The 66,558-nt window shown below is 67.2% G+C and overlaps 3 protein-coding genes across 4 annotated transcripts; 2 read left to right on the plus strand and 1 right to left on the minus strand.

Annotated features, from left to right (window-relative positions):
• The first annotated feature begins 11,462 nt into the window (after positions 1-11,462).
• On the plus strand, positions 11,463-38,514 carry IL16 (interleukin 16). Its single transcript, XM_054695455.1, has 19 exons — positions 11,463-11,759; positions 18,665-18,773; positions 20,691-20,833; positions 21,437-21,547; positions 22,775-22,889; positions 25,466-25,539; positions 26,053-26,263; positions 26,460-26,577; positions 26,850-26,982; positions 27,926-28,013; positions 28,602-29,076; positions 30,866-30,885; positions 31,334-31,444; positions 32,741-33,800; positions 34,673-34,841; positions 35,549-35,650; positions 36,796-37,051; positions 37,148-37,270; positions 38,143-38,514. Exons 1-19 carry the CDS (start codon positions 11,478-11,480, stop codon positions 38,331-38,333), a joined length of 3,891 nt encoding a protein of 1,296 aa, XP_054551430.1. The 5' UTR covers positions 11,463-11,477; the 3' UTR covers positions 38,334-38,514.
• Positions 38,355-43,216, minus strand: STARD5 (StAR related lipid transfer domain containing 5). Of its 2 annotated transcripts, XM_037509992.2 has the most exons (6): positions 43,076-43,216; positions 42,599-42,648; positions 42,256-42,388; positions 41,202-41,319; positions 40,730-40,823; positions 38,355-40,560 (listed from the first exon to the last, which is right to left on the minus strand). In XM_037509992.2, exons 1-6 carry the CDS (start codon positions 43,172-43,174, stop codon positions 40,413-40,415), a joined length of 642 nt encoding a protein of 213 aa, XP_037365889.1. In that variant the 5' UTR covers positions 43,175-43,216; the 3' UTR covers positions 38,355-40,412. The 2 variants fall into 2 exon arrangements, with proteins under 2 accessions (XP_037365889.1, XP_037365890.1); XM_037509993.2 differs by lacking the exon at positions 40,730-40,823.
• An 11,838-nt stretch (positions 43,217-55,054) lies between these two features.
• Positions 55,055-58,702, plus strand: CRABP1 (cellular retinoic acid binding protein 1). Its single transcript, XM_037511434.2, has 4 exons — positions 55,055-55,179; positions 55,572-55,750; positions 57,905-58,018; positions 58,574-58,702. Exons 1-4 carry the CDS (start codon positions 55,110-55,112, stop codon positions 58,622-58,624), a joined length of 414 nt encoding a protein of 137 aa, XP_037367331.1. The 5' UTR covers positions 55,055-55,109; the 3' UTR covers positions 58,625-58,702.
• Positions 58,703-66,558: the final 7,856 nt, after the last annotated feature.

Raw genomic sequence — 66,558 nt, forward strand, 5'->3', positions numbered from 1 at the left:
CTGGAGCCAGGCAGACCCCTCAGCCTCCAAGCCTCCACCCACACCTGTCGATGGGGAGCTGGGGTGGAGCTGGGTGGGGAGAGGCCGTGTCCCCTGTGAGGGTGACGCCAGGGGTTCAGACTCTCCCACGGCCTGAGGTCCACACTGTGGGGCTTAGTCAGCCTCAAAGCACGTTCGCACACAACAAAGCATTTAGACGCCACGGCAGGCAGCTCCGGGACTCCGCTGGGCAGGAGGCCACTCCAGGGCAGGATAAATGACCCGGTTGGCTCAACAGGAAAACTGACCTTTCAGAGCAAAATTTTTTGCACCCTAGGGATGGGGCGTGCGCTCACGGCCACACATCAACCCCGCCCAGCTCCCCGGTCACTGTCCCTCCACACTCTGGGGGCCCATCTGAGAGACGAGGGCCTGGTCTGACTGGAGGCTCGAGAGTCTGCAGCCACTTGCTGGGCTCCCTGTGGGGCAGAGCAGGCCTGGCGCCCAGGGGACAGGTGGGAGACCTGGGGACTGGCCGACCTCTGGCTCCCCTGGTTCTTGGGCTCAGTAGAGGTGACAAGCTCAGCTAGGAGTTCAGCAGCCCCCTGAGGGAGTCGGAGGAGGGGCCGTGGGGCCCGGGGCTCTCGGGGCCTCTGCATAGGGCAGGGTCACCGGAAGGTGCTGTGCAGGTACCTGCGGGCAGTGGCCTGGAGGAGAGCGCAAGGGCTGCCTGGTCCAGCCTCAAGCTAGGTGCCTGGGAGCAGCGTGCTTTCTGTCCAGGGCTGCTCTGGTCAGGCTGGAGGGGATGGCCCCGGGAGAGGAAGCGGGGCCTGGCAGGGCCGGCGGGGCCCTCTGGGAGGTGGGGCTAGTGGGACCCTGTGCCAAGAGCCCAGGCCCGTCGCCGAGGACATCGGTCCACGGTTTCTCGAGTGCCTGCTGAGCGCCCGGTGTCAGGTCAGCGGTGAGCTAGACACCTGCCCTCCCAGACCACGAGCGTGTGCGTCACAGGCGGCCCGGCCCTGAGGGCTGGCCCGCTGGCCCGCTGAGGGCTGACCCTGCCCCTTTTGGAAAAAAGAAGCATGGCCGTGCCAAGAAAAGGAGCCAGCGCCGCAGCCCACTGCCCCGCTCTGCCCCCATGGGGGCCAGGCCACGGCCACCGCAGGACAGACTCAGGCGTGGACATGCGGCGCCGATCTCCCTGCAGCTGCACATCTGCGAAGCCGCTTCTCAGAGGAGGGCCGGCCAGGGTAGAAGGGCCGTCCTCAGTCCCCTCACCCACCCCCCGCGCTGGGGCTGGGCAGGGCTGGGCTTCCTGCGTGGGGACCTGCCCCTCCCTCCTGGGCTCGGTCCCCGCCCAGGTCCTGCTGTGGGTCCAGGAAGTCGGTGGTATTTTCCAAGCTGATGACTCGATTTAAAACAATTCTTCTTAAACGTGGACATTCTTTCGCGCCCTAACGGTCTGCCGGGCAAGTCATGTCTGTCCCCGGATTGTGAGGAGCAGGGTTGGCCTTGGGGGGCGAGCCCCAGTCAACTGCACGGAGCCGGACCTTGGGACACAGACCTTGGGTCATGCGTAGCCGAGCTGCTGGGCAGCATCTGCCCACTGAACTGTGCCCTCTCTGTGATGGGGCTCCCCCCTCCCCCCTCCCCTTCCCCCTCCCTCCCCCACACTCCTTCCCTCCTCCCCTCTCCCCTGCCCCCTGCTCCAGCCTGCCCCCCCCACCCCCGCATCCCCAGCAGAGCAAGCTGTTCGGCCCCCACAGCTGCTGCTGCTGGTTTCGGGCTCTGTTCTGTGTCAGGTCTCAGGGCTTGGGACACAAAGTGGTCGCTGGGAGCCAGTAGTGTTGGTGGGGCGCCGGCTGGCCCACGCACCCCTGGGTGCTGCTGGCAGGGCTGGCTGAGGGGCTGCGGTCGGCTGGAGGTAGCTGGAGCAGAGCGGTTGCCCTGGACGGGGAGAGTGGCGTGGTCAGGGCCGGGGTGTCCCGGGGCCCCGGGCACTGGGGGTGCAGGGACCTCCACCAGACCCGCCTGCGTCTCCGGCTCTCCTGGGGAGGGTCCCCTCTGCGCCGACCGTCCCTGCGTCCGCCCTCCCCTGGGTGCAGCGCCGACTCTGCCCCGTGGGGCACGTCCTCGGGTCTTTTTGGTGGGCGATCCAAGGATTTATTGAAACCAGCCATCAAATTGGTCGTTTAAAATAATAGCACGTCTTGGCGCGTCCGGAGCAGAAGCCGGCGTGGGGGCAGGGCGGGAGCGGCCGCGGCCTGGCTGGCAGCCGCCCCTTTCATCCCGGAGCCGCGGGGCGGGGGTCAGAGCGCCTTCTGTCCATCTGGAAGCCAGCAGCCCCGCCGCGGCCGCCGTCTGGGCACACAGGCTGCATTCACGGCTGCGCCCGCAGCCTCCTGGGCGGGCGTCGCCGCCTGGCCGAACAGCGCGGCTCTGTGCGCGGCGGGAATGAGTCACGGCCGGGCCGGGGCGCTAGGTGTTGTGTTTGTCCCTCGCCCCAGCACAAACATGCCAGCCTCGTTAAACCCGGGGTGGGGGCCGGGGAAGGGGGGCTCGGGGGGTCCGGGGGCCCCACGCCCGCGCCAGCCCCGGGGCCCAGGCAGAGCGTGAGGTCTCGGGGCCGCCGGGCCGGGCGGGTTCGGCGAGAGCCGCTGCTTTTGGGCACATTTGCTCGAGGAGGGAAGGATTTGGAAGCCACGGCTCTGCGACGTTCGGGATTTGCTGGCAGAGGGAAAGGGATTTTTCCCTCCCTCCGTCCCTCCCTGCCGAGGAAAAACAGTCCTGTTGAGGAGTTCCCCTGCCGCGTTAGCTCCTGTCCAGACGCTCCTGGCCCACGGCGGCCGCGGACCCCGGACCCGACCGCGGCGGGGCCTCCCGGCTCCCGTCCCAGCCTCAGCATGAGTTTGCAGAAAAGAATCTTCCCTCGGAGGGAGCACGGTGAGTGGGGGTCCTCCGGGCTGGGCCCCTGGCGGCGTGGGGGTCGGGCCCTCTTGACAGCTTCCCGGAGGGCTGGGCGCAGTTTCAGGGATGCCGTGGCGTGTGCGCGCTCCGTGTGTGCGTGTGTGCGTGTGTGCACGGTGCATCGGGTCTGCTCCACCAGCAGCGACGGCTGCGCTCGCTGGGCTGCTCGGCGGGGGCAGGGGCAGGAGCCTGGGGCTGTCTGGGGGCTGCGCCTGCCTGTCTCCCCCAGGACTGGTCAGAGGAGGAGCCACCAGCTCTGGCGAGGGGGGCGCAGCGCAGAGAGGGCTGGGAGGGGCTTGGGGGACCAGGCGGACTGCCTGGCTGCAGGGACACCAGGTCCCTTCTTAGGCAGCCTCCTTCCTTTGCTCTGGAACACAAACAGCCGGGGAGGCGCTCCCTCCCCGCAGCGCTGGCGTCAGGGCCAGCACATGGTTCCCTTTAAGGAGGAGAGGCGGCCGGAGGCGCAGCCTGCCCAGCCGGGAAGACGCAGGCATGACCAGGACCCTGGGCCCGTCTGGCAGGTCCTGAGGGAAGCCGGGGATACAGAGGCCCTGGGGGCTCTGCTGCCCGGGACGGGGCCAGGCGCCAGCACGGATGGGTGGCCGATGGGGGTCCAAGCTTGCATGCCTCGGCTTCCGAACTGGGGCGCGGACTCCAGGCCCTGGCAGGTGCTGGGTCGGGTCGCCCTGGCGCAGGCCTTGGGGCGCAGGCAGTGCTGGGGCCTCTGGGCAGCAGGGTCCCTCCGCGGCGGGAAGCGGCTCTGGGGCAGGGCTGCGGGAGCCACTGGCTGGTTCTCGGGCTGCTGGCTCCTGTGCTGGCCTGGCGGTGGCCTGAGAGGCAGGAGTAAAAAGAAAATCACAGCAAGCTAAACAGGGGTCGCTTGGGAGTGAGAGGGTTGGCTCTGGCGCCGACCCTGGGCAGCTTCAGGACGGTGGGGCCGGGGAGGCGGGGTCAGCTGCAAGAGGGCAGCCTCAGCCAGCTCCACAGAGCTCGCGTGCCGGCCGTCTCTGTGGTCAGCTGTGGCCTCAGCCAGCCGTCCCAGGAGACTCAGCTGTCCCTGCATCGGCCGCATCCCGGGAGCCTCTGCTTAGGCTGGGGCAGCCCCATGGCAGCCTCGGGGGTGGCGCTCTGGTCCATTGAGTGTCAGCTGCTGAAGACTGGGGTGGACACACGGGCACCTGTGGCCTCGGACAGGCCCTGTCCAGTCTGGACTTGGTCCTTCCTAGGAGGCTATTGGGGAGGAGACCGCCCCTGAGAACCAGCCCCGCCCTTCAGCCCTGTGGGTCTGTGTGTGACCTGGGTCTGTTGGGGCGGTGGGCTGCCTGGCGGAGGTGTGGTTGCCGCTGTTCTCTGGAGAGTGTGTAGTGCTGGTGGAGGAGGGAGGAAGGCTTGACCCCTGGTCCTGGGCAGGAGACAGACGGGCTCGGCTCTTACTGTGGCCCCGCATGACCAGTTTTGTGGACTTCCTGCCCGGTTTCTCTCTGCGTCTATGAGAAAGGATTGCGGTCACTTGGGGCTCAGGGACAAGCGCTGGTGGCTGTTGGGGCAGCTCAGGGCCCCGCAGCCAGGACTCCCGTGAAACAGCACCTCTCCCCACTGGGGCCTCGGCAGCGAGGCCCGGGCCTGCCCCACGGGTGGCATGGATGCCACACAGCTGCTCCCACGAATCGTGTCCCTGTGCCTGCCCACCCCACTGGGCCCATTTGGCAGGTCCTGAGGGAAGCCGGGGACCTGCAGGACTAAAGTGCCCAGGGCCGGCGCCAGAGCCGACCCGCTCACTCCCAAGCAGCCCCTTGTTAGCTTGCTGTGATTTTCTTTTTACTCAAACACTGTAGGGCCTCCCCGGTGCTGCAGCGGGTTGACCTCAGCTCTGTGAAGCTGTCCGCAGCTGTCTGCAGCGCTGGTTCGATCCCTGGCCAGGGAGAGTCCTACATGGCGCAGCAGACCTCTCCTGTCTCCCCGCTGCTCCCCTCAGCAGTGTTTTCAGTTGTTCTGCCTGTTCTGCTCCCCGCTCTGTCTTTGGTGAATCCCTTCACCCTCCCACGCCTCTGCCCTGTACCCCAGTGCTTGTATAAAGAAATAAATCTTAAAATAAATAAGTAAACAAACACTGTAAAAAAAATTCAAGCTTACAGAAAATGGGACAGACTTGGCGTGTGCGTTATCGGATCCTGCAAGCAACAGGCTACCGGGGAGGGGCGGGGGGCACTCTCAGGGGGCGATGGATATCGCGGCAGGGGCGGGGGCTCGCGCTGCGGCCACCTGTGCTGCTGTCGCTGGGACGTGGGCCGGGAGCCGCACCCCAGTCGCACAGGGAGGCGGTTTACAGAGAAGCTGGAAGCCCCGAAGCATCTTTGCCAGCAGCGGCCCCGGGCAGCGGCGTCTCCCTCGCTCCGGTGTCTGGCAGCTCCCCGGCCTGCTCCGAGTCTGCCACCTGAGCCTGTGGGTCTGGTCACGAAGAGCCCTCTCTCCCGCCCTCCTCCTGCCCTCTCTCCTCTTCCTTCCCCGTCCTGTCCCTCCCTCGACCGGGCACAGGTGTCCTCTGCGGCTGGGGGCTGCGGAGGGAGAGGCACCAGCCACGACCTGGCCTCTGGCACCCGCGGTCCCTGGCGGGACGGGCGCAGCAGGGACGCTCTGAGCGCAGCAGCCTCCTGCGTCCCACAGTGAGCTGGGAGGGGGGCAGGGAGGCCGTCCTGGCAGAGGGCACTGGCCGCCCCTGAAGGTGGCAGGGAGCAGCGGGGGGTGCGTGCTTGGCCCCGCGTGGGTGGGGGGGGTGGCGGCGAGCGTGGCCTCAGGCAGGAGTCAACACCCCGACTCACGAGCCAGCCGCCACCGCAGCAACAATGAAGAGAAAGGGGGTTTCTTCATTTCAGAAATGCTCCGCTCCGAATGCGTTCCTCAGATGCCTGTGTGGGCAGGAGGCTGAGGGGGCGCGGTGGGCCCCTGTCCAGGCTGCAGGGCCACCCGCGGGCTTCCTGGCCGCAGGACAACAGTGTCAGGTGAGGACGGCCAGGCCTGGCAGATGTAGCGCTCAGCAGGTGCAAGGAGCGGGAGCCGGTCCCACAGAACCTGCCTTCCCGGAGCCGGCCCTGCAGACCCCGGCCTCTGAGCCCTTTCTGGGCGGATGGAGGGACGGGGCTGCGGCCTGGGCTAGCCCAGGCGCCTGGCTGGGTCAGCTTGGGTCCAGGCCATGGCATTGCTGCCCCTCCCCTAGGGAGCAGGGCGCGCCTGGACCCAGCCCTTGCAGGGCCAATGGCCCGTCCTGGGCTGCCCCTTGCAGCTCCTGCTCTGGGCCTTGGGGTGTGCAGTGTGTGAATGTCCCTTTCAAGTTCCAGTCCCACCTGGCCTGAACTGTCCTTTAGACCAGGAAACCCCTCAGGAGCTCGCCCAGCCCCTGCCTGGTGGTGCTCACAGAGGCCAGCCTGGCCACCCAGCTGAGACCTCGACGAGGCGGTGACTCCGCCTGCTCATGACGCCTGCAGGGCCCCTGTGCCGTCCAGGGCAGCGCTGAGGCATCGTAGCCTGGCGTGAGGCCGGGGCTCCCAGGGGGGCCTCTCGCCCCTCTCAGCCTCTCATGAGCAGGCAGCAACCAGCCTGGGCCGTGGGAACAAGGCCAGGCGGCCCCATTGCACCTGCCAACCAGGTCGGGCAGGGGTCATGGTGGCTCAGGGTCAAGCCAGTGGCTGAGGCGAGGGGGGACCTGTGCTGCCCTGGGGGACAGGAGCCGGGCGGAGCCGGGCTTCACAGGCCCCTGAATAGGGCTGGGCCACTGTGGCGCCAGCCACACCCCAGCCTCTGTGGGGCGCTCCCCTGCTGGCGGTTGTGCTCAGGAATGGCAGGGGGAGCAGGCACGGGCCCCCACACAACATTCCTCGCTGCCTCCTTCTCCAGGCACAGTCCCGGCTGCCCTCCAGCCTCAGCCGGCCGCCAGGGAGTGGGGCTGCGGGAGGGGCCCCGGCCCCCAACGCTGACCCGGCCCCGCCCGGCAGCTCTGGAGCCTGAGCTGAGCCAGGGGCACGTGTGAGGCTGGGGCTAGACGCCCCCATAGTGGGTTCTCGGGGGTGCAGGAAACCCCATCCTCTGTGCTGTGCTTCCACAGGGTGCAGCCTGTGAATCTGCTTTCCGGGCAGGCACCCCCTGGAGCGGCCGTCCAGGGACACCTGGCAGGGAGGGCCGAGCTGGGGCAGCCCATTGAGCCCTCGTGTGGGGGATGTGGGGGGCGCTGGCTGGGGGAGCAGGCCGGGCTCTCTGAACCCATGGGCAGCAGCCTTCTCCCCTACGAGGGCCTGGGGCTGGCGTCAGGGGGCGACCCAGCCGCTGTCGGCACTGAGCCACGTCCCCACCTTCTGGGCATCCAGGGGGCAGCGGCCAAGGGTGCTGGGGCCCTGGCTGGCCTCCGGAGCTCCCCGCCAGCCCAGCAGATGGTGGCCCAGCTCCTGGCCGCCCGCCCCAGCCCTGGCAGCCCTGTTTTTGGACTGAGCCCTTCGTGGGGAGAAGTCAGATGGCTCGGGCAGGAATGGGGCGAGGCCGCGCAAGGTGGACACATTTGCCGGTTGCCTGCGGATGCACCGGAGGCTGCCCCACCCTCCCTAGCGCTGCCGCGGTGGGGCCCTGGGGGCAGGCCAGGTCCTGAGGGGACGAGGGCAGTGGGCAGGGCTGTAGCCGGCTGAGGTCAGTGCTGGCCCTCGAGGCTGCTGTGACTTGGGCCCTGAGTAGGACCGGCTGCCTCTTGGGCTCGGGGCGGTCTTTGTTGCTCCAATCAGACGTGGGCTGTGCTGGTGGCAGGAGCAGCGGCAGTTTTGGGAGGTGGGTGAGGGGCGAGGGCCGGTGGGGGCCAAGTGTGGGGTGTGAGGGCTGGGGCCCCCCACGGCCTCAGCGCTCCTGCTTTGGGATTTCTGGCTTCCCTGTCCAGAACCCGCTCTGGTCTGGGGAGGCAGAGGGGCAGGCACTTGCTGCTCTGTGGACACCCCTCTCCAAGGAGGGCGCTGCGTGGAAGGGCCTTCCCGCATGCCGTCCCCTTACTCCCCACTCAGGCCAGGACCCTGGGGTGAGCGCGGGCTCTGGCTCGGGGTGCCTGACCGTGCACAGACCCCACGTGTCTGCTTTCTGGGGAGGGGGCCCGCAGGCTCCTTGCCCTGGGGACACAGGCGAGTGCACACCTCCCTTCCTGGCCAGCGGACACTCACCCCTTCGGGGCCCTCCACCTGTCCTGGGGCCCAGTGGAGTGGCGCCTTTCTCCACAGGGGGTGCTCTCTGTGGCCACTGTCTCTCTCGGGCCTGGGAAGGACGGGGGACAGCTCCACTGCCCCCTCTCTGTCCTTTGTCCACCATTCGTGGTTGCGGGGGACGCCCCTCTTACTCTCCAGACGTGACCAGAGGTGAGTGGTCAGGGTGGCCTGGCCCTCCTGACACTGGCTCATTCTCTCGACCCTTCACACCCTATAGCATGTGCAGAGATCCCAGGGCACCCCGAGGAAGGCCGCCCCCAAAGAGGAGGCTGCAACCAGTGTCCCCCCAGACCCAACCTGGGGCCTGCCCCATGCCTCCACTGGACGGAGACCCTGTGTGTTTGGTCGCCGGCCGGCAGGCGGTGGCGAGGGGCCGGACTGCCCTCTCACCCGCCCCTCGCCTTCCTAGGCTAGACCAGGGTTCTAGGGCTGGAGGGAGGGCCTGCGCTGGCTGGGAGCACTGGTCAGCTGGCGGCCTGCACGCCTGGCAGCCTGTGTTGGTCAGTGTGTCAGGCCAAGCCGCCCCTCAACCCAGGCTGGGCGCCTGCGGGGTGCTGTGCTCTCCGCTGGATGTGCTGGCCCAGAACCGGGCAGGGGCGGGGGAAGCGTGTGGGCCTTGACTGGGTGTAGCAGACTCCTAGGCTTAGGACAGAAGTTTCCAAAGCCTCCTTGGATGTGGCCGTTTTCCATACCTAATGCCAGACACGTCAGGAAGCACACCCACCATCTCTCTTTTTTGACCAAAAAGAGAAATCTGTCTGCACCCCTGGACGTGGGGCCTCAGGCGTGGCTGGATCCAGGTGCTCACAGGCTGTGCTTGGGTTCCTGTTCTCCTCCTTTTCTGCCCCCCTCCCTTCCTTTCTGCTTTGGGGGTCCGTCCCATGCTGGCTTTTCCCCTGCGCGGCCCCTCACCAACCCACACCCATGTCCTCCCTGCCTAGCCAGCAAGTCCAGAAGGATTTTAGTTCCCGGCTTTGGTTGACTTTCAAGTTTTCGTGCCCGCTGGACAGAGCTGGTGCGACCCTTCCCTGCCACACGCACTCTCCTCTGCAGAGGCCCAAGTGGGCTCAGGGAGGCCCAGCGAGGGACAGAGGTCGGTCAGGGTGACTGCAGGGCTGTCGGCCTGAGGCACCCAGCTCTGGGAAGCTGAGTGGGGGGCGGGGCAGGTGGGCCCTGAGCCTGGGCCTCTGGGCCGGGGAGTGTGCAGGATGCCCGGCGGGCTGAGGGAGGAACGCTTAGGACGCGCTTGAAGGCGGCACCAAGGAGAGGTGTGAGCACGGGAACAGGCTGAGCGTGGGCTGGCGCTGTCCGGACGGTGCACGTGGGCGGTGGGGGGCCGGTTGAGCAGGCAGGCCGCGTCCTCTGCTCACGGCTCCGGGGTGCGCAGAACGTGGGTCTGGTGGGACAGAGCTCCAGAGGTTTGGGGGAGGAAGCAGACGCCCCCGGCTGCAGCCCTTGGGCGAGGGCCCAAGGAAGGTGCCGTGAAGAAGCCGGGCGAGGGCCAGGGCCCTGGGCTCAGGGGCCACGTGGAGAGGGAGGGGAGGCGGGCAGGCGGGAGGAGCTGGGCCAGGGGGTGGGAGAGGACAAGCTGGCTTGAGGCTGGCCGGTGGGCCCTGGGGTGAAGGCTGGGCATGGGGGGCGGGTGCTGGCGGGTGCTTACTGCAGCTGTGTCATCCCAGAGAGGCACAGCCCCGAGCGCCGGCCACTGCTTTTCTGGCAAAACGAGGGTGTCTGTGGGGCCAGCATCATGCTGATAGAGCTGCCAGCGCAGCGGCTGCTGTCAGGGCACCTGGCGAGCCCCGCAGAGACATGGGGGGGGGCAGGCACACTCAGGCGGGGGGCAGCGGCGCACCGGGGGCTGCACCTCTGGTGACGTGTCCATGAAGCAGGAGGTGTGTGGGCTGCTGGTCACCAGGAGGGAGGGGAATCTGGCTTCCAGGGAGTGAGGAGTGACGTTCTGAAATTGAGAATGTAAGACCCGGCTGAGTGTGGGCATGCAGGGCTTGTGGCCAGAGCCAGGCCCACCTGCTGGCCTCGATGTCTGAGGGACCCCAGGGCCGAGGAGGGACCCTAGGGCTAAGGGGCGTCCATAGGCCCTGTGGGAATGGGTGGCACTGCGGGTCCATCTGTGGGGCGGGGCCTCAGCTGGCCTCCTAGACAGGGCAGTGTGGGGGCCGGCGGAGCAGCCCTGACAGGATCACTCACCTCAACTCCCTGCTCGCGAGCGTTGGGGAGACATGGCTCAGCTGAGGGCTAGCACGGGAGCGACGAGGCTTGGAGCAGTCTGCTTCAAGCAGAGGTGTGGGGACAGGCCTGCTCTGCGGAAAGGCCGCTGCTGCCCAAGGCCCGCCCAGCGGCGGGACCTGGCCCCATCGCCCCGTGGCCGCCAGCAGCAGGCTCTGCTCCATCCAGCCTGAGCCAGATGCTCTCTGGACGCGGCTCCAGGGCGCCACATTGCGGGCATAGAGCAGGTGAGTGCCTGGCGAAGCTGGGCGGGGCCCGCTGTCTGCGGGTGAGCTGGATGCGGGGTCAGTGACCAGGTTGCCTCTGTGAGCCGAGGACGGAGGCAGTGGGTGGCGGCCGGGGCTCTGTGACCTAGGGACTCGGGAGAGGCTGGGGCGTCACTGGGAGCCTTGGGCCTGGCCCTGGCCAGCAACCTGAGCACATCTGACAGGTGACTTGCCAGTGTCGGGACCCCCAAGGCACGTCAGGACCCCCAAGGCGCACGTCTCCACAGCCCTTTAGTCTTTCCCGACACCCAGCCTGACTCTCACCGTGGCACCTCCCAGCAGGGTCCCGGTGGCAGGAAGAGTGTGGGGCTGGGAGACAGAAACAGCCTTGGCTGCCGGGGTCATCCATGGCCAGGCATGGCAGCAGCGGCTCTACACGCCTTGCTGAGGAGACCCCTAAAGCCACCCCAGCGAGGGAGTACCGCCATCACGCCACTTAACAGACGAGGAGCGCTGGGGCCTGGACCTGAGTAATGTACTTAGAGCCGACACCATTAGTAAATGTCAACACCGATGTTTAAGCCCAGGTGCCTCAGTTTCCCCAGCTGCAGGAGCTGGCCTGGAGGAGGCCTGGCACTGGTGGCGCCAGTGCCCAAGCGGGGTCCCCTCTGTCCCGCAGGCAGCTGGGTCTCGCCCCGACTCTGCCTGCCCTGTCAGCAGCCGTCACATCACTTCTTCCCGCTTCCTCTTCCCTCCAGGGGCGCAGGAGGTGGCCAGGCCCAATCCCGTCGCCACCCGTCCACCGAGGGCCAGAGGCCAGGAGAGGAAGAAGGGCAGCTTCGCCTCCACCCTGCGGATGGAGCTGCTCGGCCGCTCCGGGAAGAGCCGGAAGCCCCCCAAGCTCCGGGCCCTGTCGCGCTCGCTGGTGCTCTGCCATGCCAGGCCCAGGGACGAGGGCTCAAGTCCTGAGGAGAGGGGTGCGGGGCCCCCAGAGGCCTCCCCAGGCCGGGAGGGCCTCTTCCACTCCGCGGCCCAGCTGGCCGACACGTCGGAGGCCGGGCGGGGCCCGGGGCCGGGAGTGGCTCTGGCCGCGGAGAGCGACCGCGGCGGGAGCAGCAGGAACACGTGTGTCACGAAGGTGTGTGGGGCTGGGCGGCCGCCGGTGCGTGCCTGGGCGGAGCCAAGCTGTGGGCCCACTTCTTCCCGAGTCGGGGGGCTCTGGTTCCAGTTCTGGGCCCAGGGGGCAGGGCCGCTCTGCCCCCGCGTGGCTGCGAGGCCCAAGGCCCTGTGGGAGAGGCCAGTCGTCTGCAACACAGCGGCAAAGGCACCCCAAACCCTCTGCAGCCACCTTGCCCAGCGGACATCGGGGAGGTCTGCACCCTGGGGTGCTGAGTGCGGGTGCAGCCTGGTAGCGGTGCAGTGGAGAGGGCTGGGGCTCGGGCTGCCTGCCCAGGACGGCCTAGCCTTGCCTGGCGGTGACCTGCAGGTGGCAGCGTCCCTCAGGGATGGCCAGGCAGGGATCCTCCCACCCCCACCAGTGGCCTGGGCACCTCTGGGGGTCTCTGTACAAGGGTGTCCAGTGCTCGGGGCCCTCCAGGGCGGGCAGCCCCCGGAACACGGGCACAAGGGGACCACTGGCCTGGGGAGCTGGCCAGCTTCCTGCTGTGCCACGAGGGATGAGGCAGGGGCCCCGTCCAGTGACAGGCGTTCAACCCGGGTGATGGCAGAGCCCGGGTGAAGGCGCTGCTCCGGGTCCTGGAGCAGCGGCTCTTGCTGTCTGGGCTTCCCTGCCCCTGAGCTTCTGGCATCCTGCCCTCGGGGCCGTTCCCGTGCTGCCAGGAGACGAGGGCCCGGGAGGACACCCGCAGGTGTCCCGGGGTTCAGCTGAGGTTCCGGCACCCCAGCCTGTGTGCGGGCCGCGGAGCTGCTCTCTGCCTGGCATGGGTGTCAGCCCCGCCCCCACCCGCGGAGACCCTGTGGCTGCTGCCTGTGGATCGTCTCTGGATAAAGCCCCATGTTTGCTGAGAAGACCCCCTGTCGGGTGCGGCCTGCCTGCCTCCGGCATCGTGTGGGGACCCGGCTCCAGCCACATCTGGTCGAGGCATGACATCGGCTCTCCCGACACGCCCAGCGTGAAACTGGAGAAGAGGAAGTTGAAGGAGCAGCAACTAAACAAAATGAGCCCTCGCTGGCCGCCAGGACAGGCCAACCCCGCCCATGGCTGCTGTGCCAAAGTGGTCTGCGCCTGAGACTGGGGAGCCCGGGGAGCCTGGGGAGATGGGAGAGGGAGGAGACCAGGGAGACTGTGGGAGGCTGGGGGAGCCCTGAGGTGCCAGTGGGGGCCTCCTTTAGGGGGATGCTTCCAGCCCTCCGGGGAGGAACCCAAGTGGAGCACCAGACGTCCTAACTGAGAAAACGGGAGGGTCTTCATCAGGACCCTCGAGGGCTCGGGGCCTGCGTCCCCCAGACAGACCCTCCTGGCACCTGCTGGGGGTGAAACCCTTTGGCTGGGCGCTGAGCCCGTGGGAAGGAAGCCCAGGGTGGAGCTGAGCTCCCCAAACTCCCTCTCCAGCCTCTCCCTCCTCCTTGCTGCTCCCTCCTCCCACTGCTCCCCAAGGTCACCAAGGGGGTCACGGCGCCGGGGCCGCAAGTGCCCGGGAGCAACCTGACCCCTGGCCTGGACGCCAGCTTCCGGGCAGGCGATGTGCGGGTCCAGCTCAGTCCACGGCTGCTGTGTGGTCACGTGTGGTTGCCGTGGCCCGCAGCCGGCCGCTCAGCGGCTGTTGCGTCTGTCCTTGCGAGGAGCCCGCCGCCCCACGGTGGGCTCCAGTGGGCATCCGAGGCCTGCCCTTGTGGCTTGTAGGCGCCGGTGGCCTTTTCACCAGTTGGAGCCTCCTGATTGGGCACTGTCTGGGTGGTGAGGTGTGTGTGGCGTGTGCTGGGAACCATGAACTCGACGTACCCACCAGGCAGGGCTCTGCCACCATCGCCCTGGCGTCATCCCCCCTGCCACGGCGCCTGGGCTCGTGACGCCGCTTAGGGTGTGCCAGGCTGACCAAGACCAGGCGGGATTTTAGGGAATCGGGAGATTTCTTTCCCGAGCCATCTCGGCCTGAGAGGCCTTTGTAGAAAGGCTTTAAAGGACCATGTAGCCCAGCTAATGACGTGCAGATTTTCAGCTTCTCCTGGCATCAATGTGGGTAAGGTGCATTTGCCCACAGAAACTTTTTAATCTGAATTTATTAGCATAAATTTGCCCGTAAAATCCTAATACATCTTCATTGAAATTCTGATGGGGGTAGCTATAGCTGTCCACACGGTCTGCAGGCTCCTGGGGGAGCTTGGCCTGGCCCCACGAGGCCCCGGGCTGTGTCTGGCGGCCCCCGTTCCTGCTCCCGTTCTCGGGGCTCCCTCTGTCTTCAAATCAGCCTCAGAGGACCCCGCTGGGCCTGCTGGATCCCCGGACCTGCCTCCCAGACCAGTCTCTGCCTTTCCCGCACGCCCCTCATGGCGACTTGCTTGTTTCCCCTGACGTCTCGGAGAGGGTGCTGGATGGCTGGTTTCCAGCTCTTTTTTTTTTTTTTTAAAGATTTATTTATTTATGCATATAAGAACTGGGGTACAGGCCAGAGCTGTGGGTGGTGAGAGGATCCATCAGAGACAGAGCAGGGAACAGAACAGGCAGGCTGACTGAAATCCACTGCTGAGGGAAGCAGCGGGGAGACAGGAGAGATCTGCTGCGCCACATGAGTTGCTCCCTGGCTGGGGATCGAACTCATGCTGCAGAGGTAGCAGACAACTTCACAGTGCAGTGCTTAGCTCCTTGCGCCCCCAGGGAGGCCCTGGTTCCCAGCTCTTATTCTTTCTAGTAAGTGCTTCTAAAGTGACCAGTTTTCCTCTAAGTATGGTGGTTCAGTCACGTGTCTAGATAGCCCACATTTCACTGTTTAAAATTAGCAGAGAAACGCATTTGTCTTTACTGCTTCTGTCCCTCTCAGGCCCTAGCAGAAGTGTGTTAAAGACGCCGGTTGTGATTGGAGATTTGTAGCTGCAACGTTGCCATCTCTTCCGTGCGGCGCTGCTGGGTGACGTGAGGTGCGCAGGCCGAGCCCGCCCCAGTTACGGCCTACACCTCGCGTGCGGCCCGGGCTCGCGCAGGCAGGCTGAGCGCAGGGGTAACGGCGGCAGCGGAGCAGAGGAGGGCGCGTGTAGAGACCCCCGTTGGATGCCCCACAGTGGGCGGGCAAAGCGGGGTGTCCATTGGAGCAGGGGCGCCTGGGGCCTGGGCCTGGAGGGCCTTGAGGGCCGCGCCGCGCGGGGACCGGCCCGGGTGAGCTGCTCCGGCGTGGGGAGGCCTGGGCTGAGGGGCGGCTTGTTCCGATGAGCACCCTGGCCTGGGAGGGGCCCTCAGGTCTCATGATTCGGGCAGCGGGAGGAATGTGACAGGGCCTCCCACACCCAGGGCTGGAGGCGGCGGCCCGGCCCCTCCCTGAGCCCGACGCGGAGTCCCTGGCGGCCCGGCTTCTTCCTAAGCTCGCCGCCCGGCGCTCCTGGACCCCAGCGCCTGACCCCCGATCTGGGGCGCCTCTGGGTGCCCACCCAAGCCCGCTACTCCTGCGGCGCCTTTCCTGGCTTGGGGCTCCTTATTCTCAGGCAGTTCAGCTACTTTTTGCTTGTGAACCACAAGCTCTTCTGTGGTCGTTGTTACTTGGACTTGGCCACCCGCTGCTTCCCTTTGCCAGGACCCTGCTGTGCAGGCCTCCGGGCTGGTGCTCCTCCTAGGCCTATTCCCCGGGGCTCCCTGGGCACGTGGGCTCCGGCTGGCACCCCAGGCTGCGGGTGTTCCCGGTGGGCGTGCGGCAGGCACGGCCTGTAGGCAAAGTCTCCACACGGGTGGACGCCTGGGGCCGCCTTCTCGCTTCTTGGCAGCCGGACTGTGCGAGTTCCGGTCTGCAGGTTAAGGACGTGCAGGTGGGCGGACCCGGCGGCTCTGGGGCTCCCAGCACGCTGGCCTCAGCTGCTCTCCTCGTCTCTTCTCCCGCGGCATCGGGTGTTCCTGGTTCAAGTCCTGGCCCTCTCTCCAGCGCTTCCATGCTAGCCTCCCGCTCGCTCTTTTTAAAAAATTTATATATATATTTTTTATTTTATATACTTTTTACATCATTTTTTATTTTGCATAATGTATGCATTTTCATCCTGGTTATATTCCCCATAAAATTCCCACTCCCTGATTTTTTTTTTTTAATTTTTTTATAGAGGCATGTTTTCTTTCTTTCTTTCTTTCTTTCTTTGTTTATACAAGCACTGGGTACAGTCAGAAGCGCAGGAGGGTGAGAGAATTCACCAGAGCCAGAGCGGGGAGCAGAGCAGGCAGAGGGACCGAAGTACACTGCTGAGGGGAGCAGCGGGCGGCAGGAGAGGTCTGCGCGCCATGCGGGACCGGGAAGCAGCTGGGGATTGAACCGGCGCCGCAGAGGCGCGGGCAGCTTCGCAACCCAGCGCTCAACCGCTGCGCCACCGGGGAGGCCCTCCCACTCCCTGATTTTGACCTTAATCCCTCTTCTCCCCGCCCACCGTGGTGTGTCTCTGGTTTATAGTTGCCTGTTGATTTTGATTTTTACTTTATTATAACTAGCCTTTTTCCTGGTCCCTTATTTAGGTTTTCTAGATTCCTGCTATGAGTGAGACCATCCGGTATTTTTCTTTTTCTTTCTGGCTTATTTCACCGAGCATGATCCCTTCCAGCTCCATCCATGTTGCTGCAAATGGCATGAGTTTATCCTTTTTGATTGCTGAGTAATATTCCATGGTATATATGTACCACATCTTCTTGATCCAGTCATCTATTTTTGGGCATTTGGGTTGTCTCCAAAGCTTAGCTATTGTAAACAGTGCTGCTATAAACATAGGGGTGCAGGTGCCCTTTGGAATCGATGTTTCTGTGTCCTTTGGGTAAATACCTAGGAGTGGAATTGCTGGATCATATGGAAGCTCCATCTTCAGCAGGTTGAGGAATCTCCACACAGCTCTCCACAGTGGTTGGGCCAGGTTGTTGGCTCTTAATGGTATCATTTCCGCCTTATTCCTCAGTCAGCCCCAGCCGCCGCGCCCTCGGGGCTCCCCTCAGATTTCCAGCTGTTTCTTTGAAGTGTAGCTGTTTGCCTCAAGTCCAGCGCAGCTCCGCTCCCACCCTGGGCCTGACCGCTCCCCAGCAGCCGTCCCCAACCCCTTCCTTCCTCTGTGCCTCCACGCGGGGCTGCTCTTTGGGGCCTGGGCGAGTCTGCTGACCATTGATGCCGGTTCTCACACAGCTCTGGGGGGACGGACACGTCCAGTGCACCTCAATGGCCCTGGGGTCACCTGCTCGGGCAAGAGGCATCCTAGCCCACCCCATGGGCCATCCTGGCCGTTCTGTCTCTCCTGAGGGCCCATGGACCACAGAGGACGAAGGTCAAGTCCAGACGTTCCTGGGACCCACGAAACAGCAGTTCCGGGGTCGGGAGGGAGGGAGGCAGCGGCCGACCTGGAAATCAGGTGTGGACATTTGTCTGCGCCCCTCCCTGAAAAACACTCACCCCCAACGCGCACACACGACACACCCACACCCACAACCCCCCCACCCCCACACCAACCCCCCACCACACACACCCCCCACACCCCACACCACACACACCACACCCCCCCACATACCACACACACCCCACACACAAACCCCCCAAACACACACACCACACACACCATACCCCCCTACACCACACACCCCCAAACACACCCCACACCACACACACCACACCCACACACACACTACACACACCAACCCCCCCCCACATACACCACACACGCCACACCCCCCCCACACCACACCCCCCACACACACACCACACACACACGCCCACACACCACACACCCTACACACACATACTCCACACACACATACACCCCACATACACACATACCCACCCCACACACACCACACACCCCCCACACACCCCCCACACCCCACACACACCCCACACACGCTCCACACACACACCACATACACACCACACACCACACACATACCACATACACACCACACACCACACACACCACACACACATACCACACACACCCCACACACACATACCACACACACATCACACACACACCCCCTACATACCCCACACACCACACTACACACACAAACCACAAACACACACCACCCCCCCCCCAAACCTCCCCCGCACACCTTGCCCCACACACACTTAAAAGATTGGCGCGGTGAAGGAAAGGAAAGCCAGGCTAAGTTTCTCATAGGCAGGATATTTATTGCGCTCTGGGCGAGGTTTGATGACCCCCGCGGGGGACAGGGCAAGCTTTTATAGGGCGGGATCTGGCCTTGGAGGGAGGTGGAGAATGTAGAGTCGAAGTTGCTTTTCAAACAAGTGTTTTCTCTCAGAACTGGCTGTTCTTTCAACGCAAACCGGGCAGAGGTGGGATGCAGGTGGCAGCAGTTTCAAGTTCCCATTTTCTCCTGCCTCATCTCTGCCCGGCCTCGACCCTACACCAACACACACACACACACACACACACACACACACTCACTCACTCTTAGGGTCACGGTGTGAGTGATGGGATGACCTAACTTGAGGACTAAACCACATCTTGGCGGCTGATCAGACCTGGCCGCAGCAGGCCCTGGGCGCCGGTGGAGACTGAGGCTGTCGCCCTCCTCAGAGGGGCAGGGAGGCCGCAGTCCCTGGGGGTGCCGACCCGGGTGGCCGGTGCAGGCGAGTCTGGGGCTGCTCGCTCTGGCCCCAAGCAGGGCCGGCCGGCACCGAGAGGCCTGTGGGCAGCCACTGGCCAGCTCTGACTGACCCCAGGGCCTGGCGATGGTGCCATGGGGATGCCCTCCCTGTGCAGGGCCACCTGGCCAGGCCCTCCTCACTGGAGCGCTGCAGCAGCCTGGCGCCGCTGTGAGGAGGGGGGGCACAGAGGTGTCCATGGGCTCTTGGACCTTGGTTTCCCTCAAACTCGCCTAGTGAGACCAGAGCTGTTTTGCAGGAAACTTCCGCAGCCTTCTCTGGAGGATCGTCTGGAAGACTAGAGCTGCAGAGCGCCCCCTTCCTGCCCCCCAAGGCCGGCCAGCCCAGGACGCGCAGCAACTCCACCAGTGAGTGTGTCCTTGGACATGCGCCGGTGGGGGCCGTAGGGGGTGGGGACGGGGATGCAGGGGTCGCGCAGATGTGCGCGGGGCGGGCCCCACGGGCCTGTGAGGGGCGCGGGGTTGTGGAAAGAGCAGGGACTGGCCTCCCCACTGCTGCACCACTGCATCTCCCAGGAAGCCGCTGGCGCAGAGGAGGACAGCAGAGACTCCCTGGTCTCTGGGCATGTCTGGCGGGTCACAGGGCAGCCCCTCTTGGGCTCCAGTAGCGCCCCCGGGGCAGATCCATCGTGGGTCTGCCCAGCCAGCAGGTCCAGGGCCACATTTGGACCCACTCCCCAGAGGCAGGTGGAGAAGCCCATGACATAGAGCTGTGGGGCCGGCTCAGGGAGCCGTGGTCAGCAGGTGGGCTGGCTTCACCCGGGCACTGCCACTGCCTAGTGCGTGGCTTTGCGCCCTAGGCCCATAGGGGTAGGTGCCAACGGCCAGGGCTTTCCAAGTGGGGCTCCCTGGGACCCCCGCCGCAGAGCCTGCCCTTCAGGCCACTGCACCCTGCGCAGGGTCCCAGCGGGCTGCATGGGAGGGTGGCCCTGGGTCTGGCCGAGTCTGGGGCACCTGGGAGCCATGTCAGGCACCCTCCCCCCCACCTCCAGGCTCTGGCCCACCAGCTCTTCCCCCGAAGGCGCAGCGCCTGCTGGGGCCGAGTCCTGGCACCTCAGGCCAGTGGCCCCCTCCACAAGCCTGCCCGGTCCTTCTTGACCAGACCTGCGGGTCAGCAGCACCTTGCCCACGGCCAGAGAGCGCCGTGTCTGGGTTAGCATTGGCCCGTCATGGCTGACGATCTGCCTCAGTCTGTTTCTTTTAATTTGTTTCATTTTACACGTTGGTCTCAAGTTTATGTCATCGAGAGTTGACTTTTTCTGCCCTAATGTCAAAGTTTCTTCCACTTTCAATAGGAATGAAAAAGTATTAAATATTTTCTTCTGGTTTTTAAACAACCTGCCTCTCTTCCAAATGTGCACTCCACTCTGTTGGGTGTGAAGTGAGACTCTGGAAGCTTCTGCGGCGGCGCGTCCCGCACTTCTGGCCAGGCCGCCTGCTCCTGACTGGCCCTCGCTCAGGCGCAGTTGGGGGACCTAGACAGGCCGGGCTAGGCGCGGCCACATCCGGGGCCATGTGAGGGCCGCTCTGGCGGGCCCCAGCTCCGTCCTGGGCCCGGTCTGTCTGCCTCCGCTGCTGTGTCCGTGTGCACAGCTGCGTCTGAGCGGGGTGTGATTTTGCAGTGATTTGGAAACTTTGTTCAGTTTTTATCTCCACCTCTGGTTTCCCTTGCGTCAGAGTGATTAGGCAGTCCGTGTAACTCATGGTCACCACCGGGCTGCCTGCTGACAGCGCGTCTGGTTCCCCGCTCCATTCATGTTGCCGTTGCACGACCCCCCTTCACCGAAGCTGTAAATACGCTCCTGCGCCCTTGGTGCCAGCTGCGGCTTCCTACCGAGGCCAGCTCAGCCTCCCCTGGAGCCTGCCAGGGCCTCGGCCCGTGCCTCAGGCTGGGGTCGGCTTGTAGGCGCCTCCATTTCGCTCACGGGGTGCCTGCGCACGAGCACCTGGATGGGGGCCCATGGGAATCGGGTCTCTTTGCTGACCCTGGCTCCCGTCTGCCTGCAGCCTTTTGCCTGGCCCTGCTGTCTGCCGTCAGGTGGAGACGTGACCCGGGTGAGGTTTCTGAGCGCCCAGAACCCGCCAGGAGGAGGTGCCCCCTCTCTAGAGAGCACCTGAGGGTGGTGGGCATCACCTGCACCCCAACTACAGGGGCCTGCATGGAGCTGGGGGGGCTGCCCGCTGAGGTGGCCCCTCACGCCAGCTCGGCTGCAGCAGCTACTGGGGGCAGGGCGGCCTCTGACCGCACCATCTCTCCCGGTCCAGGCGTCAGCCCCTGCAGCCCAGCAGACACGGATTTCCCAACGAGCAGGGAGCGTGTGGCTCCTGCAGACCGGCACCCCTACACCCTGTGCAGCGCCAGAAAGTCCCTCTCTCAGCAGCTGGACAGTCCAGCAGGCAGAGCTGGGGTAAGAATGAGGGCGGGGCCCAGGGAAGAGGGGGTGCAGCGCTTTGTCCGGTTTGGAGCCCCAGACTGCAAGGAGGGGATGGCTGGGGGCACGGCCCTGCAGGGCAGAGGCCCCCTGGAGCACCCTCCCCAGGCCAGGCACCTGTCCAGTGCAGGGAGCACTCGCGGGAGCACATGAATTGGGCCGGGCGGGTCAGCAGAGTGATGCCCCAGAGCTGAAAGGGACCCCCAGGCTTAGGAGAACCACAGCGGGGCTAGGTGCTGTGCGCAGGAGGCCTCTGGCTCCTGAAAGGCGCTGAGCGAGGCGGCAGAGCAGCTGGAGGTGCAAATGGGACTGCAGCTGGCTGGGGGCTGCCCAGTGGGTGCACCTGGCCCTCTGCTTGGACCTCAGCTCATAGACCATAGATGGGGCCATGATAGGCACGCCCTGGGAGTGGCTGCATTTCCAGGGCCCTCGGGGAACCCCTGCTGTGGGCCTGCAGTGTTGGCTCAGCCAGCCAGGGCACCCAGCTGGGATACGACGCTGTGGGCCACAGGAGAGGGGCCCTGGGGCCTCTCCTGCCCGGTCCCCTGAGGTCCTCTCCCCACCCACTGCTCTCCACAGGGCGTCTCGAGACCCACACGGTCGCTGAGCTCGGCGCAGCTGGGGCAGCCGGCGGGGGGCCCCCAGGCCTCCATCATCTCCAGCGTCGTGCTAATGAAGGGCCAGGCCAAGGTGAGCACCGCAGCAGGGCCGCTGGGCTCTGTGTCTGGAGAGGCGCAAGGCCTGAGGTCACCAGAGCAGTGTGCGGCTCCCTCCTGGCCCCCCAGCGAGGACAGTCATGCTGGCTGGCACCCCAAGGTCCAGGAGGGAGACCCCAGTGCTGTTAAAGAGGTGCCGTCCTTGGGGAGCAGGTGCCTCAGCCACGCACTGGCAGACCTGGACCGGCCAGCACCACCCCTTGCACTGCCAGGCCGAGGCGCGGGCATGCTGCTGAGAGCCACAATGGCCTCCCTCTCTGTGCCCGCTAGTCGGGCCCTGGGCCCAGGCACTCACTCCCTCTGGGGCTCCCCCTCCTGACGCAGCCAAAGGCCCAGGCCCCATCCCCGCCTATCACACCGGGGACCTGGCTTCAGCGTGAATTTTGGGGGCACACCGCCCCACGTCTCCCTGCCATTCACATATTCACCCTGATTTTTGCCCCAACTGAGAAACAATTGAAAGGGCAAGGCGGCTGCACCCCCACGTGCTGGCTGCACCTCCGAGTCCAGCTCAGGACTCCTGGACGGGCCGTGGCTGCCGCGTTCTCAGGCCCATGGGCCGGGCGCTCATCGGTGTCACCGTGGCGAGAGGTAGAGGGCCGGGGCCTGGGGTCCCAGCACATCTGGCCTCCCCTCTGCCTCCCACCCCCCCTCTCCCAGAGCTCGACGGGGGCGAAGGAGCTGGTGGGAGTGGGGCGCATTTTCATGGGGAGGACTGTCTCGGGAGCCCCCCAGGCCCATTTTGTGAGGACTCAGTCACCATGTCCTCCCTTCAGCTTAGGTGGAGTGTTTAAAAAACACCTGACTTTGAAGTAGTTTGCAAAGCTCAAAAGAAGGCAAAATGGAAGGGCCCCGCGTCACGGGGAGACGGCCCGGAATGGCACCGTCTCTGGGCCGTGGGGGCGGCGGGAGAAGGGATCGCCAGTGTCTTGGCTGGTCAGTGCAGCCCCTGCAAGCCGCCGAGTGAGAGGCTGTGGTGTCCGCCAGGGCACTGAGCTCGCGGCAGGTGCGGCCACCCAGACCACAATGGGCAGGGCCAGGGCCAGCGCACAGTCCCCCCCGGGGCTCACCCGGTGGCCCTGGCGCCGCTGTCCCACTCACTCTGTTCCCTCCTGAGACGGCCGCCTCTTCCCACGTCCCGGCCGGGGGCCTCGGGGGCCAGCCCAGGGCGTGTGTGGACGCTCCTCACTCCCTCTTCCAGGGCCTGGGCTTCAGCATCGTCGGGGGGAAGGACAGCATCTACGGTCCCATCGGCATCTATGTCAAGACCATCTTCGCGGGGGGCGCTGCGGCGGCGGACGGCCGGCTGCAGGAAGGTAGGCCAAGCCCTGCTCTGGAGCCCCACCTGCCACCTCAGCCTGCCTCTTTGGCCAGCTCCGGGGCAGGCACCCCTGCACGGCTGCCCGCGGCCTCTCCCCACCCCACCGCAGCTGGGGGCCGCAGCCGGGGCTGGGCAGCGGGGTGCGGGGGCCTCGGGCCCCAGAACAGACGCCCCGCTGAGCCCTGGGAAGAGCCTGCGTCCAGCCATGGGCCCTCGGCCGCCCACCTCACGCCTCCAGCCTTCCCGGGAGGAGTGAGGAGCAGCGCTGCCTGTGGTGCCTTCCTGGCACCCGCCCCAGACAGCAGGGTGTCTCCTCGCCCCGGTGCCACCCTCAACCCAGGGATTATTGGGCGGAGGCTGGGCCCGAGGAATTGGCCCGCTTCAAGGAGGAGTCGGCCATGAGCAGGGGATCCAGGGCCGTGGAGTGATTAAAGAAGTGACTTCCTGGTCTCCCCTCCCTGCCCCATCTCCCCGTCCTGTCCCTCCGTCCTCCCTGCCCCACACCCCGCCCTGTGCTCGCTGGCTGGCCCCGGGCTAGCTGGAGCCTGACCCTTTGCTAACTGACGTGTTGGGCTGCCTGAGGCCCTCTGGACCTGGCGATGCCCCCACCCACGAGGGGGGCCTCCGTGCTCCGAAGTGGATGTGCTAAGCAAAGTCAAGGGCAGCTTTGAGTCTTTGCGACTCGTGAGAATGAAGCAGAAACAGGCCTGGGCAGGGGCGTCCAGCAGCAGCGTCATCCCTGTGCCGGCCCTGGACGCCCGCGGCATCTCGCGCCTCCAGGGCTTGTCCTTCAAGGGCTGGCAGGACCCACTCCGACCCGGGACCTAGCGTGCCTGGTGGCCGGGCGGGCGGCCCGGGCTCCCCAGGAGCAGCCGGACCCTGCGAGCTGTGGAGAGAGCAGGGGAGTGGCCGGGAGGGGGCAGTGCGGAGGGGAGGCGTGGCGATGGGTGGGTCAGAGAAAGGTGAAGTCTCTGGCTGGTGCAGCAGAGGCAGGTGATATGCTCCATGGAGTGAGCAATGAGGGGGGAGGCCCGGCTCTAGCTGCCCAGTGAGGGGCGGGCGGGGCCAGGGGGCCGCTAGGTGGCGCCGTCCAGCCGTGGCGCTGGCCGTCAGGAGCGTCCCCGGCATGGGAGAGCTGCGCGGGGAGAGACTGGCGAGGGAGCAGTGGGATCAGAGGTCTTCCAGAAGCAGGTGGAGCAAGCGAGGAGGAGAAACGGGCTTGGGCTCTTGAAACTGCAGCGTCGTTTCCGTCTTTTGCGCTTTGCTAGGCTGGAATCAGCGGTGGGGAGAGGAGCGGCCCCAGGAGCCGTCCACCTTGGCTTCCACCTGATGAGTTTCTGTCAGCGCTGGTGTCGCCCCCGTGGGGCTCCGGGGTCTGGCCTCGGGTAGTGGCCGCTGCAAGGACTCAGGGAGCCAGGCCTGGCTTCTGCCGTCCCTGTGCTGCCTTGTGCCCGCCGAGCTACCTCTGCCGCGGGGCTGGAAGTTGGGCTTGGGGCTCGACACGGGGACAGGATGGCGCCCGCCTGGTGCATGGTCAAGGCGCCTGGCCAGTCCCGCACTGTGGCCCGGCAGATGCGGCCCCGTGGCATGAGGCTGGGGAGGAACTGAGCCACCGCAACAGTGTTTCTGGAGCAGCCCTTGCACGCCCGGCACAGTCAGCCCTCACATACCTGGCACCGTCAGCCCTCACTTACCTGGCACCATCAGCCCTCGCACACCAGGCACCTCTGGATTCTGCTGTAACCTGCCCTCCACTGGGAATCCGGGACACACACGTTGCCCTTCATCCCCTGCCATCTCCTTCCTGAGGGTCAGGCTGCCCCACAAGCCCCCACACCTTCCCTATCCGCACCAGCTCATTGCCCGGGCGGCTCCAGAGAAGGGCGACCACGCGGCTCAGCCCTGTCGCCTGCTGTCTGGAGGCTGACCGGGCCTGCTGCTAGCAGCTGGGCTGGGCTCAGATGAACCCCAGATGGCCCAGGACCCCAGCCTTGAAACCCAGGCCAGAAGCTGGGCCGTGCGGTGTGTGGCTGGGCACTAGGTACAACCACTCCCGTTTGAGCTAAACCGTGCCGGGAAGGAGCAGGAGCGGATTCCGTGGGGCCAAGAGAGCGTCTGGGCACAGAAGCTTGCTCCTGGGCATGCCATGCGCGGAGGAGGGGGGCTCTGAGGCTGAGCTTCCCGCTGGACAGCGGCTTTTCTGGGGGCAAACCCACGCCCAGGCCTGAGCAGACCGGGTCCTGGAGTGTGGCCTGGTGGTGGGGGCTGAGCAGCTGGGAGGAGGGAGCTAGCAGGAGCGGCATTTAGCTGCTGAGTCAAGGCACGGGGCCGGGGGCTGTACCCAAATGTGGGGGCCGAGGTGGGGCCAACGAGGCGCAAGCAGAGGCGAGCGGAGAGGCCATGCCCCAGGCCAGGCCCACTGCACCTCGCCCGGCCCTGCCACTGGCCTCAAGCGGGCAGGCTGAGAAGACTCTGGTCATGGGCGTGGTGGGGGACAGCGCAGGCCCCAGGCGGGCTCAGGTCCCGGGCTGGGCAGCCACTTCTTAGCGCAGTTTCTCCCCCTCCCGACAGGTGATGAAATTCTGGAACTCAACGGAGAGTCGATGGCTGGACTGACCCATCAGGACGCTCTGCAGAAATTCAAGGTGAACATCTGGGTAACAGCCCAGGCCCCTCTCCCCTCCCCACACCCCCCACCCCCGACCCGCCCTGGCCGTGCCAATCTGGCGCTCCAGCCTGGCCCCAGCACAGTGCGCTGGCCGTGGAGGATGCCTCGGAGCCCCAGGTGCATGGAGCTGGTGTGAACCCCTCGATTTTACAGCGACACATGGACATGTGTTCTGTGCTGTTAGGACAAGTGTTACAAGGAAGATTTCAGTCTCCCTCTTGTTTATCAAGTCCAAAGTTTACTCAACGCGACTATAAGTCATGCGCGTATGTGCATGTTCACGTGCCCTATACACACGGCACACGCAGGGCGCACAAGGCACACGCAGCACACACGCAGGGTACACGCGGCACACACACGCCAGCACCCACAGGGCACGCGGCACACGGCCACCTCTCCTCAAGGCTGCATCGCTTTCCACAGGCCCCCTGCCCTGCCCTGCCTTGCCCTGCGTGGCCGCCGAGGGCCTATCCTCCCTCTTTCCTTGCAGCAAGCCAAAAAGGGGCTCCTCACCCTGACCGTGCGCACCCGGCTGACGGCCCCGCCCTCGCTGGGCAGCTCCCTGTCACCCCCGCTGTGCCGCTCAGTGAGCTCGGGCACCTGTGCCCCCAAGGACAGCCCCCCGGCCCCTGCCAGCCCGGTGCCCGCCCGGCAGCCCCAGCCTAACCGCAGGGTCCTGGTGGAGATCTCGCTGGAGAAAGGTGAGTGTCGGGCTCTCCCACTCCCAGGCCGGGCAGACTGGGTGGTCTCGTGCCGACGGCCGGCAATGGGCCCAGGCTTGCTTGTCCGTGGACAGCCGGCGCCCCCCGCGCCCCCAGGCGAGTTCTGGTGCGCAGGGACTCGGCCTGGCCTGGCCCGCAGTGGGCTGGGAGCTCAGCTCCGCTCTGCCCCCCGCAGAGGCCGGTGTGGGCCTGGGCATAGGCCTGTGCAGCGTCCCCTACTTCCAGTGCATCTCCGGCATCTTCGTGCACACCCTCGCCCCGGGCTCCGTGGCACACCTGGACGGGCGGCTCCGGTACGGCCTTACCGGGCCCTCAGTGGGCGGCGGGGCGGGGAGGAGGTAGTGGGGGTGCGGGGGGGATGGGTCCGCCCGGCCTAGTTAGAGGCGGGTGCTCCACTTGCCCGCGTCCTGCCGCCACCCCTTCCCAGGACGTTTCTGAGCCCGCGCCGGCTCCTGTGAGGGGACCGGACACGCCGCCCCCAGCGGGGTGTGAGCGGGGAGAGCCTGGCCCGGAGGGGCCCCAGTGTGGCCTCAGCCGCCCACGGACCCGCCCGCGTGCTTCCCAGGTGTGGTGACGAGATCGTGGAGATCAACGCGTCCCCCGTGCACTGCCTGACGCTCAACCAGGCCTACGGCGTGCTGAGCCACTGCGCCCCCGGGCCCGTCCCCATCATCGTCAGCCGGCACCCGGATGCACAGGTGACTCCGCAGCACCGTCCCTGCCCGGGCGCCCTCTCCTGCCCGGGCGCCCTCCCTGCCGGGCACCCTCTCTCGCCCTGATGTTGGAATAGGAGAGGAATGAGAACAGACTCTACCGCCTGGGTTTGGCGCCAAAATTCCAAGACCTGTTCGGGGGTGGTGGTGGCTAGTGTCTGCGGTGGACAGACTCGCAGAGGTGACAGGCCTGGCTTAGGAGAGGGGGTGGAGTGGGCACCCGAGGGGCTTCACTGGTGAGGAGGTGCGGGGGAGGTGGATGAGCAGAGCAGCTGGGAAGAGCCCGCCCTGGAAAAGGGGCCCAGGATGGCAGGGCCACCCCCGATTCCTCCTGGAGGACGGGCCTGGGCGGCTGAGAGGTGGCGGGAGGCTGGGACCGAGTCAGGCTGGCGGGGCCACGCCCGGGGCTCTGGGGTCTGGCGGTGTCACCTCCCTGCCCCTCAGTCTGGTGTGGGCCAGGACTCAGCCTTGAGCGTCCAGCTGGGGACGGCAGCGGGCAGGGGCCCCCGACTCCCAGCCGGTGGGGAGCACCTACGAACCCAGAGTTTGCTCATATTAAGATTTTATCCTTGTTCTGTTTTTCTAGCTTATGTTTTTCACTTTATTTTGTAATTTTTAATTGAGGCCACAGTGTTCTGTGACACCGTGGTTTGGGGTGCAGGCTCACACCTCTGCAGGCACACATCGCCTCCCCCCACCCCAAGGGCCCCCCGTCCAGCCAGTCCAGGGGCTCCCTCCCTTCCTCCTCCCATGGGGACCCCACTATTGCAGACTCTGGACCTCCTGGAGGACACCAGCGGTGCTTGGAGCCCCCCAGGAGTCTCCCAAGGGATGGCCAGTTACTTGCAAGGGGGTGGAGGGCAGAGCCGGCCGGGGCCGCGAGACTTGCCCAGCGTCTGGTGTCTGAGCCACCCCGGGGCCCCTCCAGGTCTCCGAGCAGCAGCTCCAGGAGGCCGTGGCCCAGGCCGTGGAGCAGGTGAGGCTGGGAAAGGACCGGCCCCCGCGGGGCCTGGAAGGTAGGCGGTGGCGGGCGGGCGGGCGGGCGGGCAGGGTGTGTGCGTGCCCCCAGACTCGGCCGGGAAGGTGGGCGGTGGCCCGCGGTACCCCACGCTACTGCTTTTTGCCGGAGACAGATCAGAAGAGCCGTGTCCCCTGTGCGACGCCGGTGACCCGCAGCCCCGCTGTGCTGCGCCGGCCACACCCGCGCCTGGAGCGGCCCCCCCCCGCGGTCATGGCTCCTTAGAAATAACATGTGATGCCACGCCTGGCCCGCGCCGCCTTCTCCCAGCTCAGACCTTGAACTAACTTGTGTACCATTTCGCCCAAACTTCACAATAAATTTTTATGTACATTTTTAGGAAAAAGTGGGGGGGGGGGCAGGAGACTTTTTCACCCAGTCTCAGCTCGGGGTGCAGGGAGGGCTTGGGGCGGGCCCAGCACAGGGGGTCGCTTCATCCTCACGGGTGTCGACGCGCCAGAGCTCGGGTTTGGTGCTGACCGGTGGGCCTGGTGCTTTCTGGGGCGGGGCCTGGTGCTGGCTGGGGGCCTGATGCTGACCGGGGGGCCTGGTCCTGACCATGGGGTCCCCTGCTCTTTGCTGACAGGTGTCAAAAGACTGGACAGCAGCTGGCATGGGCGGCCGGCCCTGGTGACGGAGAGAGAGAAGAGCTGGGCGCCCCCTCACCGCAGGGCCCAGAGGGCCATGGCCCGCTCCAGCAGCGACAGCAGCTACCTGTCAGGGTCCCCTGGGGGCAGCCCCTGCAGCGGCGGGGAGCAGCCGCCCTCGGACCTGGACGTCCATGTGCTAGGCACTAGCCTGCCCCTAGGGCAGGAGCGCGGGCAGCAGCCCCCTACGATGCCCAGGGGGTCGTCCAGGCTGCCCCCCGACAGCCCGCCTCCCCCCGCCAGCCAGGACGGCCCGCCCCCGCTGAGGCTAAAGAAGTCCTTTGAGATTCTGGTGAGAAAACCCACGTCCTCCAAGCCCAAGCCTCCACCCCGGAAGTACTTCAAGTGCGACAGCGACCCTCAGAAGGGCCCGGAAGAGACAGACACTCCCCCGGGCCCTCTGGGCGCTCCCAGGTAAGGCAGGGCCTGGCCGTGGTGTCGCGGTGGCCACCGCACTGGCCTCAGGACGGCCACTGGGTCGGGGGCTCAGCCGAGCGCGGGGCTGCTGCAGGGAAGGGGCTGAGGCTGGGCAGATCCAGCTGAGCGTGGCTCTGGCCACAGCGGCTCATCCCTCTCCCCCTCCCCTGTGTCCCCCATCCCCCACCATGAGGGTCACCCTCAGTCTCCCTGAGATGGAGGCCGCGGTGGGGTGGGAGGAGAGGGCCCGGTCGCGCCGCCCCCTCCTGTTCTGCGGTCTGGGGGCTGGGCCTTGGCCTCCCCGGCCTCCAGGCGCCTGAGGGGCAGCACCAAGCAGGGCCAGGCACTGCCTGTTGTGGCTGTGCCGCCTCCCTCATGCCCCCCACTCCTCTGGTTGGGTAGTCCCTGCCCGCCCCTAATGGTGCAGGTGCGGCCTGTGCTCTCTGGAGCACTGGGGCCCCTCGGCTGGAGCAGAAGGAAGCGCCCAGTTCCCTCTGCAGGGTGCTGCTGGCCACAGCTGCCCCTGGCCCCACTAGCCATATGCAGTGGGGGTGGGGGTGTGCCTGGGGGTGCGGAAGCCAGGTCACGAGGTGCGGAGGCACAGAAGGTGCGGATGTGCCTGTGGGGGCGGGCGGAGCTGTGCTCCCCCCTTCCTTGAGAAAATACCTCTCATCCTTCGGGCCGCCTTAGAGGCCAGGATGGCAGGCTGGGAAAGCCTGGCCCAGCGCGTGGGGCTTGGCTCTGCCCCTGGAGACGGGGAGGGGGAGGTGGGGGGGAAGGGTCCCCCACCCCCACCCTCCCTCCCCCACTCCCACCCTCCTTCCCCCACCCCCACCGTGTCTGCTGGTCCCTAGCCTGCCAGGGGCAGATCAGGTGGGGGAGGGAGTGTCCCCAAGGGAGGCGGCAGGAGGGGGAAGCACTTCTGCAGGGAACTTTCTAGAAGCGGCCTGTGGCCCTGCCCTGCCCTGCCCCCTCCAGCATCAGGGGCCAGCTGCTCCTCTCCCTCTGCAGGGCCCCAGGCCGCAGACCCTGCCCAGCCCCCCACTCCTCTGGGGGGTAGGGACTCGGGGTGGGGGTGCAGCTGGACCAGACAGGAAGCCTCTGCTGCTGCTCTCCAGGCCTGGCCCCAGCCTCCTAGCGGGCCCCTCCCCCTCCCCCACTGTGGCCCTCTCCTCGCCCCCACACTTCCTTCTGCCTGGGGTCCCAAGGCCCTCCTTGCTCTGCTTTGACACCCCCAAGTCTTTCTCGCTTACTGCAACTCAAGGGAACTGAACTTCCGCAACCCAAACGACCTTTGGGATAGTTTCAACCAAAGGCTCTTTCTCTTCCCTTCTGGAAAATCAGCTCAAGCTTCCCCGGCGGTCAGGTGCACGTGCTGCCCGCTGAGCCCGTGTGCGTCCTCCCCACCTCCTGGCCCCTCGCCCACCGGCTCTGTGCCCGAGACACGGCTTGAGACCCCGCTCATTTCAGGGACCCCCGAGGCACTGGCGCCAGGCCCTGGCTGGCCAGCACGGGGATGTGGCCTCGGCCTCACACCCTGAGGCCAAGATGGCAGTGTCTGCCCCGGCTCTGGCTCTTCTGTCCCCCTCTGGGGGCTCCTGGGAGCGTGGCAGGGAGCAGTGCCTCCCCACCCAGAAGACCCTGCAGTCCAGGGGCGGGGCACAGGGCGCGGGGGGCGTGGGCCCCCTGGTCGGGGTGCAGGTGGCCCAAGGGCACAGGACCCTCCAGCCTTCTTCTCGCTGCAGGAGGCACCATTTGACACGTCTTCTTCCTGTTTACACCACAGGAAGCCAGCGAGCCTTCACCGCTGGGGCGGCCGCCGCTGGGAGACCTAGCTGGGAGCACCCCTCAGGCCGGCGGCTGCCTGGGACCTGCAGCCGGGACGCCACCAGTCACACCGGGCCCTCCGGGCAGGAGGGGTGCCGGCCCAGGTGGGCACCGCGCTCTAGGAGGCAGGCCCCAGGCAGGGCCCCGGCGGCATGGGTGCAGGTGTGAGGGTCGGTATGGGTGCCACAGCAGAGCCTGAGGCATCCCTGCACCAAGGTGGCGGATGGGGGCTGGCCAGGGCGGGGTGGGCGGGCCGTGCTGGGGTGGGCGGGGAGAAAGGCCCTCCTGGAGGTCAGCTGCTGAGTGGACATGGGGTTCCCTGCCTCCAGCTGCTTCTGGGGGCAACGCCAGCACTCTCATGCCCGATGACCCAGGGGGCTCCCCATGGGGGGCCGTGGCCCTCCTTGGGTGCGCCTGGAGCGCCCAGGCCCTTGTGGGAGGCACAGAAGCTGCTGGAAGGAGTGTGGGTTCCAGCCAGGAGCAGAGGGCCACAGCCCCCAGAGGTGCCGGGCAACACTTCCGGAGCTGGCGCTGAGCCGTGAGAGGCGTGGGGAGAGCGGGTGGGGAGGGCCGGGGCCCAGAGAGCCAGGTGTGGGACAGAGGACAGGCTGGGGTAGAGGGCTGGGAACGGGTGGCGGGCTGACCCCCACGGCCCCCGGAGGTGGCACGTGCCTCTGGGTGGGCAGGCCAGTCGGCCGGGGCAGGCTCGGTGAGGTGGGGTGCTGCGAGTCCCAAGGGCAGGTGCCTGGGCCCCCCCGCCCCCCCCGGGCCTGACAGGCTGGCCCAGCTCTAGGCGCCTCCTGCAGGGCTGGTGCAGCCCTCACTGTGGGTCCCCCACATCCACCCAGCTGCAGGGCTGGCAAGGGCCGGGGGCGGCCAGGCAGGGCTTGCAGTCCTCCATGCCTGATGCCGGCAGTGCCTCCCGGAGGCCAGCGTGGAGGCAGAGGGCAGGAGAGATGGTGCCCTGGCAGGGCAGGCAGCTTCAGCTGAGCCGGGAGGTGGTCAGGCCTGGCCACGTGTCCACTTGGCCTCAACGCTGGGGGCCGTCCTTCCATGCCCCCGGGAGTTGGGGCGGCACCTCTGCCCACAGATCGGCTGCGGGTCACTCAGACTTGCAGGAAAGCCGGGTGCTGCCTGGCCTGGCCCAGGATTGTGGAGCGGGCTGGGCCTGAGTCCTCCCAGGCCCGGAGCGTCCTGATGATGACATCAGAGCCTGGTCAGGCGTGGGGGTCCAGGAAGGCCATCCAGACTACGGGGTGGTCCTGCGGGCCTTCTTCCTGGATCCTCCTGGCAGCCCCAGGGTGGGCGCCCAGCTGAGTGTGCTGGCCAGGACCTGGGGGCGGGTGAGCTCACAGGACACGTGCAGGGTCCTCCTGGTGGTCTGCCGCCTGGGGACCACCTGGGGTCGGGAAGGTGCCACCTCCCCTCGCTGTCAGAGGGCACATTGGGCCGAGCTTTGGGGGCCAGGCGTGAACGCTGGCTTTGCGGTGGAAGGGAGGGGCACTGCCTTAACTGTCCTGCTCTCCATGAGCGCTCTGGGAGGACCGGGCAGGGCCGCGGGCACCGGGAGCAGGGTCTGGCCTGGCTCAGCTGACAGGTCGCCCCAGGGGTCGGGGTCCCCGATGTTGCATACTGAAGAGGGGCGGGTGGTCCTGCAGACCCTGATGCCATGAGGGAGCTCCTGCTTTTGGCCCTGGGTCTGCCTATGGTCCGGGGCGCTGGCTCAACCCGTGAGGGGTCCCCTGCTTCTGCCCATTCCCCCTCCAGAGCCTCGAGACTGAACTCGGGGCAGAGGCACCCTGAGTGTGACGCACGTGCCGGCCTGTCCCCGCAGCCACACAGGCGTCCCCAGCCCGGCCCCTCCTCCGGCGGCAGGCTCGCACGGACCACAGCCTTGACGCCGGCCCCGAAGACCCTTGGGCTCGGATTTCCGACTGCATCAAGCACCTGTTCAGCCCCTTCATGGGGGAGAGCCAGGGCCACACACCGCTGCAGCCCAGTGCCAGCCTGGGAGAAGAGTCTGGGACACAGGCCCTCCGGGATGGGACTCCGCTGACGCCGGACGCCCTGGGGGGGGCCCCCAACATCACCAAGTCGACCGAGGGTAGCACGGTGAAGAAGGGCCCCCCCGTGGCACCCAAGCCAGCCTGGTTTCGCCAAAGCTTGAAAGGCTTGAGGAGTAGGGCCACCGAACCCTGGCGGCTCCCCGCCCCGGGCTCCCCAGGCCTGCCAGCCCCCTCCACCAGGGAGCCCCCAGGGCCAACCTCCCGGGCTGCCACCTCCATCAGGCAGAGGATCAGCTCCTTCGAAACCTTCGGTGCCTCGCAGCTGCCCGACAGGTGCGCCCAGAGACTCAGCCTCCAGCCCTCCGGCTCCGCAGGGGCAGCGGCCAAGCCCCCCGCACGGGCTCCTGTCCTCTCGATGCGAGGGGTGCCCCCCGATGCTGAGCCGCAGCAGCCAGCACAGGAGCTGCAGCCCCCAGGCCCCCCCGCAGACTCGGAGACCAGTGCCCCCCGGGGGACAGGGTCCCCGTCCTTGGGGGTGCAGCTCGGTCAGAAAGCCCTTGCCCCCGACCAGGAGCCCCCCTTGAGGCTGCTCTGTACACAACTGGGGGTGGGCGCGGGGGTCAAGCCACCTGGCCAGCGGGCACGGAGCTTCCCCCTGAGCCGCCCCCAGGCCGCCGAGGCGAAGCCGGAAGAGGAGGGCGGCGGCCTCTACTCCATCAGCAGCCAGGTGTCCTCGGCCGTCATGCGCTCCCTGCTGTGCCTCCCCTCCGCCCTCGCGGGGGCCCTCGGCCCACACAGCCCCCCACGTGGGGCCTCTTCGGCCAGCGAAGACCCAGCAGCCCCCCGCGCAGCCTATTCCCCTTCCCCGGACACAGGCTTCTCGCTCAAGTGAGTGACGCGGCCTGGCCTGCTCCCTTCGGACCCGCCGCCTGGCCTCCCAGCGTGTGTGTGCAAGGGGCGGCGTGAGTGTATCTGAGGGTGTGAGTGTGAATGCCCGGGTGTGAGTGTGAGTCCCAGGTGTGAGTGTCCGGGTGTGTCTGTGAGTGCCGAGTGTGAGTACACCTCTGTATGGAGGTGTTTTGCTCCCTGCCCTGGGGTGAGGGTGAGGGTGGGGCTGGCCCCGGGGCCACCTGGAGATTGGGGCCAAGGCGCCTCTGACCTTCCTGCCAGCACCGGGAGGCATCTGCCATGGCTCTGCCCAGCCTGGGGGCCCGTGGGGTGACCCACCGCCCAGGCTGCTGCTCCCCCAGCCTCTCTCCGGTGGAAGTGGGAGCCTGGGGCCTGGTGCAGAACAGGGGTAGAGATGTCTGCGGCGTCACCCGGTGCTCCCCTAGCGCTGGCCGCTGTGGCCTTGGGCTGGGGGATGGGCAGAGGATGCCTGCCCCACCACAGAGGAGCTGCTGAGGGCCCCTCACCTGTGGGCCGGGGGGCTGGTGATGGGAGGGGCCGTCCCCGCTGCTGACCCCACACTGGGATGCAAAAGCTGAGCGGCTGCACCAGAAATAGTTGCCAACCCTGGAGGGGCCCCGGCCCGCTGGCCGGGGGCAGGGCTGGAGCCGTCGTCAGGGCCAGCACGGGGCTGTGCCCGGAGACAGTGCCCGCCGCAGGCTGGGCCTCAGGGGGCGGGGGCGGTGCCGAGGCTGGCTGCTGGGGGCCGCGGCCACGCGCTCCTCTCCGTGCTGCTCAGCGGACCCCACGCTGGCCTGCGCCCGGCCGGCGTCCCCTCTGGTTAACGCTGTCTCCTGCGCCTCTCCCCGAAGCCTCTCGGAGCTGCGGGAGTACACGGAGGGCCTCAAGGAGCCCGCAGCGGCCGAGGACCGGGACCCCTGCTCCCCGCTGCCCGGCCAGTCTGTCCTCTCCCTGCTGAGTGCCGAGGAGCTCAAGGAGCTGGTCGAGGAGGTGAAGGGCCTGGATGAAGCCGCGCTGAAGGTCAGTGCTGCCCTGGGCCTGCCCGGCCCGCCGCGCCGGTAGGGATTCTCTATCTGCAGCTGCTCGCCCTGCCTGTGTGTATCCTGCGTCATCTTAGGACGAGATGGGGGGGGGCCCTTGGAGTCCAGGCTGGGCTCGCTCCTTGGCTCACGGCAGTCCCTGGGCTCAGGGGACGGGCAGAGGATACCCATCCAGGGGAAGTGCCAGGGGACAGAGAAGCACTGGCAGGCCCCACGCCCTCTCTGTCATGCCAAAGCCCCACTCCCCTCACACTCCGGTGTGGCCCCCCAGGTGCCCATAGGGGAGTGGCCGCGGTGAGGGTGGACTCCTGGTGGCTTTGGGCGGAGGTGGCCACTGGCCATCCTTGCAACTGCTGTGTCCCCCGAGTGACGGGAGAGGAGAGGCCACCAATTCTGCAGAGCCCAGCTGGCTGACCCCAAGCCCTGGGTGATCATGTTCCACTGCTCTGCCCACCCAGGCATGAGGGAACAGTGGGCAAGGCAGGGACTGGACACACGCGGGGGCTGGACACACTCCCCCAAGTCCCCTGGCTCCAGAAGCGCGGCCACCCTTCAGGACCCCGATGGGCTTGCCAAGCAAGGGGACCTGGCGCTGGGCGGGGCTTGAGTCATGGTGGCCAGCGGCCAGCACTGGGAACAGGCCCCGCGGTGGCCAGAGGACACTGACCCACGTCTGTCCCTCTGTAGCAGCTCGACAGCATCCACGTCACCGTCTTACACAAGGAAGAGGGGGCTGGCCTGGGCTTCAGCTTGGCGGGCGGTGCAGACCTGGAGAGCAAGGTGGTCACGGTGAGTGCCCAGTGGGGGTTTGACGCGAGTGGTGGATGAGGCCTGGGGAGGGGGAGCCCTGGGCTCCTGGGCACAGCAGGAGGGGCCCAGTCTCCTGGCGCAGCCCATTGTCTGGACCTGCCGAATCCGGGGACGGGCAGGGGCATCTGCGTCTCCTCTGGCCCAGGCCTGGGGGGTGCTGGCCGCTGCACCCCAGGGCGACTGCATGGGCCCCAGTTCTCTGAACCACAGTGGCCCCCGAATGGGCGCACTCCAGCTGCAGCCTCCCTGCCCGCTGAGGATGAGCATGGCTCCGGCTTGGCACTGGGCCCTCCCTGCCCTGTGAGCTCCTGCCACGAGAAGCCACAGGTCTGGGGGCAGGGGGCGCAGCTGCATTAGGGGCTGGCGTGCGGGAGAGGAGCTGTGTCTCTGCGTGGCCCTGGGCAGGGGATCTCCACCGAGCTGGCCACCCTGGGCCCCTGGCCGCTCAGAGGCGAGGTGACAACGTGCATTTTGAGCAGCATCCGCCCCAAACCTGGCCTGTGCCCGGTGTCCGGGCTCTCTGGTCCACTCCGACGCGGGGAGAGTGGGGAGGCCGGGCGGGGCTGCACCGAGGGCGCGTGGGCAGCACTGAGGCTTCTGGCCGGGAGGAGCCAACCCCGTCTGCCCCCAGGACACAGTTTCCCCACGCGGGGCTGACCGGGGCATTGGGTGACTTGGTTGTCCTGTAGCAGATTTGGGGGGTGGCCGCTCGCCACCTGGGTCCCCCCAGTCTGCAGTGAGGCTGACTCATCAGAGCAGCCGAGGTGCAGACATGAGACGTGGATCCCCCAGCCCAGCGGAAGGGCTAGGGTGGCGGGGGAGAAAGGTTCACGGCCAGGTTGGGGACGCCTGGCTTCCTGGGGAGGCGTTTCTCGAATGGGCCTGAGACGCAGTAGGGGCAGCAAGAGGCAGCGCGTCCAGCGTCTTGCCTGCCCGGCGGTCCTGACATCACAGGCCATACAGAGTCCTCCTGGTGGGTGGGGAGCAGGTGGGGGACCATGGCCCGCGGTGCCGGGGGCGGGCGTGTGGGGAGGGCTGGGCGGGCCATCCTGCAATGGCGGGAGGGTGCAGGCGGGGATGGGAACCAGGTCAGCTGGGCGGACAACGGACGCCCGCTCGTGCAGGTCCACAGGGTGTTCCCGAGCGGGCTGGCCTCCCAGGAAGGGACCATCCAGAAGGGCAGCGAGGTCCTCTCCATCAACGGCAAGTCCCTGAAGGGGGCCTCGCACAGCGATGCGCTGGCCACCCTTCGGCAGGCACGGGAGCCCAGGCAGGCTGTGGTGGTCACCCGCAGGCCCTCCGAGGCCGCGCCCGACCCCGCCGCCTCCGCCCCTGCTGCAGCCTCTGCCCCTGCGGCCAGTGACAGTGCCCCAGGACCTGGTAAGCTCACTGGGCAGGCGCCCGGACCTTTGGGCCCTGGGGCTGGGTGGTGGGCACAGGGGCCCCGCAGCACCCCTAATGAGCCGTGTTGCGCAGCAGAGGCCGCCATCCACACGGTGACCCTGGAGAAGACAGCGGCTGGCCTGGGCTTCAGCCTGGAAGGGGGCAGGGGCTCCCTTCAGGGAGACAGGCCTCTCACCATCCACAGGATTTTCAAAGGTGAGGCTGCACCCGCCCCTCTGCCCCTCCGCACCTCCGTGGGCGGCTGAGCCCCAAGGCTACTGAGGGTCGTCCAGCCACAGATGCTCCCCACCAGCCCGGGCCCCTGGGCCAGCCCTCCCTCAGGGTCTCAGCTGGCTCCGGCCTCCTCTGCCCTTTCTGCTGGGCTCAGACCCCTGTCCCGCCCATGCCAGGTCCAAGTGGCGGGGCCCAGGTGGGCCGGTGGGGGCCGGGGGCCGGGGCAGGCCAAGGGCAGGCAGGAGGCGGGCGGAGAGGGGGGTGGTGGGGGAGGGGCGATACGCACTCGGCATAGTTCTCAAATCAAAATCAAGTCAGAAATCCCCAAGTGAACACAATGGCCGAGTCGGCTTCCCTGCCTGCCTCACTGCCTGGGCCGCGGCCGGCGCTGAAGCCGGAGACTCTGCTCACCCAGGACGGGGCGAGGGCAGCCCAGTGCGGGCGCCTGGCTTTCCTGTGAGGACCGTGAGCCCCGCCCTCAGCCTCTCCTCCCTCTGGGCAGGTGGCTGAGCCCCAGCAGTGGGCACGGGAGGAGGGAGCTGTCGAAGGTGCCGTGAGGGCCCGCGGGGCCTGGGCCCCCCGGGCGGCAGGGCAGGAGGGGCCGAGACAGCAGGACACAGGCAGGGTGGGGAGGGCGAGCGGCGGGCAGGTCCCGGCTCCGGGTGGAGGTTTTGAGGATTCCCTCCTCGCGGGTGAATTTGAAGTAAGAGCAGGAATCTAAAATGCGAGAAGAGGAAAAGGTGAGTGACCAGCCAGCGGGTCAGGAAGGCCGGGCCTGCTGGGGCAGGGGTGGCTCCGTCCTTGGGTGCCTGTGACCCCAGGCCCCGCCCACTCTCACGCCCTCCGCTCTCCAGGGGCGTCTTCAGAGCAGACGGCGCAGGTCCAGCCCGGGGACCAGATCCTGCAGCTGGCGGGCACGGCCGTGGGGGGCCTGACGAGGCTGGAGGCCTGGAACATCATCAAGTCCCTGCCCGACGGGCCGGTGCAGGTGGTCATCAGGAGGAGCCTCCCGGCCCCGGGGGCCCCAGCGGCCAGCGCGCCCTAGGCCCAGCTGGACAGAGGGACAGATACGGAAGCCTGCAGCTCTGCGCGCTGCTGGGCCACAAGGGCTGTGGCTGCCTGGCGGGAGGGCCAGGAGTGCCCCCGGTGAGGGGTGTCTAGAGAGGGGGCACTGTGGGCCGATGCCGGGGGGCTCACAGGTGGCTCCAGTGCAGTGAATAAACGGACTTGCCTACCGCTGTGGCCCATGTCCTGCTGTGGGCGCGTGTGGGGCCATGTGCTCAGGGGCAGTGGAGCCCTCATATCCACTGTCCCATCGGTCAGAGCTGGACCCAGCCTGCCTAGGCTGTGGGGGTGAGGGGGAGTCATGGGCCATTTGGGGAGACACCTTGTTTCCACAGAGCAAACCCCTGGCTGCAGCCAGTGGATGGTGGAGCCGGCAGGCAGGACCCTCAGAGTAGCCAGAGGCAGGGCGACAGGCTTGAGGGGCAGGGGGTCGCCCGCCGCTGCTCGCTGCCACACCAGATGGGTGTGGTGCTCGGGACTGCCTGGGACACCTGCTGGGCTGGCCAGGAGCGGCTGCGGAGCCCAACCAGACAGGCCACACCCGACAGCAGCATCCGCCCTGGTGCCGCGGAGCCCGGGACCACAGGCTGAGTGCAGACGTGTGGGGAACGCTCGGCGCCATGCGCAGGACAGGCGAATCCGCAGTGACTGCAGTGACTGCCTGTAGGAGGAGGTGGGAGATGAGTGTCCATAGGCCCCCGGGCCGGCCACAGCTTCTGTGAGGACTCTGCCTCCTGCGGGGTGCCCCGCCCACTCCGCCTGAGGTCCCTCATGTCTGGCACCACTGTCCTACGTCTCGGCCCCAGGCTCTCCCTGCTGTCCTGGGGCAGGGACCAGACCACGCAGCTGGCCATCTCATCACGAGCTCCGGGCGCCTGTTCGCAGCCACAGGGTGAGTGTGGGTGGGTGTGGGGGGAGGATGCGGGGGTCGGGACAGTGGGTGGGTCCTAGGGAAGCAGCAGCCACTGCTGGGCCTGGCCTCTCTCAGCATTCCTGTCCCTACGGGACTCTGCTGGGGGCGGGGTGTCTGTCCATGTGTGAAAGACCGGAAGCCCCAGAAGCCCCAGTCTCAGAGGAGCGCAAACAGTAGACAGGGCCAATGTCAGCCTGACACCCCATCTGGTGCTTCACCCAACCAAGCCTGGTGCCAGCCCAGGGCCCCCGGTGGCCTGGTAGCCTCAGCCTAGAGGACTCCTGCTCAAGGCAGGGGTGCCTAGGCCCCATCTGTGCTGGGAGCCCCTGGGGGCCCAGCGCCGCTGCCGCAGGTCAGCTGGGGGCGGGCAGCTGATTTGAAGAAGCTGAAGTGAAGGGGCCATGGCTTCTTGAGGAGGCCAGTGGCTCAGCACAAGGGAGGGACCTTCTCTCTTGGACCCCGAGTGGCCCCCTGAGGCAGTGAGTGCCCACAGGGTTTTCTGCTTGTGCTGAGTCTGACGAGCTGGAACTTCCCTGCAGAGGCAGTGGCCTCAGCAGGCACAGCTGAGGGGGTGGCACACCCTCCCAGGAAGGTGGGGGGAGCACCAGGGGCATTCAGCATGCAGAGGGGTTGGGGTGCTGGCCCCATGCTCCAAGGCAGCACCCCCAACCCGTGCAGACCCACCCATATCCCAGCCACATGTCCCCGCTGGCCGCCGGCTCAGCTCCAGCTCCAAGCCTGAGGGCGACTCGCAGGGAAGAGAAGCAGCCATTCAGAGGAAGCAGGGCGAGGCCCTGACTCTATTCCTGAGGCCCAAGCTGTAAAGCGTCCAGCCTGATGCATGGTCAGCGCCCTGGCCCAGCTGGGGACGGAGGCAGAGGCCAGTGGTGTCCACAGGGGTCCTTCTGGCAAACAGGGAGCAGAGGTGGCCAGAGGGTTGGAGCTGGGCACCCAGGTGCCGGCTGGGTCAGCCACAAGCCCCAGGGGAGGTGTCCGGGCAGGGCAGGCGGCACAGGTTCAGGAACCTCTGCACCCCAGGAGATGCACGGCCACGGGGGCTTGAGCGAGAGCCCAGGCGGGAGAGGCCAGAGTCAGGCTGTCGGGCCCTTGGGGTGTGGAGGTCCTGCCGGCTCCAGCTCTGGAGACTCAGCCCTGGAGCTTCCTCACTGCCCGTTGCAGATTGGCGTAGAAGCCGGCCATGCTGCGGGGGAAGAAGGCATCCACCGCGCTCCGCGGGAGGTAGCCGCCCAAGTCCGTCTGGAAGAAGGCCACCACGCGTGTCTTGCTGGGGTCCCTGTGGGAGGGGGCAGGGTTGCATCCATTCTGCAGGAATGACCCCATGGGTCACTCCGGGCCGGGACTAGGCCTCCACCCGCTCTGCCTCGCCACCCCCCCAATGTCACCGCTGCCCCCACCCAGGTCGCCATCACCCCAGACCGCAACGTCCCTGCCGGTGCCCTCACCCCGGCAGAGGCTCACAGCAGCAGCCGCAGGGGTGGTTGAGGCCCCTCACGTAGCCCGGCTGTGGGGGGCACGCCGGGTGCTCCACATGGGTGGCTGGAAGATGGGTGCAGTGGGGTCAGGGCCTGCAGGGGCAGCTCAGCCAAGGCCCCACCCCACCCCATGTGAACGCCCGCCACAAGCACACACATGCCCCGTCCCAGCGCCCCACGCCAGCCAGAACATCAGCTGCAGGTGCGGCCCCCTCGAGTCTCCACCAATGACAGGCCACCATGGCCAGCCCTCCTGGACCTCCTGGGAGGCAGGCTGGGTGCGAGGGTGTGGGCTCCCCGGGAAGTGGCCTGGTGGGTGGGGCACGGCATGTCTCGGGCACATGCTGGCTGGGCCATGGCTGCAACAGCAGGCGGCAATGGTGTAGAGGATGTAGTGGCCAGAGCCCCTGGACACCGGCCGGCCTCCAGGGGCCCCACTCACCATTGGAGGTGATGGTGCCATCCTCGTAGGTCTTGACCAGCACCAGGTCCACGAAGTCCCGGGGAGCAATGAGCCTCATGGCGGCCCAGGGGGTGGCAGTTCTGCTCACACACAGAGTCTGTCCAGGCAGAGGGGCCAGAGTCATGATGGGAGGGACACCCCCCTCACCCCCTGGTGTCGGAGAAGGGGTCCAGAGTAAGGCCCCCCCAATGCCAGCCCATGAAGGCCACCCGGCTGACGGCCCAGCTGTGGCCACAGCCACCACCATCCAGCCCAGGCACCCTTCCCGCCCCAGGACGGCCGCTGACCTGAGGGCAGCTGAGGGCAGGGGCCTGCAGCCCCTGCACAGGTGCTGGGGTGCGGTGTAAACAGGGCAGCCCCACCCACCATCCTGAGAGCAGGTGACTGCCCTGACGCCCCGTCGTGAGCTGGCATAAGGCGCCCGCTGAGCCCTACGGGGTCCACCCCCTGCCCTGGCACCAGGCCACTGAGACCACCTGCCAAACACCCCGCAGCCCCCAACGTGTTTCCAGTTTGGGCTGAGGCTGCCCCTCGCCCTCGAAGCGACAGTGGCTGCTGGTCAGTGCCATCCAGCTGGCTCCGCTGCTGCGGCCACCACTCAGTCACTCTGGGGGCAGGACGGAGACAGTGCGTCCTTGGCCACCCACCTCTGCAGCGCTCTGGGGAGCGGCGGCTCTGGTTGGACAGGGTCTAGAGGGCACCCCAGACCTGTGTGGTGTTTTGGGCTACCGTCCAGAGGCCTCAGAGGGGACACGCCTCCCGAGGAGCCAGGCCAGAAGTGCCACCTACCCGGCCCATGGCCCCACAGCCTGCACCACCTCATCAGGCCCAGGGGCAGAGGCCCAGAGGCTGGCACTCCTGGGCTCTCCCTCAGCCCTGGGGCTGGGCCCTTGGTCACCGGGCAGCCCCCACAGCCCTGCGTGCTGGGCCCAGGGTGAGGGGCACTCCCTGGCCAGGTGTCCCGCGCCCCCCCGCCCCCGTCAGGTGTCCCGCCCCCTCCGTCAGGCCTGGGTGAGGGTGTGGACAGGTTTACATCAGTGAAGCTCTGGACAATTTCAAAGCTGGTCACATTGTCGTCCCACTTTTCCCGCAGGCCCCCAGCCGCCGGCCTCAGGCACTCCCACACCGCCTCGGGGGGCCCGTGGATGATGCCGTCCCCGCGGTACCTGCACACAAACAGGAGCCTGAGGCGAGCGCCCCGCGCGTCTGTCCTGCTCTTCCGGGCGGCCTGGCCGGGCGGGCAGCTGGTCCCGCCGCCCCGGCCTGCGGACAGACGGACGGGAGTGTGCTAGCAGCGGCTCAGTTAGCACAGAGGCGGCTCTGGAGGGGAGGCGGGGAGCGGGGTGCCGCCTCCCACCAGCCCTGCCAGCACTTACAGGCTCCCGGGGAACTCCGCGGACCGCCTCCAGGAAACGGAAACTCCGTTCTGTCAAAAGGCACAGAATCACTTTGGAGCCGGGAGAGGCCTGGTGCGGCCCGCTGGGAGGAGGCCGAGCCCCATGGGGTGGGGTGGGGGCTCCTCACTGGCAGAGGAGCTTGAGCCCCTGAATAGACTGTTTTGTTTCTTTGAGTGACGAAGCTATCCTGAAAACTCTGCTGTGTGGAGCCCACACAAGTGTCCCCGCGGCCCGAGCAGAGGCCAGTCCTGACCCCTCACCTACCAGGTGGCTTTGGCGGCCCCCGGGCCGGGGACAGCGCTCGCCTCGGGTCACGGGACCCCCGGCCCGTGGTCTTTAGAGGAACAAGCTCCGGGACCCTCCGCGCACCTCCTGCTCGGCAGGGAAGGCGCCAGGAGAGGGCGAGGCCCAGGACCCCAGCCCCAGCGCAGAGGCCCCCGACCCGCCCCCACTCACGCTCTCCCTGCAGATCGTCCAGCCCGACGCGTCCTGCCGGTACTGGAGCAGTTTCTGTGCCACCTCCTCGCCCAGCTGCGCAGCCTGCGCGGGGTCCATGGCGGGGCCCAGGGCAGTGTGGCCGGCGGGGGCGGCACCTCACCTGAGCTGAGGCCAGAGAGCCCGCCCTGGCCCGCCCCTGCCTGGGATTGGCGAGGGTTGCCCCGCCAGCTCCCCGCGCGGGGCGGTGCTGTTTGGGGGGCGGGCTGCGCTGGGCTGGCCTCCGCGCGGCCATGGTGGACTCATGGCAGGAAGGAGCGTCGTGATTGGCGGCTGCCGTGGGCGGTGTGCCCTGGAGGGGTGGCCCCGGAGCGGTGGGCGGCCTGGTGGTGGGGAGGGGCCAGGCCTTGAGAGAACCATCTCTGGGGAGTCCCGGGTGGGGGGGGGGCAAGAGGACTCAGGCTGCGCCCACCCCACCTTGGGCTAGGGGAGGGCCTGGAGAGGCAAGTTCTCCTCCCCTGGCACGGTGCTGGGAGGCCTCCAGATAGCTGAAGCGCGGAGGTGCCCTGGGTGAAGTGAGGTCAGTTTGGCTAAAGGGCTCGGAAGGACGTGAGGCCCCGTGTAGACAGTGATGGGGCGGCCGCTGGGAAGGAAGCTGTGGGGATGTTCGGGACCACGGCCCGGACCCAGGGTCACCCGCTGTGGGTTTGGAGAAGGCGCTTAGCCTCTGAGCCCCCCGAGCTCCAGGCTGAATGGGCGCCAGCACATGTCCAGCTCTGAGGGCCAATGCCCGGCCCGCGGCTCTGCGGAGACCACAGCAGAGCGTCACAAACATCACGGTCTGTGGGAACAGTCAGCTTCCTGTGCCAGTGCGGGGTCATCAGGCCCACCCCAGACCCCCAGCAGGGGAAAGACGGGGCGGGGCAGCTGGCCGTGGTGGGGAGGCCGTCCCGGTGAGTTTCGGAGCAGGGCAGACGCTGCCGTGAGCATGGTGACATATTTTAAATTGACGTTTGTCTTGACCTGGGCTCGGGCACCCGCTGTGTGGGAGCCGGCGGAGGACGGCTAGCTCGTTATTCACCAGTAGAGGAAGCAAAGCAGCGGGTTTCTGCAGGGGCGCCATGGGGGTGCGTGCTGGAGTGGTGCTATGGAGCGCTGGACACCCCCACCCAGGAGGAGGTGAGGGGTATTTAAAACTGAGCTTTGAAGACAAGTTCACGTTCTTTCCATTCTTCCTGTCCCCCCGTAAAGTGGGGAGAGAGAGCAGTGCTGTCTCGTCAGGCAGCCGTGGGGCAAGAGCCCCTAAACACAGCCGCGGGGGAGGGGCGGTGCGGGGCCAGCGTGTGCCGCGGGGGAGCAGGCCGAGCGAGGGGGCGCTCGTGTTTGTGTGGCGGCTGTCTGCCCGTGGACCTGCTGTTCCCGGAAGGCGGGTACACACGTAACCAGGGAATAACGCCACGGGCGCCTTTTTCATTTTGTGTCATTATACTGTTTAATTGTTTTAATCACTAACGTGCAGGGCTTTCTAAATGGAAAAGGCCTCATTAAAGATTCGTGGGGAGACTCTAAGAAGCTGCGGGCGGGGCCGCTGGATCCTGCCTGCCAGGGCGGGGCCGGGCTCAGAGGAGGCTCCTGTCTGGCTCCGAGCGGGGATCTGGGAGATCATACTTCCAGCGCGGCCCATGCGGAAAACGGACACAGGGATCGAGACTGTCTAACGTGAAAACAGCCTTTACGTTCTGCTTGGAGAACACGGGCAGCCCTTGTCTGTGGCCAATCAGACAGGCTGTCCCTGTGCAGCGGCGACGCAGTGGGAGGGGAGGCCAGCGGGTGGGTGGGGCTGGCTAGGGGCATGCCCACTGCTGCCGGGTGTTGCCATCTGCAGGAGGCCACAGTCCATGGGGAGGGGTGACTGAGCCGTGTCCTGCTCCCAGGGCCGCGTGGAGCAGAGCTCACTGGCTGGCACCCTAGCTGATTTTAAGTGGGTGTGGCACAGCAGGGGCCTGCAGCTTCAGCCAGGGCCTCAGCAGACCAGCGGGTGGCCGACGGGTCCCAGTGCCTGTTATAGAGCAACCCCGATATTAAACGGGTTCCTGGCTGTGGGTCCTCACCCGCGCGCTTTAAAGGGACTTATGAATACTCTACTACAGACACACGCAAAAGGGTTCATAAAAGGTTTATTTACAAGAGAAAAAGAAATAAGGAAAATGGACAACTCAGGGAGAAAATAGGGAAATAAAGTCTTTCATGCGTCCTACCCGATCCGACGACCTGGAAACCCAAAGTCACTCTCCGAGCTGGCCGGACGCTGCGAGCTGGCAGAGAGCCAAAAATGGGGGATTCCCCAAAGCCCACGTGTCTGCCTTTTATATCCACCTGGCTGCTTAACCCCACCCTCAGGTCCCAGCCACCTTCCCTTTGGTGGTGATGGGATTTGGAGTTCCAGTGTCTTTGGCTTTGGCCTGGGGTGGGGGTGGAGTCCACAAAGCCTGTATGGAATTTGCTTTGGGACTGCCTTTTTCCCCTAACATGCCCACACCCGGAGCCGCCACCTGGAGGGTTGCTCTGCCTGTCCACGTGACACAGACCCCTCTGGGGACCCCAGACCAGCCCCATCCGTTTTCACAGGGCTGTCCTGGGCACAGGGATCTGCTGCCCGCAGCACAGCCAGTCTCTCCTGGCAAGAAGAGTCTCACTCAGGGACCAGCCTCTGCCCTGGCAGGCTTTCTTGAAGAGACCAGCTCCAGGTGGCCTCCTCCTCTGTCTTCAGGTGGAGACGATGTGACCCAAGTCCCCTCCGCTGAGAACGCCATCTCACAGCCTGTATATGCTACCCGGAATGCGACCTCTGGGGCGACTCTTCCTGGTGGGGCTCCATAGGACAGCCTCGCACATGGCTGGGGCGCTGTCGCTGGGTTCAGTCATCCTGGTCCCCTCTGGACTTGGCCCCCAAACCTGGCGTTTACTTCTGTTGACAGCCTGGATGCTGGCAGAGATTTTACCTTGCCCAGGGTCCCGGGAGTGCAGACATCGGGCAGCAGGGCCAGGCAGAACAGTGCCTGTGGGGAGAACTCACAGCCTGATGCCCCGCGTGGAAGCCCACAGGAACAGGCCTTCCGGGGTACAGGGGTTAAGTCAGCACTGTCCAGCAGTCGCCAGCCACTGCAGCCTGAGTCCATCCCCGGCCAGGGAGTTGCCCACAGGGCACAGCAGCCCTCTCCTGTCTCCCCGCTGCTCCCTCAGCAGTGGATTTCAGTGGATCCGCCTGTTCTGCTCCCCACTCTGTCTCTGGTGAGTCCTCTCACTCCCGCACTTCTGGCCTGTGCCCCAGCTCTTGTATGCATAAATAAATAAATCTTTTAAAAAATTAAAAAAATAAATAAACGTGATGGGAACATCTTTCACCCCCTGCCCCGAGGGCTCGTCTCGCTCACCGTTGCTGGCACACAGACCCCCCTTTGGCCCTAACACCTGCAAGTCTCCGTTCGGGTTCCCATGTGGGGGCAGAGTGTGCGACCGCCGAGCGCGGAGGCCAGCTCCCTGGGACTCTGCATGTGGGGGGCGGGTGCTGCCGCAGGGGGCCTGGTGGAAACCCAGGCCCATGCTGTATTTCTTTTTCCATCCCTGTTTCCACGGTGGTGGGGAGATGGGGGCTGGGGGACCCTGAGGGCTGCACTGGCCGAGAGGGGGAGGGCAGAGCAGTTACAAAGCCGGAGGCAGGTGACTGGGATCAAACTCAGGCTCCCAGGGGCCGGCTGCTCCTCGCCCAGCTGGAAGGGCCGGAACTGCTTCCCTCCTGCTCCAGCCCGGGCCTCAGGGCGGCCTGGCCCGGCGCTCCCCCTGCCGGCCAGAGGGTGGCAGCCACTGCCCACCAGCCTGTGGACAGCTCTGGGGCCCAGAGGCAGTGGCTGCTGGGCAAGGCCCGCCCTGGCGCCCTCTCAGCCAGGAAACGGAGGTACAAGACAAGGCGGGTGCAGGGCTGGACCTGCCTCAGCCCAGGCGCGTCCAGGGCCTTGTACCGCGCATGAGTTTTGAGGCTGCGCCAGGCCCGGGAGTGAATGCTGCTCTGCCAGGCCTCTGGGCGCCCTCAGTCACGTAGACCTCTAGACCTCACTGCTGCTGCTGCCCCCGAGCTGCGTGTCTGCTGTGCTTCCCCAAGGAGGAGGCCTCGGGGCACAGGGCGGGGCCAGCTTCTGCACGGGGAAGCCCACCCATCAGAGCCTGGTTCTGGCCCAGGACTGTGCAAGGAGGCGGGCGCCGAGCCTGGTCCTTCCGCCCGCTGCTGGGGCCCTTCTGGGCCATCTGCGTGGCCAAGGGCCCACATCCAGAAGGCGCCGAGTCCTGGCCCAGCATGGAGTGGCTCTGGCCTCGTGGACAGTGGACCCCGGCCGGCCGCGGGCTGCCTCAGTGGAGCTGTCACTGACCTGCCAGTGTGGTGTCCAGGCAAGTGGTCTTGGGGGACGCCAGTGTCCATGTCAGAAATGAGCTTTGGGATGCCCCAGGGCTGGGGTGAGTTCAGCCAGGCCCCCCCCCCGCAGCCCAGCTTTGTCCTCGGCCCCATGTCTGTCTGTGTCACTGCAGTCACCCTGGCCGCGCTGCCTGTGGGGATCGTTGGAGGCCCTTTACCGCTGCTGGCTGTGTGGGAGGATGGCTGTCTGCACACACAGCCCCGGGCTCTGTGGCGAGGGTGGAGGATGCAGTGGGTGGGCGGACGAGGTGGCCTGAGCTCCCCTCTGCAGGCAGAGCTGGACCCACCAGGGAGAGGGGCAGCGGGGAGTGGGGCCTGACGGGTGAACACAGCTGCGCTGGCCCTCAGCGGCCTGGACTGGGCCCTGGGGTGCAGGCAGACATTGCATATGGGCCTGCCTCCTGGGTGATCGAGAGGCCCAGCCAGTGTGGGGTCTGAGGCCCGGCAAGTGTGGGGTCTGAGGCCCGGACCTGGAGCTGAAAAGCCCCCTGAGCCGTGGGTGCTTCCTGAGAGTGGGCTGCGCCTGCGGTCGGGCCAGTGGGCAGCACCAGCTGGACAGCCACAGCTGGTCCACACCAGGGGACAGTGTGCTGTGGGCATCTGAGCTTTAGGGACATGCAAAACAACACGTGCCCAGGCCTCCTGCTCCCCCGGACACCGGCCCCCAAGGCCTTGGTCACCAGGCCCCCCGGTGGGGACGGCGGCCTGCTGTGGGGCCTGTGTGTCCAGGGCGCAGACATCACGGCTCCCCTTCCCAGTGCTTAGTGCCCACTCCGGGGTCCCCAGGGGCTGTGCCAGTGTCTGGTGTCTCTCTGCTATGCATGCACCCCTGGGCAGGGGTGGGGCTCGCCACGGGGAGGGAGCAGCCCCCCAAGGCTTGTTGCAGGGGCAGCGCTGCCGGCCTGGCTCCCACCACCCCCTCAGAGCGCCGGATGGGGCCTCGGCTGCTGCGGCGAGGGATCAGGAGGATGGACAGCGTCTGTAGTGACTCAGGCCAGGTAGCGGCCCCAAGGGCCACTGGGCCGACCTGAGGACTGGCAGCAGCTGCCGCCGACCAGCCTTTGTGCCCCTGGTAACCAGCAGGGAGGCCCCAGGATCACGTCCCCAGTGGGGATGCCAGTGCAGCCTCCTCCTGCCCAAAGCTTGTACCTCCCCATGGAGCGCCCGGTGCCATCTGCCTCTGTGGGCAACGGAGGGTTGAAGGCCAGCGGAGGCTGCCCCGCCGCAGGCTGCCCAGGGGAGGGCTGGCCGGCCTGCAGGTGGTCAGAGCCCCACCTGTCCTCCTCCTTTGCTCCCCGCCACCTCTGGGACCAAGGGGCTGGCGGGCTGGGCTGTGGACAGTGGGGTGGGCAGCCCCCAGGCAGCCACTGCCTGGGACACACACTCTAGGGCCTGCCTGGACAGCGAGCGCCTCACCCGAGTCCACCCGCACACTCAGTGGACGCCACCAGCTCCACGCTGCCCAGGCCCTGGGCTGGGTGGCAGCTCTGGCTGCTGGGGGGCGTGGGGCAGCGTGGCTAGTGAACTGCAGAGGCGGGCCTGTGGGTAGGGGTGGGCTGTGAGGGACTGTGTTGGCAGAGAGGAGGGTGGGGGCAGGGGGTGGGGGGTGAGGGTAGGGGTGGGGGGTCCAGACCGCAGAGGCCCTGAGGGCTCAATTCTGAAGCTGGGAGGCCACTGTCTGTCCAGCCTGTGAGCTGCCCAGTGAAGCTAGCCTGGAGGTGGCCGTGGGTGCGGGCCCCTCTGGGAGCAGCGGGGATGCTGGCCAGGGTGACAGGGAACTGAGGCTCCGGCTTCGCACAGGATGCTGCTGAGGAAGCCGTGGCTGGACAGGTGGAGCCCTGGCCCCAGTGGGCTGAGCTCCTGGCCAGCGCCTCTCCGGCTTGGCCTCCCCACCCAGGAGTGACCGTCGGTGCCCCCAGTTCGCAGGCTTGGTCCTGGCAGCATGGCCCATGGAGGGCACTCTCAGGTTTGGGCACCAGGCCTGGGCCTCCGTCCTTCTGGCCAGGCTGTCCAGGTGCTGGTTCGTGCCATGTCCATGCCCGCGGCCGCTCCTTGCTGCCCAGGGTCCATAGGCCAGGCAGACCGAGCCCTGAGCACCTCCTCCAAGGGCTCTCCTTGCCTGGCAGCTGCCCTGGCCAACTCCAAGGGCAAACATGGGCTTTGCCCCCACCTGGTTCTGGGGGCCGGAGGGTCATGTCTGGCCAGGGCCTGGGCCAGGGTCGAGCGGGCACCCGGGCAGTTGGGGCGGGGGTGGAGGCGGCCGGCGCGGGGGTTGGGCGAGCTCAGCGGCACAGAGGCCCATGAATCACATCGCAGACGCGCAGGGAGCAGGGCTGATTGATATTCACGCCGAGGCCGCGGGCGAGCGGGCGTGATTGCCACGGCGGGGGGCCGCTGCGCCAGCGGGTCTTATTATGATGATGAATCTGCGAGTCGTCGGCACAGATGCAATCACCCTCGCAGCGGCGGCCCCTCATCACTCACAGCCAGGCCCACGGGCTGGGGCGGGGCAGCGGCCAGCTCGGCCCAGGGCCCTCCCGGGCGGGCAGCAGCCCCGGCCCGGGCCCAGGTGGCTCACTCAGCTGCCTCATCGATCGGAGAAGCTGGACATCTGGGCAGCCTCAGCAGCTGTCCCGCCCGCCCACCCGGTGGGCTTTGTCCTGGATGCGCCTGGCTGGCGAGGGGACGAGGCGGGCGTCCTCGCTTCTGGGAGCCGCTGAACCCTGACGGCGACCGAGCACCGTGACTGGCCGCACTGGCCTTCTCACAGGCCCTGGTGGGGGTGACGGATGGCCGGGGCGCTCCCCAGGGCCCAGAGCCGCCATTTGGCACCCTGAGGGCCCTGGTGAGAGCAGCTGGCCCCCAGGGCCGGCAGCAGGTGGACGCTGGGCAGTCAGCAGTGGGCTGGGGCCGTCCTGCGATCCCCCTGTTTTTTTCCCCATGAAAGGGGGGCCTGGCGCAGTCGCCATGTTTTCTGATAAATCACGGCTCCCGTCCCCCGCCTGCCGCCCCAGAGGTGCCAGCACGGGCATAAATCACACTGATGAGCACAGGCAACATGCGGGGCAGGCCCCCAGGGCCCCACAGAGCGCCAGCCACCCGGTGCCGGGTCCTGCTCCGCCCGCAGAAGGCTGGGCCAGGCTGGCGGCCGAGGGACCCCAGGGCTGGGCGGGCACAGGGGCCGACCGCGGGTGTGTCGAGCCTCAGCCCCTCGTCTGGAGAGCCCCTGCAATGCCTGTCCCGGGCCCTGAGGGCGGCCCTGGCTTGCTCCTCTGTCCCTGCGGTCCGAGCTCAGCGGGCCATGGGGACAGTGGCTGCGCCAGGCATGCTCCCGCAGGCTGGCCCCAGACGCCGTCCCTGGGGTTGGGGGGTGCCCGCCTGACACTGGCCCTCAGCTTTGCTGTTTGCTCGAGAGACCTTTGACAGGGGCGAGCTGACACCGGGCCCACACCCGCGCAGGGCGGCCCGCAGGCCGCGGTGGACAGCACCTCCCCAACGAGGCTCAGCGCCGGCAGGTCTGGTTTTCGCGGACGTCTCGCACCACATGCTCCCCCTTGTCCTCAGCTTTGTGCCATGTTTTCCTCGTCATTACAGAAACTTAAATGTACTTTGTGTGTGATCAGGAGTTTTCCTTTGCTTTTAATTTTCTTTTGTCATTTAACCGCGCTCCTTTGGCTGACATATCGGCTGCACGCCCAGGACAGACACGGGCACCCGAGGCAGCCAGCCCCGGGCCTCAGGCAGGCGTCCTGAGCTGGGCTACGCCAGGCCGGGCCGGGACTTGCCTTCAACCCGCCGACCCTGATGTCCTTGCCGCGCCCCAGAGGGCCCCGGAGGTGTCAGGGAGCACTGATGACCCCAGCCCGTTCCCAGCTGGAGCCCCAGGGCCTGAGATTGGGACTCCTGGAGCCTGGACGTGGCCCTGTCACTGGGCGGTCAGGAGGCAGACTCTGTGGCCCCGCTGTGGGGCGGCCTCCGTGCCAGGCACATGGCCGGATACTCCCTCGGCCGCAGCGCCGTGCCTGTCCACTGAGCCTCCCTGGGCTCCCAGGTGCCCCTGGCGTCCACCCCTGGCTGCTGAGGCAGCCGGCGGGTCTGCGGTGGAGCCAGGGTCCATCTGCTGTCCTACGCTAGGGTGGGACTCCAGGCCCCCAGTACCTGCCACCCCCCACTCCACCAGCCTGGAGACCCTCACCCCACACAGGCCAGTGCTGTCCGGCGGGCTCGTCCCCGGGAGCCTAGCCCCTTTGTCCTGTTCCGCCGAGGCCCGAATTGGCTGGGCAGGGCGGCCCAGCCCCCACGACGGAGAGCCATCCTGACCACCCCGCTGGGCCCTCTTTAGAGTCCTGGGTTCTCAGGGACTGAACTCTGACCCCCATTCTTCCAGCATGAAACCAGCCTGCCCGAGGGCAGGGGCCAGCCGCGAGCCACACTGGCCAGGAGCCGCGCTCGGCAGAAAGGCCCTGGACGGGGCGCAGGGCAGCGACCTGGGAGGAGCTGGCAAAGGGTCTGTGAGGCATAAGCTGCCGGCCAGAGGACACAGAGTCTAGGAGAGGGCCCGGCCTGGACTCCCACCCCTGAGAAATCTACCTCGGGAGCCAGCAGGGCCCTCCCCACCGCGGACCCCTCCGCCCGGCTCTGGTCCAGCGCCTGGGCCCCAAGACGAGGCCACCGCAGCCCCGTGCCCCGTGTCCCCTCGGAGCCCTGCCCACGGGCCCCTGTGGCCGCGTCCGTCTGCCTGGGAGTGGAACCCTCCAGCGTCCACCCCAGTCGGCCTCTCCGGGAGGCCCAATGCCAGATGCCCCTGCCTGCCCCTGCCCTGCTCCCATGGCCCCCGTGGGGTTGTCCGAGACCCGGCCCCCCGGCTCCCGCACCTGCAGGTCAGGAGCCTGGCACGAGTCCTCCTTCTCCTGCTCATCCAGCGTCCAGGCTGCCTCCGCCTGCTGACCCTGCTTTCTGGATGTGTCTTGGTCTGCCCTCTTCAAGCATAGCATCCTGGACACAGGAGACACCACCCTGGCCTCCCTGGGCTGTCCCCACCCTCCTCGATGCCCCCACTCGGGCTTTGGGGACCCACCAGTCCCCTCACAGCCTCCTGTGGCACAGGCTGCCCTTGCGGGACTGCCCAGCGTGGGCTCTGCACATAGCCCCGCGGGGCTCACACAGACTGCCTGGCAGGCCCGGAGCGCCGCCAGATGCCCCTTAAGCTCCTCAACACACCTCGGACCCTGGACAGGTCCCAAGGGCCTCGGCTTCCCGCACCCTCCCGCTGGCCGGACTCACGCTGGCCCCTCAGCCCCTCCGACTGCTCCTCCTCTACCCAGCCCTCCCCGCCCGGGGCCCTCTCCGCAGGGCTCTCACGCCCCCCACCTCCCACCTCAGGAGGGCACCAAGTCCTGAAGCAGGTGCACCTCCACCCTCACGGGGAGAGGCCGAGGCTGGCCCCAGCCTCCGCGGCTGCTCGGCAGAGCGTCCCCCACCCCCAGCCCATCCGTGCCCCCGTCTCCTGCCTTTCCTGTCGCCTCTGCCTCCACCCCCGAGCCTGCCCTGGCCAGAGGCACCTGCGCCACCTGCTCACTCTGGGGACAGGTGGCCTCGAGCAGCTGCTGACCCCACCCCGCCCCGCTTCCGGGGGTCCCTGCTCCATGTGCCCCCCGAGCGCTAAGCCTCTCTGCTCCCCCTTGACCTTCCCCATCCCCGTCCTGCCCTGGGTGTCTCGCCCACGCTGGAGTCTCGTCCACGCTGCTCCTACACATGGATGACCCCCCCACCCCATCTCCAGGTAGGCCTCGCTCCTGGACTCCAGGGCCCCATGCCCACTGCCTGCCCACCGCCTGCCCACCATCTGCCCACCGCCTGCCGGACAACTCACAGCCGACACAGCCCAAGTAGAACAGCCCAGAGCAGCAGAGGAGACCCCCGGCGCGCTGCTCAGAAACCTGGGGGTCACCCCGGCCCCACCTCCCAGGGGCAACAGGGACTTCTGGTTCCACCGCTGCTCCCAGCCATGCTCCCAGGCCGCCGGGGCAGCAGCGCCCCTCAGGGGCAGCCAGACTCCCCACATTGCCGCCGCTTTAGCAGTGGCCTCTGGGGCCCTACCAGGCCACAGCCCCCAGCTGAGCGGTGAGCGGGAGGCCGAGGAAGAGAAGCGGACGGCGGGGACTCTGCCCCAGTGTGAGGGTTGGTAAGCGCTGCCCGGCAGGGCTGCTCTGGATTGGACCCGGGGACACAGGGATATCGCCATGGAGGGTTGGTTTGTTGCCCCCTCGGCTCTGGGGTTCCCAGGGAACCCCTGGGATTCCGGAGGAGCTGGGGCTGCTGAGAAGGCAGCCCCTCGCCTGTCCCGGTTGCCAGTGGGTTTCGAGCCCAGGGCAGTGCCGGGAGGCCTGGCCGTCTCACGCAGGGCTGCACTGCACCCGCCCCTCCCTGGGCCTGCTCCTCCGCTCTGTGCCGGACCAGACCCCACTGTCCTCTAGTCAAGCACCCCCCTCTTTGGGGGGCCATGGTGCTGAATGAAGTGTCCAAAATGGCTCAGAATATCCAGATGGCGGGACAAGCCGCCAGACCCTCTGGAGGCGCTCGGAGGCCCAGCCCTCGGGTCCTGGCAGAGCCGCCCACACCGCCTGGGGGCCTGCAGAGGGGTGCCCCGGCTGCGCACAGGTGAGGAAGCAGTGCTTGGCCTGGCCCTCAGGCCAAGCAGGGGTGAGACAGCCAGAGCAGGGCCAGACGGGTAGCTGTGGCCTGGAGAGAAACACGGAGTTAATTAGGAGGCTGTATGGCACTGGAGAGAGGCAATGCGCACTGACCTGCCCATCGGCCCAAGGAGGGCTGGGGCAGCAGTGGGCAGGGGTTCCGGAGCCCCCAGGCAGTCACCTGGGAAGGCTCTGCTGCCCGAGGGAGGGGCGGCGAAAGGGCTGGGGCCAGCCACTGTGGTCACTGAGGGAGCCGCCCCCTCCTTGCCAACAGCAAGGCTCATGCCGGCTGTTGGCTCCGAAGCCAGCTGGGAGCACCGAAGCCGCTGGGAGCACCAGGCACGGACCCAGAGTCCCGTCCTGGCGGGTGTGGGCCCCGAGGCAGGTGGGTGGGGGTCGGGGTCTGCCCCCCCCTCCATCCCCTGGCAGGGGTGGCGATGAGTGGGATTCCACGCGGGCGGGGAGGGGACCTGCAGGGCACCCAGAGGCGCGACTGCTCCTTCCCGGGGGCGCCACCCGCTTCGCGTTAATGTCTGCTCGGGCACCTTCAGAGCGCACAAAGGTGGGGAGCCGGCGCGGGTATTCCTGAGTGGCCACCGCCTAGTTTCGGCCACTCCCCCGCTCCCGGCCAACGTTTGCTCCAAGCAACGGCCGTCACCCACTTTGGCGGGGACGGGGGCGCCCGGGGTCCCGCTGGCGCCTCCCGCGCCTCGAGCGCCAGGGCCGGGCCCCGCGGGGCGGGCGGGGCGCGGGCGGCGGGGGGCGGGCGGGGGCGGGGCTGCGGGGCGGGGCGGGGGGCGCTGTCGCCGCGACTCTGGGCGCGCGCAGGGCTCGGAGCGCAGTGTCCGCCCGGCTCGCAGAGTTGCCGCCGCTCGCCGTCCGCGCCGCCGCCGCCATGCCCAACTTCGCCGGCACCTGGAAGATGCGCAGCAGCGAGAACTTCGACGAGCTCCTCAAGGCGCTGGGTGAGCTCGCGGACCGCCACCCCCGCGGGAGGTGCCGGGCCCGCCGGGTGGGCGCTGGGGGTCAGCCGCGGGCCGCGGGGTCGGGCTGAGACATCCCGGCGAATTCCCGGGCGCACCCCACCTCGGGGCCGCGTGGACCCCGCGCCCGCGCCCTTCCCCGACGGCTCGGCCGGTGCCTCCCGACCTGTCGCCGCAGGGAGGGATGAGGACCGGATTCCAGGGCGCGTCCGGGGCAGTAAATCTCGGCGCTCAGTTGGAAACCAGGTCCTGCCGGGGAAGCCCCTCCGCCCCCTCCGAGCCCTTGCGGGACCCCGGCTTCCCCTCCCCAAACCTGGCCGAGGCGGCAGCGGTGCCGCCAGCCCCGCGAGCCGGCCGCGCGCCCTCCCGCGCAGGTGTGAACGCCATGCTGAGGAAAGTGGCCGTGGCCGCGGCGTCCAAGCCGCACGTGGAGATCCGCCAGGACGGGGATCGGTTCTACATCAAGACGTCCACCACGGTGCGCACCACCGAGATCAGCTTCAAGGTCGGAGAAGGCTTTGAGGAGGAAACGGTGGACGGACGCAAGTGCAGGGTGAGGCCCCAGAGCCGCGGCGCTAGCTCGGCATCCGCGCCCCCGCTGCGCCCCCGCTGCGCCCCCGCTGCGCCCCCGCTGCGCCCCCGCTGCGCCCCCGCTGCGCCCCCACCGCCCCCCGCCCCCCGCAGCCTGCGGGCGCGACCCTGCAGGGCGGCGCGGCTGCCAACGGCAGGGGTCGCGCCACGGGTGGCACCGCTGGGGGAAGCCCCACCCACACCTTCCCGGCCCCATCCCCACGCCAGCTCCCCAGGTGCCAAGTGCGCGCGCGGGCGGAGCCCAGGCTGCCGCAGCCTTTGTGGCGACCCCGGGCGGGCCGGCGCGGGTGGAGCCTGGAGCCCGAGCAGGGGTGAGCGAGCCGGGGCTGCGGCGCCCCGCCCGTCTGCTGCCGCAGGTGGAGGGCAGCCTCGCCCGCCCCCGTGTCCCTGGGCCCCGGGAGCTTCAGATCCAGTTTCAGCAGCCTGGATGGCCCTGCGCCTCCCGCCTCCCGCGCCTGGTTCCTTAAAGGAACGGTGGAATCTTGCCCAGAGCAAGGCGGGTTCTGGGAAAATGGACTCAGCCTCACTCAGTCTCCAAGGGCTGGATCTGTGTATTTGGGGTGCATGGGCCCCGAATGAGCCGGTGGACCCCCTTTCTGATCTCCCAGGCGGCCTTGACAGGTCGGCATGCGCGCAGGAGCAGAGTGGGGGGCTGGCGGCTCCTGTGAGTTGGGGCAGCTGGAGAAATAACCGCTGCTGCTGCCACTTATTTTATTTTTTTATTATTTTTTTAAAGATTTATTTATGTTATGTATGCTAGAACTGAGGTGCTGTCCAGAGATGCGGGGGTGAGACGATTCACCAGAGACAGAGTGGGGAACAGAACAGGCAGATCTACTGAAATACACTGCTGAGGGGAGCAGCGGGCGAGTCAGGAGAGGTCTGCTGCGCCCTGTTTGGGTTGCTCCCTGGCTGGGGATCGAACTGGTGCTGCAGAGGCTGCGGACTGCTTCATAGTGCGGTGCTTAACCCCTTGCGCCACCAGGGAGGCCCCTGCCTCTTATTTTGAAAGTGACAGAATAGGTCCCTTTCTCTCCTGAGTGTCTAAAAGGAAGGAAAAGTGATCACGTTCTGAGAGTGTGAGGTTGTTTGAGGTCCAGTGGGACACTCACTGGCCTTGGAGAGGGACAGAGACGGCCCCCAGGAGCTGGCTGACCACACAGCGCTACTGACCCCGAGTTGGCCTCTCCTGGACCTGGCGTCCAGGGTTGAGCTGGTGGGCCTGGGTCCCCGGCCACAGCCATGTCTGTGGAGGCAGCGGTCCAGGGCTGGGAAGGAAGGGAGCGCCTGGCGGCGCCAGGCCCCAGCCTCCTGGGCGGTTCTGAGGAAGGTGCTGGCAGCAGTGGGCCGCCTGGCTGGCCTGGTGACAGCGAGCGCCAGGTGCTTCATGGTCCCCGCCCGCCCGGAGGCCACAGCCACGCGCTTTGCCTGCCCGGACCCAGGCCTGCAGGGCCTCCTCCACCTCCGCCTCCCGCCTCCAGACGTGGTTGTCCCTGCCTGATTTCTGGAGGGAGGGATCCCGCGGGGCCAGCACGGGCAGGGCGTCCTCCGAGCCCTGGCCGCTGGGTGCCTGCAGGGAGGCTCTCGCTGCTCCAGACAGCACAGGTGGGGCGTGAGGGGTCTGGACTTTGCACTTCCAGTTGCTGGGAGGAGTGAGCCACTGCGTCGCCGTGAGTCATGGCACGCTCGCCCCTGGGTGCCGGGGATGGGAAAGGCACCTCGTCTCTACTGCTGCGCGGGGGGCTGCGTGTGCGCATGCGCGTGTGTGACTGCTGCACGTGCTGTGTGCATGCGCGTGTGTGCACTTGTGATGAGTGTGTGCATATGTGCATGTGTGTGCACGTGTGATGAGTGTGTATGTGCACGTGTGATGAGTGTGTGTGTGCAGGCGGTGAGTGTGCGCGTGTGCAGGCCGCACCACCCTCTGCACCTTGGCCCTGCCCCCCCGCCCCCCCCACCGCCCCGGGCCCCGCCCCTCCCAGACCCGCCCCACTCCTCCCGGACCCGCCCCGCCCCTGGCCCCGCCCCTGGCCCCGCCCTCCGGCGCGCCCCGCCCCTGGCCCCGCCCCCCGCGCGCCCTTGTCCCCCGACGGCGTCTCCCGCTGTCCGCCCGCAGAGCCTGGCCACCTGGGAGAGCGAGAACAAGCTCCGCTGCACACAGACCCTGCTCGAAGGCGACGGCCCCAAGACCTACTGGACCCGTGAGCTGGCCAACGACGAGCTCATCCTGGTGAGCGCCCGGCCCGGAGCCCGCAGGCCGCGCGGGGACGGCGTCGGGGCCAGGGGCCCGTGGTCCGGCCGTGGGGGCCGGGGCCCGTGAGGGGAGAGCGGGCCGAGGGGCCGGCGCAGGCGGGCTCGGGGGGTCGTCCCGGGAGCTCCAGCAGAAGGCGCGGCCGGGCTCGTGTCCAGGGCGCCCGGGGTGTCCCCACGCCCGGGCCTGGGCAGAGCCGCGGCCGCCGCCTTTCTCCGGAGCCTCGGCCCTGCAGGGCCAGAGCCGGCCCCACCCCAGTCTGCGGGGCGTCCGGGTCCCGCCGCCCTGGGGCCCGCGGGGGGCTGCTGGTGAGCCCCCGTCCGGCTGGCGGTGACCTGGGGTGGCGCGTGACCTCCCCGCGCTCGTCCAGCGGGGCACGCCCGGCTCCAGCGCCCGCCTCCCCCCGGAATGGTTTGGAGACAGAATCGTCCAATACGAGCCCCGCCCCCCACGCCCGTCCATTTAAAAAACCCTGGCCGGGACCTCGCTCCGCGCCGCTGGGGCAGCGCCGCCTCTGCCTTCTCTCCTCTGCAGACCTTCGGCGCCGACGACGTGGTCTGCACGAGAATCTATGTGCGGGAGTGAAGGGGCCGCTCCTCCTGCAGGGGCACGCGTGTCCCGGACCCAGCCCCGTCCGTGCCCCTCTCCCTCGCAGTGCGCCCCGCCCCCCCCCCCCCCAGCCCCACGGTTTGCGTCTGTCCTCCCCCTGCGCCAATAAACTGCTTGGACACCTCTCAAGGCTCCCCTCCTGGACTGGCTCCCTGGCTGGCTCCTGCTCCCAGCCGCCTGGGCTTGGGGGGCAGGTGGAGGTGTGGGCTGGGCCCACCTCCTGGCTCTAAGATGGAGTGAGCTGGCACTTGGTGCATCCCAGCAGGGAAGTACATTTGAGGGCCCATGGAGAAGAGCTCAGACAAGGGATGTTCAGGGGGCACCTGCCTGGACGGGATGAAGAGGCCAGCAGTGTGCTCTCAGGCCCAGGGACTGCAGCAGAGAGGGGCGGGGCCAAGCGCTCAGGCACATGGTCTGGACCCTGGGGGGGCTCCCCTATCAGCCTGCTCTGCCCATTGGCCAAGCCAGCTGGACCCCGGGGCCATGGGAGCGGCAAGGACAGTGGCTCCCCCAAGTCGCCTCCCAGGCACAACCCGCTGAGGGACAGACATCCACACAGCCTGGCTTCAGAATCTGAGTCAGGAGGTGTCCCAGCAGAGCCCAGTGCTGTCATGGGGAGACAGGAAGCGGCTCCCCTGAGCCTGCAGCCCCAGTCCCCGGGGAGCTTACTCCCACTCTGCGCCCCACCAGGCCGACCCCTGGGCCTTTATGCTGCCCCCCACACCCCTCCCCGCCACGCCGTGCTGGCCAGCGGGTAAGCTGGGGCGATCCCCAGGCATCTGCACCCCAAGGACAGGTAGTGGCATAATTGAGGCCCCTTCACCTGAACCCCCACACCAGGAGCCCACTTTGCTCCTGGGAGCCCCAGCCCAAGACCCCACTTACACCTGGAGCTGGTGGGCAGGGAGGCCTGATGCCAAATCGGGCCTGCAGCTCCCGCAGCCTGCGGACCGGATGTGTGGACAGTCCTGGCCGGGTGCCCCACGGGCCTGAACCCCAGACCATGGCAAGTTTGCATCGGGAAAGACGCCGCCCGGCCAGGCCAAGTGTCAGCAGAACTTGTGGGCAGAGGGCCGGGGTGGGTAGCAATGCTGGCCCCTGGCCTCCCACTGGCCTGCTGGGCTTCTGGAGCAGCAGCAGCTCCCAGGGGTGAAGATGGGTCAGCTCAGTGGTGAAATGCTGAGGCTGTGACAGGTGCCTGACTGGTCCTCACCCTTTGGTCAGTGGAGCCACTGTCCAGGCAGCACCGTCTCCCAGGGGCTTCCCTGTCCCCACCCCAGACCCAGCTGGGGCCGTGGCAAGCGCTATGCTAGCTTTCACATGCCGGCGCAGCCTGTGTGGCCCTGAGGCCGGGACCATCTGCTGCACACCTGTGCCCGGGGCTTGGCAAATGGGGTGGTCGCTCTGTGCACACCACTGACCGTGGAGCGACGCAGAGCCAGGCCTCCTGGCTGCACGTCCTCAGGCAGGACTGATGGGGAGCAGCTAATAGGGCCCATGCCAGCCAGTGCAAGGCAGACCCTGAGCAGGGACTCGCAGGACAGCGCTCGCTGCTCATGGCCACTGCCCTGGGCCCCTCCATGCCCCCCACAGGGCGGCTCACCTTCCTGCAGTGTGGCCAGAGCCAGCCAGTGACAGCCAGTGACACGGCTGGGCCCAATGAGTGGGAGAGCCACTGAAGGTCCTGGAAAGGCTTTTCCTTCCTGAGGACGGGGGACCGCCCAGGAGCCAGTCTGGTGGCCACTCTGAGAGCAGGTGCGGCCTGGAGCTGCCACGGCTGCCAGTGGCCCTGAGACATGGCCAGCATCACGGAGTGACTGTGCCTGCCCCTCTGGCTGGACAGAGGCCCGCCCAGCCGGCTCAGGCCTCACACCTGTGGGCCCAGGGTGGTGAGGAGGCAGGCGCTGTGGCCGTCCTGATGCACAGCTGGCACCAGCTGCTGCTGTCTGCGTCTTCCTCGAGGGGGAGCCTCATTGGCACAGCGGTGGGGCCCTGACTGGCGAGGCGTGCCCATCTGCTGCTCCCAGCCATGCTACCCTGGGCAGCCAGCACCGCCAGACACGCGGGAGGCTGCCAGGGACACTGTGCCTGCCCATGCACAAGGCTGCCCTCACTGGGCAGCCCGGCCTGGCCACCCCTCGCCCAGCCGGACCTGATATCGGTGGGTGTCTGCCGGCCCATATGCCAGGGGCGGGGGTGGGCGCCACTGGTCATGTGGGTCTTCACAAGGTCCCAGCAGGCAGGTCGACGCAGTCAGTGTGGACCTAAAACCGCCTTTCACTGAAAGCCTGCCAGCGTTTGCACAGCTGCACCCGGCTGCCCTGCGGGGCTGGGGTTGGCCCTGGGGGCGAGGCCTGAGACCAGGGTGCCTCCTCCTTGGGGCAATGATGTTTTGTTTGTGCAAGCTCTTTATTTGGAGATTCAAGGAGCACACAGAAGCGGAGACGCCCCGTGTCCAGCGTCCACACCAGGCTGGCCGGGCCTTCTCTTCCCCACCCGCCGCCCCAGATGATTTTGAAATGAATTCCAGCATCTTCAGATTCCACTCAGAAATATTTCAGCGTGTCTCCAGAAGTCAATAGTTACTTTGAAAGTAGCCACGGTGCCACTGTGAGTCTCCAAACTTTACAATAGCTCGATCGTCCAGTCTGTGTTTGGCTTTTCCTGCCTGTCTCATCACTTTTTTCGCCCGATTGTTCAAACCGGGACTGGACGCCCATAGCGGCTGCTGGTCTCCATGCCGAGCGCGGCCCTCTCCTCATGTTGGTTTTTACAGTGTGATCGTCGGGGAAACTAGCCGCTCGTCCTAGAAGGGCAGCCTGGCCGGGCCAGCGGGCTAGGCAGAGGCCAGCCTGTGTCTGATGGGCCATGCTGGGGTGAGTGCTGTCACCACGGGGATGAGCATCTGGTTTCTCCCCAAACCCACCACAGTTCGAAGGGCTGAGGTCTCACCCAGTAGCAGACATGAAGCACAGCTCTCTGCAAAGAGCACACGCTCACAGGGCTCTGCAGACATCGCACCTTGCATTTGCTGCAACTGGCTGATTGCTCTTTCTGGGAAAGTTACCTGCAGATGTGGAGAAATTCACTGAGTAAGGAAGTAAACGAAAGTGACACTTTCTTTGTGCCCTGAGAGGGAAACGCTGCAGGCAGGGCGAGCGAGGGTTGGGCCCTCACGTGGAATCCGTTGGGATGGGGACCCCACAGGAAAAGTGCCAGCTTCAGGGCAACATGTAAGAGAACTTACTGTGTTCTGGGCCTCCCTGGGGGCGCAGAGGTCAGTCTCAGTGCTGTCATGCTACCACCAGCTACTGCAGCATGAGTTCGATCCCACTGCAGCAGACCTCTCCTGTCTCCCTGCTGCTCCCCTCAGCAGCAGATTTCAGTAGATCTGCTTGTTCTGCTTCCCACTCTGTCCCTGGGGGATCCTCTCACCCCCCACACCTCTGGCCTGCACCCCAGCTCTTGTATGTATAAATTGAAAAAAAAAAAAGAATTCTGCTTTCATTTAAAATCCATGATTTGCTCCTCGAACATTCAGTCACAGGAAGCAATAACCCCCCCCCCTTTTTTGTTGTTTAATCCAGTCCACGTTTTCATGCCCACGATCAAAAGAACTGACCCTGTGGAAAGAGTTGCCGGGGTTGATTCAAGGCCACGGCCACAGAACCTTTAGTGCTTTGCAAACCAAACCAAGGGAGCTCTGGCCGGTTCTTCATGGTGATAGCCGGTGTGGAGCTAGAGGGGCAGCGTCTTGGGGCTCTTACTCCAGCCCTGGGCCGCAGCTGCCTGGACCTCGCTGGAGTTGCCTCAGGGAGGCTGATGCCAGGAGCTTGGCCCCAGGGGGTGGGCGGCTCCTAGGACACTTCAGTGACTTGCTCCCCAGGTGCCCACCACCCCTGCGCCCCACCTGCATGTGCAGAGCCCCAGGACCTCCCATGGAGGGGCACGGCTGCAGGGAGCCCCGGGGGGCTGACACAAGGCTGTGTCCTTCCTGCTCCCCGCTCCGGAGGTGGCCCCGCACCTTCTCTGGGTCGTGCAGCCGAGGCTGTGTCGGGAGGGCTCCTGGGCGGAGTCGGAGGGGGCCACCCTGCTGGTCACTCCAACCCGGGCCCTGTGCTCACCTGCCAGGGTGGCTGCAGCAGGCGCCATGAGGATGACCCAGTGGCCCCTTCTCTGTAGCACAGCCCCGAAGGCCCCGCGGGCCCCGGCTCCGCGCAGGACAGTGTCCAGCCCCGGACCTGACCCATGCTGGCACACGGTGCTTTTATGCCACTAGATTTGGGGCAGTTTGTTTGGGAGCAAGAAATAACTGAGCCGTGGACATAGCTGCTTCGCGAACAGCCTCCTCCCTGTGGCCAGTGCGGGCCGCGCCCCGGGGAGGAGGGGCTGGGTCTCCAGAAGGGGCCTCGCTGAGCAGGCAGCTGGGGCAGCAGGTCTGGGAGAGGCTCATCTGAGAGCTGTGGGTCGCGGAGAGCAGGCGGTGTGGGGAGCTGAGCAGAGCCCCAGGTGTGAAACCGACATCTCGAAGAATCCAGCTACCCGCCTTTTAGGGGGGAGGCTGCGGCTGAGAGGGGTCATTTCTCCCTTCCCTAGGAAAGGCCTCGGGCGGGGCAGCGTGGGCAGTCGGTAGCAGGAACACGCCCAGGTGTGTACTGGGGTGGGCTTGGGCAGACCCCGGCCTGCCGGGTGCTGTCCCTAGCCCGGAGGACCGCAGTGTCGGCGTGGGGGCGGGGGCCACGAGGGAGACACGGGCGCGTGGCCGCAGAGCCTGTTAGGAGCAGAACCTCGGCCAGGAGACTGGCCAGGAGCACCAGCAAAGCATCGGAACAGATACGCCCTCCACACAAACACCACTGCCCCCGCGGCCCCATAGGTGAGCATGGGACAGGCTCCCTCTCTGCCTCCCCCCCCCCCCCCCGCCCTCCTGGCCCTAAGAACAAGCCCTCACCAGCTGCTGCTCCCCAAGATCCTGCGGGAGCTGACGTCAGGCCCGGCACAGCTGCTGGGGGTGCGGGGCAGGGCCACAGACCAGCGGGGGAGGGGCCTCTCCAGGGAGGGTGAGGTCAGCCGGGGGCCGGGCCCCTCTAGGCTCCCAGCGGGATCCATTTCCATGCCATGGGCACATAATGCGGGATCCCAGGAAGAGAAACCTGAGCCTGTGCAGGTGCTGGGCTGCCTGGTGTGTGTGTGGTGGGGGGGTCTGGCTGGCACGTTGGGGCGGGCGCCACAAGCAGGAACCAGGCAGCAAATTGCGACTCCATGTGGATGGCCGGAGCCCCGAGAGTGGGTTTAGGGGGGGTCGGAGGGGGGTGGGGGGCTGCTGCACACCGAGGCCTGCGGGGTCGGGTGGCTGAGGCCGGGGACAGAGGGCGCCGGTGACCGTGGTGCACCTTGGGTGCCCCCTCCGGCCCTGGCGTGGAGGATGCCTGGCTGGGCCGGAGGGGGAGCCCCGGCCGAGGGACCCTTTGACGCCTGGGGCGGCATCAGGGAGCGGTGGACACAGGAGCAGGAGGCCGCCAGGGCCTGGATGTGGTGGGCCTGGGGCACCTTCTGGAAGCTGCAGGGCCTCAGAGGGGTGCTGGCGCTGAGGTGGGGAGGGGAGGGTCAGGCTGGTGCCTGGGGTGTGGCACCCTGGGGGAGGGGCGCGGCTAGGGGTGGGGCCAGGGGCAGGGCTGCTGGCGCTGAAGTCCGCTGGGCCTTTTGGGCAGAGACTGTTTATCCATGGGTTGGTGCTGAGATCTGCGTGTGCTGGGCAAGAAGCCAGATGCAGAAACAACCCATCGGAACAGACAGACAGGAAGACCCAGGGGCTTGTCCAGGGTGGGGGCAGCCAGAGCCCCCGCCAGCAGGGCTGTGAATCTTGGTCTGGTGACCCCAATGCCAGGGACCCACTGATGTTCTCACGCCGAGACCCACTGATCTCCTGCAGCCACCACTGGCCACTGCGGCTTTCGAAGCAGCCACAGAAAACCCCAAAAGGGCAGGTCAGGGAGCAAGGCCCCCACCCCCTCCTGCCCAGAGCTGCTGTCCCTGTCTCCATGGCCCCGCAGCTCCCTGGCATTGGGGTCCGCCACGTTTAGTCTCCAGCCCTGGCCTTGCCACCAGCTGTGAGGACGCAGGTGAAGCCGCCGAGTGTGACCCTCCTAGGGCAGCCCCCACAAGCTCAGTTGCCAGCTCTGACGGCCAAGACGGCCAGTGCACTGGTCAGCGCAGAGCTGCCCTCCCTGGTGGCCGCCGTCCGTCCTCCCAGGCCCTCCCACCACCCTCTCCCTCCTCACCTGGTGCTCAACAATCTTGCCAAGCCCCCCAGTGGCCACACCCCTCTCCGTGTGGCGCCAGGGCGAGCTTGGGCGCCTCTGCTGGGGCAGACCCCCGGGACTTTGCTGCACCAGCCCGCGACCCATGACACCTGTGACCCCTCGACACCCGCGACCCCTCGACACCCATGACCCCTCACTGGGGCCCCCAGACCCTGCCCCCCACCCCCACCGAGTGACCCTTGCTTCTGCGACCCCCGCTCCCACCCCATGATCACTGTCCCAGCCCTGCGACCCCCTCCTCCACGACACTCACCCCACGCCCCGCAATCCTTCCCCTCGACCCCCATCCAGAACTCCCACCCTGTGACCCCCGACACCCGCGACCCCCGCCCCAGGCCCGCCCTGCGAATCCCCACCTGCTCCATCCTCTATGGCACCCGCTCTTTCTGTGTGGAGGCCTCGCGGCCCTTCTAGGGAAGCCCCCCCGCCCCCCACCGAGGCCTCCTCTCACTAACATGAGGGGCCAGGGCAAATGCCATGTCCTCTCAGACGCCCTCCCTGGCTGCTGCCCCTCCCTCCCGCGGCGTGTCATCCCGGCCGCTCTGTCCCTGAGGTCGTGCATCCTGTGCATGCCCCCTCGAGCTCGGCTCCTTGGGGACCGGGCTCTGGCTTCTCCGAGCCCGTCCTCCCAGCTCCTGGGTCTGTGAGGTCCGGCCGGGGAGCCGCGGGCCAGCTGGGTGCGCCAGACCCTTTCCTGTCCTCGCTGCAAGCCCAGGTGGTCACGGTCCCCCCCCCGCAACAGTCGTCGCAGAAAGCCCCCTGGGCGGCCTGCCCTCCAGTGGTGGGTGGACACGCGCTCGCCCGGCCCCTGGCGGGCAGCTGGCCAGAGGCAGCGCCCGGCGTCCTGGCAGAGAAGCCGGTCTCACCGTGCGGCCGCCCCAGCTGTCCCCAGCGACCACGGGCCGACCTCTCTGGGCCGTGCAGGAGGCCGGACATGCAGAGGGGCTCCGCCGGCCCTCGCCCCGCCCCGCCCTCGGTGTCAGAGGGTCTGCAATAGGATGGGGGTGCTTTACAGAGCAGAGAGGCCGAGGCCTTTGTCCAGTCATGAGGAGGAGGGGAGAGAAGCTTCCAGAGCACTGAGCTGATCCCAGCACATTGGAGCAATAAAGCACAGCCCCAGACGAGGGCAGACAGCTGAAGCCTCGAGGTCTCCGCGGGCGAGGGGCGTGGGGGGGTGTGCAGGGTGGGGGGAGGCTCTGGCTGCCTTTCATGTGGGCCTGGGGCTGTCGCTTCCGGCGGCTCCTGCTGGCCCCCAGAGTGCAGCTAGGGACACAGTCGCCTGGCAGTGCCTGGGAGGGGCCCCAGCCAGGACGGGCCTCCCTTGGAGCCCACGGCCAGGGGCTGGGAGGGGCGCGAGGGCTGGACGCCCGCCTGGCAGGCAGTGCGGGAGGTCCCCGGCAGGAGCGCTGCCAACCGGCGCTGAGACAACGGCCTGGCGCCTGCAGGTTCACATGCACCGCGGACGCCCCAGGCAGCAGCACCCCAGCCGCTGGCGCAGCATGGGCGAAACAGCCACGGGGAGCAGCCTGGCCCTGGCCCGCGGCGACCGTGTCCGTTCCTCCCTGCACCTCAGTTGGTCTGCAAAGC

Source organism: Talpa occidentalis, unplaced genomic scaffold (assembly GCF_014898055.3).
Source record: "Talpa occidentalis isolate TD23 unplaced genomic scaffold, MPIMG_talOcc4v2.1 talOcc4.14, whole genome shotgun sequence".
In the NCBI taxonomy this organism is placed as follows: Eukaryota; Metazoa; Chordata; class Mammalia; order Eulipotyphla; family Talpidae; genus Talpa; species Talpa occidentalis.

Coding starts and splice junctions, on each gene's coding strand:
- IL16 (XM_054695455.1), top strand. CDS start 11,478: ATGGAGCTGCTCGGCCGCTCCGGGAAGAGCCGGAAGCCCCCCAAGCTC. Junction 25,540..26,052: donor ACGCTCTGCAGAAATTCAAG/GTGAACATCTGG, acceptor CTTTCCTTGCAG/CAAGCCAAAAAGGGGCTCCT. Junction 37,052..37,147: donor TGACAGTGCCCCAGGACCTG/GTAAGCTCACTG, acceptor CGTGTTGCGCAG/CAGAGGCCGCCATCCACACG.
- STARD5 (XM_037509992.2), bottom strand. CDS start 43,174: ATGGACCCCGCGCAGGCTGCGCAGCTGGGCGAGGAGGTGGCACAGAAA. Junction 42,649..43,075: donor GGACGATCTGCAGGGAGAGC/GTGAGTGGGGGC, acceptor GCCTTTTGACAG/AACGGAGTTTCCGTTTCCTG. Junction 41,320..42,255: donor TTGTCCAGAGCTTCACTGAT/GTAAACCTGTCC, acceptor CTGCCTGGACAG/ACTCTGTGTGTGAGCAGAAC.
- CRABP1 (XM_037511434.2), top strand. CDS start 55,110: ATGCCCAACTTCGCCGGCACCTGGAAGATGCGCAGCAGCGAGAACTTC. Junction 55,180..55,571: donor CGAGCTCCTCAAGGCGCTGG/GTGAGCTCGCGG, acceptor CCTCCCGCGCAG/GTGTGAACGCCATGCTGAGG. Junction 58,019..58,573: donor CCAACGACGAGCTCATCCTG/GTGAGCGCCCGG, acceptor TCTCCTCTGCAG/ACCTTCGGCGCCGACGACGT.